Source organism: Sciurus vulgaris, assembly GCF_902686455.1.
Source record: "Sciurus vulgaris genome assembly, chromosome: 5".
In the NCBI taxonomy this organism is placed as follows: domain Eukaryota; kingdom Metazoa; phylum Chordata; class Mammalia; order Rodentia; family Sciuridae; genus Sciurus; species Sciurus vulgaris.
Window position 1 is genome coordinate 166,923,404 of NC_136465.1, and position 50,651 is coordinate 166,974,054.

General features: G+C 44.6%; 2 protein-coding genes across 2 annotated transcripts; both read right to left on the reverse strand.

Annotated features, from left to right (window-relative positions):
* Positions 1-820: 820 nt before the first annotated feature.
* On the reverse strand, positions 821-42,069 carry BPIFC (BPI fold containing family C). Its single transcript, XM_079140150.1, has 16 exons — positions 41,944-42,069; positions 36,321-36,444; positions 32,337-32,457; positions 26,989-27,117; positions 26,119-26,274; positions 25,934-25,997; positions 23,950-24,010; positions 20,576-20,667; positions 19,403-19,579; positions 18,325-18,378; positions 17,334-17,504; positions 16,314-16,381; positions 5,932-5,974; positions 3,192-3,255; positions 2,372-2,448; positions 821-1,378 (listed from the first exon to the last, which is right to left on the reverse strand). The coding sequence occupies exons 2-16, from the start codon at positions 36,442-36,444 to the stop codon at positions 1,256-1,258; spliced, it is 1,524 nt and encodes a 507-aa protein (XP_078996276.1). The 5' UTR covers positions 41,944-42,069; the 3' UTR covers positions 821-1,255.
* A 2,539-nt stretch (positions 42,070-44,608) lies between these two features.
* On the reverse strand, positions 44,609-45,814 carry LOC306663044 (eukaryotic translation initiation factor 1-like). Its single transcript, XM_079143393.1, has one exon. The coding sequence runs from the start codon at positions 45,775-45,777 to the stop codon at positions 45,436-45,438; it is 342 nt and encodes a 113-aa protein (XP_078999519.1). The 5' UTR covers positions 45,778-45,814; the 3' UTR covers positions 44,609-45,435.
* Between the last annotated feature and the right edge of the window lie 4,837 nt (positions 45,815-50,651).

The window sequence follows — 50,651 nt, forward strand, 5'->3', positions numbered from 1 at the left end:
AGACAGGGTCTCACTGAGTGGCACAGGCTGGCCTTGAATTTGCAGTCCTTCGCCTTCAGCCTCCCCAGCAGTTGGATCACAGGCACACACTGCACCTGATTTATGGTCATGCCGTTAAAGGCAACGTCTCTTGCTAATTAAGTGAGCTCTAAGTGATTTCAGTTTCTAGTCCTGCCTCATGTTAAAAACAGCAGTTTTGGAGTCAGGAAGATTTTTATCTGAGCTGTTTACTAGCTTTGTGTGATATATCCCTTTTAACCTGTTATCTCATCTATAAAATGGGATCACAATTCCTCATAGAGCGGTTTTGAAGATTAAATTAGATGATATTCAAAAAAGTAACCAGCACAGGGCTTGATAAGCACCCTGTAAATGACTTTCTTCCATCGTTGCTCCCCACCCACTAGACTGTAAGTGCTGGTAAAGCAGCCTGTGGTTTCTGTTCACTTTGTACATTATTCACACTGGCTCCCCTCTACTCCTCCTCTGCCCCAGTTTCGCACTACTGATTCGATGCTCTCACAATATCATTATTGACTGTGAATTGTCTTGGTTCAGTTCTTTGTGCTGCCATCTTATGGAAGCATGAGGCGAAACACCCCCAAACTTAAACAAATGCTATGACTTCCAGAGTGTCCTATAGTTAACCTCTCACCAGAAAGTGTTAAAAGAAAAGAAACTCTTTTTAAACCAAGCCTTGACATCTGCATAGCCTCAGTTTTTGTTAGTGTTAAACTAAATTTTTTCCTTTACTTTGACATATGTTATTAAAATAAATTCAGAACAGGAAATCCCTCAAATGATTTAAAAAATACTGACATTGATAGAAAACAATTTTAATTAAACACAGGGGATGGTAACAGTGAATATAAAACATAAAATCCAACATGCAGGTAGGGGAAACTCTAAGGAGCTGGAGGATCTGCATGGATAACAACCAATACAAATACAAACTTAAAGAGTTGCTGACCCACTTGGTTTAAATATATGTGTAGCTCTTGTCCCCAGAACCTTATAAACACAGGCACATAGCTTTTACACACTCACAAACAAACCCTTGCCCCTCCACACAGCACATACCCCTGTATTTAGCCCTTTAACCCAGTGGGTCTTACTCTGGGTCCCAGAAGCCTGCCCAGAGGTAACTTTTGGCCTAAGTCATGTACAAGGGTTTTAAGATTCCAGTGTCATAGTCTTACAGTTACTGTGGGATTAAGGGCCATTCGATTCCTCAGGGGATGTAGTGAACAGGCAGTCAAGGGGCTGCTTTCCCCATCCACTGTCCATTTAGCAGGCTCAGATCTTCCCAACCATGGAAACTTGGCTGCTGTTTTGAGGAAGTTTCATACTTCAGGTCGGTGGAAATCAAAAGGAAACCCTGAAAAGGGGCAGCCATAAAGATAGCATCAGATTTGGGGCATGTCTGGGTTTGCCTGAGGGGTGAGGGAAAGATGGTCTCTTTACTAGGCCCTAAGGCATCAAGCCTTTCCCAACATCTGGCCTCCTTTCTGAGAGCCTCGGATAGAGGAAGAAGTTCTGGATAATTGTCATCAGATGTGACTTAAGTAGTGGGGGTTGGGGGGAGAGGGAGAAGACTGGAGAATGCAGAGGATTGAAGATTCCTTCAGAAACTTATTCCCACCTCCCCAAACAAACAAACAAACAATGCAAAAAGGGGGAAAAGATAGTATGAAGTTAAGTAACAATGATGACCCAGGAAACAGTTCTCAATAGACTCTCAATGGAGCCCAGAGAAGGGTCTTTAGGGGAAAGTGATTGACAGGGAGAACTGGAAGAGCCAATCTGAACCCCTTTCCAGCTACCTGAACCATTTCACCTCTCTGCATCTCTTTTTTCTCATCTGTAAAATGAAATTAATAATCTCAGCCTTATAGCTTGTCTTGTGGAGTAAATCACATAAAATGCATCAAAGAATATCTTCTTGCTGAATATAGTGGTGCAGGCCTGGAACCCCAGGAATTCTCAAGGCTGAACCAGGAGGATTGCAAGTAGGAGGCCAGCCTTGGTTCCAAATAAAAAAGTGAAGGACTGGGGATGTAGTTCAGTGGTAGAGAGCCCCCCCCCCCTTTATTTTGCCAAAAGGGGAAAAAAAAAAAAAAGAGAAAAAAGAATATCTTCCTGTACTGTGGTGTGAATAAATTTGGCTGCTAAGCAAAAGTGAACTTGATCTGATTTTTAAACTTTTCATTGGTAATTGCAAATGTTAACAGCTAAATGTTTTGTTTATAAAATTCCTCAGTCTGGGAAAAGTCAGAGCATAACAAAATAAAACAAAAAATAAACAAAATAGGAGAAAGCTTACTGTACCACAGAAAGAAATGGATCAGTTAGAGGAGATTCAACATCTTACCTCCAAAACTTCGATGTCTGAATTGACGAACGAGAGCTTGTGTGGGTTGGGCAGAGGAAATCCTTGCTGCAATTTTGCTAAAATATAGAAAGATGTAAGACAACTAGGCATGGGCACAGATGTTTTGGCAAACTTTTTAGCAAGAGACAAACAAGAAGCTTTTAAATAATTTATTTCTTCATTCCTCTTGACATGTCCCTAGGATTTTTGTGGAAGAATCGTTAATTCATCCTTGTTTGGTAAGAATGCACCTGCAATTAACATGCATTTGGATAGCAGAAAAATGCTGTCCATTTTATATTTTGAAAATATAAAATATATAAAAAGTGCTGCCCAATTTATATTTTGAAAATTCCTAATTGGTGGGTCCTGAGAACATTTTGGTGTTTAATATAAAAAATAGTATTTTAACTCAGCTAAGCTCTAGATGCTGCAGTTTGTGAATAATTGAAGGGCAGAGAGAGGCCCAGGGCTGTCAGTCATTAAACTGTTTATCCAGAATAGTATTCCTTGCATGAGAACCACATGATACTTCCTAGGGAGAATCATCTCATTTCAGGTTGAACTGAGGAAGACTGTTTACTGAGAGAGTGGTTTCTATCTCCTTCGCTCAGCCAGAGTTAATGCTGAATTTATAAAACGAGTTGCTTACAAGGCTTGGACCTGCAATAAGTCATTTAGAACCCTATTGTGGATGATACATACTGTAAATTTCTGGCTCTGGTCTGGATTCCTAAAAACATTTTAAAAGTGGAAAGTCCCAAACAATCCCCAAGGTTTAACCATTATCAGAGTCATGTCATTTCCCAGAATCCCTTACTGTTGGCCAGTGGGAGGACTCCAAAGTGCAGAATGGAGGACAGAATATTCTCAAACCTCAAGACCTGAAAAGAAAGAGAAAACCACATCAGTTGCCAAATCAGGGCACTTTGCAAGTTCCAGGCCTGGTTTGGACATGCCCTTTTCCAAGAACTCATCAGGACAGAAAGCATTAACGAGAGTTTCTCACAAGGATATACTTTCTTTGTGGAAACTCTTCTGATGGTTTCCTAAGTATTTTTCCCATTGGGGATAAACACATCTGTTTCCGTCTACACTGGACCTTGGTGACAGCAAATGCACAGAAACACATTGGTGGTAGCTTAGTTATCCCCCATGAAGGATAATCAAGAATTAACAGATTTCTCAATTAGCAGCCTTCCCTTTCTTTATGGGGAACCTTAACCACAGAAATTCCTTTGCATTATGTTATGCTCTGAAGTTCGTTGCATTATCAGAACATCCAATTTATCTTTAATAAATGTGTTGGTTCCTGGGAAAATTTAGGTTTTAAAAATAAATGGATCAAGCCAGGAGTGGTGGCACATGCCTATAATCCCAGAGGCTGGGGAGGCTGAGGCAGGAGGATCATGAGTTCAAAGCTAGCCTCAGCAACTTATGGAGGCCCTGAGCAACTTAGTGAGACCCTTGTCTCAAAATAAAACCTAAAAAGGGCTGGGGATGTGGCTCATTTGATAAGCACCCCTGGGTTCAATCCCCAATACCAAAAAAATAAAAATAAAAATAAATAAATGGATCAGGATGAACACAAATCCATTAGATGAGTCCTTTTCAAGCATCCTACATGCTGAGCAATAAAAACCTCTTTGCATCACAGCAAGTGTGGCTTTGAAGCCAGACTTTCTGCCTTTCCCTCTTGCTCTTAACATGTACTATGTGCTGTTGGGAAAGTTAATTAACTTCTTTGTGCCTCAATTTCCTCAACTGTAAAATGAAGATAGTAATAGTAAGCTATGTTAATAATCTCATAGGGCGGGCATCAGGATCAAACAAGTGCATAATATATAAAATGCCTCTTATAAACAATTGCCATCTTTTCCTGAAATGCCCCCTGTTGATACTGAGCAGTTTACTGGGGTCTTCCAGGAAGACTTGGATGATTTTGTCTCCTCTTTGGTTTCAGGAAATAGTATTTGTGAGAAAGTCAGCTATGTCTTCTCCTTGACTATAGTCTCTCATCTCATGCACCGAGTGCATAACAGACTAGTTAGGCTACGCTCTGGGGCGCTGACCAACAGAGCCTAAGGCAATACTGGTATTTTAGACCTCAGTGTCTCACATGAAAGGTAGAACTTATTTTTCAGCTTATGAATCCAATCCTCCTGAATTATCTCCCCAAACTGAAAATTAGGATGCTTCTTTAAAATTAAAGGAGCAAACAAAATCTTGTTTGGCCTCCTGGCTAAATTCTCTAACTTCTGGGCTTATCCCCCTCCCCATCTATCCCTATCCTATTACTACTTCTGTTGAACATGGCAATGATTAACTCAGTTCCTCCCATCTCCTACACACTGCCTTGGGAGAGCTTAAGTACTCGTCCAAGGCCACGTAGCAGCCACTGCGCTAAGTGAATTCCATGTATAGTTTCAGCTAATCTCTCAACAACTCGGACGTCCTAAGCCCCAGCTCTGTACTTGCTTGCACTGCCCATTCTGATTTATTTTTCTCTATAGTATTTTTCATTATATACAATGTATATTTGTTTGTTGTCTGTACCTTCTCTCTGCCCACATACACATATGCACAGTCTCACACCTTCTAGAACTGGTCTAAATAGTGGTACTATTGACCACTATTTAGGGTTTGGGGATGGTTAATTTGTTGTAGGGGATCTGTCTTGTGCATTGTGGGATGTCTGATCTCTGTCCCCAGAGCATCCCTCTTCCCACCCCAGGCTGTGATAACCAAAAATGTCTTCAGACATTGCCAGGTGTCCCTGGTGGGCCTAAGTGAACCTTTATTTGTCCACTGCCCTGGAATGTAAGTACCACGAGGGTAGGCTTTTTTTGTTTTTTTGTTTTTTTCTTTTTTTTTTTTTTTCCTGGAACAGTGCCAGGCTCCCTAATTATTTGTAAATAAGTGAATAATATCAAGAGTCAACATTTGTGTAGGGCTGAGAGTGAACTATGAACTGTTCCCCTAAGGCGTAGTCTGACACCAAAATCCATGAAGCAACTTCTCTATGAAAAACTGAACTAGTGTGATTTGACCTTGAAGCCTGGGGGCAGGGGTTTTCCAAGTTGTTTGTCGGGGTGTCCACTCCCAAGTAGGTGGTCCCCAGTCTGGGCTTCCCCACTCCACAAAAGGCCTCTACACAGCAAGCCTTGATCTAATTTCGGGAGATGGGTAGAAGGTGTTTGAAAGAACAATCCCAATCATGGCCCCGTAATTTACACAGCAGCTCTTTGGGATTCTGGATCTTTGATTTAATTCTAGACAATTATTTTACTTAGAAAATGGTTCCTTGAGAATATCTGTTTTCCTAGCATTACATAATCTTAACAGTCTTCTGAGTTCTTTAAAAAGTCTTTCTTCATAAATAAAAGCATATCAGAGAGCTCAGGGGCTCACTAGATGAGTTAGCCGCCTAAAGAATTTCAAGGTTAACACCTGTAGTCATGGAGAATATAAGAACTCAGAGACAGAAAGCAACCGAGCTGCCATTATATAAAGTTCTCATTCTTCCCTAGCCAGCGAACCCTGAGAGCTCAGGTTCCTACCTTGATATCACTGCGGTTGGACTCTGGCACAGTCAGGCGGAATCTGCAAGGGAATAAGAAAAAGTTAGGGAGGCAATATTTAAAAACCAGAAGAAACAAAACAACAAAAAAGAGGATTTTTTTTTTTTTTTTAGCTTAAAAAGTCACTAGTTTTTTTTTTTTAAACCACAAAAACAATTTGGAAGGGCATGGAATTCTATTACATCTTCTACCCCTGGACTTTGCTGCTTAAGAAGCAGAGTAGGTGTTCTGGAGCATCACATGACGCCTCATTCATAGGTACAATTTCCAAGTTTTTGCATATCAATTAATAAGTAAATAAAGATAAAAATATATTCTCTTTAAAAAAAAGAAGGCAAGCAGACAAGCGGAAGGCTGGAGCAAGTAACCAGGGTGGCTGCCCAAATGCATGTGCTTACGCGTGGGACTTAGAGTTGGCAAACTGAGTGCAGAACAATGGTAAGAAATAGTTTTCAGGTTGTCTGGCCGTGAACTCAACCTTTAAACTTCCCTGAACCTTTATTGAAATCCCAGTAACCGTACCTATGCTCAGTCTCCGTGATCCCCTGAGGGCTGTGTTACCCAGGCCATTTATGAAGTTGCTCAACTGTAACATGTAAGGGAACAGGAGCTAAGAGCCACCTGATGTGAAAGGCAGGTGCAGTATGACTGTCAGTACAGTTTCAACATCATTTCCGCCTTATCCCTAATCTCTCTGGATCTTAATTTTGTCGACTACAAAATAGGAATGATATCTAGTTTATAGGGCTGTTGTGCAAATTGAATGAGAGAATGCATGTAAAATGCTTAGAATTCTGCTTATTATTCTATAAATGTGAGCCATTTTTATCATGAGCAGAAATACCAAAGGCCAGCACATAATGACCTTGATATTCTTTGTCAAATACTGAGAAAGTGCTTGCTATAGGTCCAAGTAACAAGATGCCCCCTCCCCAATATACCTGGTGCGGGTGGATGACGGCATGTCCTGATGCTTGATATTTGATGGGAGTGTTCATAAGTGAACTCAAGGTCGTCCCTGTCCCTGTTTTGCTAAGGGCCATCCCTAGGGAGCTCTCCCAACATGCATGCTTGATTTTCTATGCAATAGTAATGGGAAGAAGTAGTGATCAATAGGGAGGACCACTTCAATTTGCAGGTAGGAAAACTGAGGTCCAAAGAGGGGCAGCGTTAATAACCAGTTGGCACTGGAACTCAGATCTCTTGGTGTTCATCTTAGAACTCCCCTCCTATAAAGGATGCCACCTGGTCTTGCTTTCCCCCTTTGCTTTCTGTGCCTCACTCCTGCTCAGGTCTAGCGCCTCCCTTCCGCATCAGCCTTCTGAGGGGCCTCTCTGCCTCAGGTCTTGATCCTCTCCAATCCATTCTCTACACTATCCCAGAAGGAGGGGTATCTCAGGCATGTCTGATGAGGTCACTCCCGATCCAAAATTTTTAATGGCTTATAATAAAGTCTAAGACAGAAATACAGCACATAAGACTTTCTGTACCCTGGCTCCTAGCTGCCTTTTCAGCCTTATCTCTTTATTTTCTATCTTGAAGTTTATCCTTACTAACCCCGAATTGTTTAGTGCTATGTAAGTTTTTTACTCACCAGGCACTGTAGACCTGAGGTTAAAAAGGTATTGGCTTCAAAACACTTATCAAAAAATCCTGGAAACTTAATAAATGTCTATAAAAAGCAACACTATGGCCAATGTTCACTGTACTCAGCACCATTCAGTTAGACACAAATTTAATGTGGGCTGCATTTGAATATATGCAGTAGAATTTTAGGCTGGAGTTCAAACATTAGAGTGACTGAGGAAGATCTTAGGGACTTGGAGATATGTTCCCGTATTCCATACTACTTTGTCCTCTCTGCCTCAGCTCACGCTGGTCCCTCTTCCTGAACATTGTCCTTTCCCTTTCTCTCTCTTTTTTAGAAAATATTTTGTTTTAGTTGTAGGTGGACACAATACCTTTATTTTTATGTGGTGCTGAGGATCAAACCCAGGTCCTCGCGCACGCTAAGTGAGCACTCTACCCCTGAGCCACAACCCTAGCCCTGGTTTATCAATTAAGATTTAGCTGGAGTGCTACCTCTCTGAAGAATCTATGACTACATTTTTAAAAAATATATTTTCTTCCTTTTTTTTTTTTAAAGAGAATTTTGCAGAAGAGTTTGTTGTTTATTATCAGCCAGTATCATGTTAGCATGAGTTAGGTTTTGAGATAGCTTCAGATTAATAACTAACCACACACACACAAAAAAAAACCCAAACAAAACAAACAGTTAAGTCCAGTAAGGAACAGAGATGATATCATTGGCTCTGAGACTCAATGATCCCAGTGGGAAGTGAGGACCAGGATCTGTAGGGCAATTTTTTTGTGTACTGGGGATTGAACTCAGGGGCACTCAACCACTGAGCCACATTCCCAGGCCCATTTTGTATTCTGTTTAGATACAGGGTCTCACTGAGTTGCTTAGAGTCTTGCCATTGTTGAGGCTGACTTTGAACTAGAGATCCTCCTGCCTCAGCCTCCGGAGCTGCTGGGATTACAGGCATGTGCCACTGCACCCAGTAGTAGGGCATCTTTGAGGACATAGCTGAGGGAATGTGAGGACTCTCCCTGGTCTCACTGTCTCTTATGTGGGCAAGCCTCTTATACTTCAGAAATCCAGCCTGCATAATGGTGGGGTACACCTAAGAGTTTCCTCTTATTTCTCTCCTTACAAGCCCAAGCCCTGGTTCAGGACCAGCTGCTAGGAGCAAGCTTGCCAGGGGTTTCCAGTGAACCAAATTATCCTTTCTCCAAGGGCCATCCCTGTCTGATTTCTGGTTCTTCAGGCATGTGTGAAGGTTTGCTTACTAAGGAACTGTTCTCACCAACCGCAGAAGGGCTGGTGGAGCAGAGCAAACTCCCAGCTCCTGGTTCTGCAAAACAGACGGGCTCCATTCAGGCCACTAGGTGGCGCCGGACGTCGGTCCTTTGACTTCATCCTCTGGCCAACTCCAAGTCCTGCTGATTCTTCCCACAGAGCTTTGGGGAGGAAGCCAGCTCAAACAGACCTACCCTGAGGACATACATGCATCCATGTTGGGCTGGGGATGTAGTTCAGTGATAGAATGCCGAGCTAGCACGCACATGTGTATGAGCACACACGTGCAGAGAATGTAGCCTATTTAAAAAGTTTTATTGCCTGGATGGACAACCAGGGTGAGAGTGAAAACTCAAGCATAGCAAGAGGTCATTCATGATCTGGATCAGGATAGCAAATGGGACAAAATGAAGGCCTAGGGACAAGGCTAAGTGTCACGAGTGCTAACAGTGACCCTCCTCCAACCCTGTGCTGTGGCAGACAAGGAAAATCAGTCCTACGACTCAACACCCTGTGAACTCTCCTTTCTGTCCTTTTCTGCTGTTGTCAACTCCCTGAGGGTGGAGGTCCATCCTCAATTACTGCATTCTCAGGATCTAACCTGGTAGATGTAGGAAGGTTTCCAAGGAGCGGACCCTTGAACTGAAATAGGAAGGATGAGCAGGATTCCAAAAGGAAAATGGGGAAGGAAGAGGGAGGAGGTCAGGCAGAGGCTGCGAAGGCCCGGGGCAGGGAACAGAGAACCACCGGGAGGACACAGTAGGAGGACACAGGGGAGAGATGGTGGCTAACCAGGAGGGGTGACTCGGCCGTGTTGGGATTTTTGATCTTTTGCTTAAGAGCAAAGACTCCATTGAGGGTTTGTAGGAAGAGAGACCACATCTGTGCTTTGTAAAAACCACTCTGAGTGTAGCAAGGAGAGAGATGGGCAGGACAGGAGGTCCTCAGGTGCTTCCTCTGTAATGTGCCACGCAAGAGGAAGAATTCAACTTCTGCCTGTAATTCTGAAGGAGGGAGAGGAGCTATATATAGGAAGCAATTAGAGGAAAATAAAAAGCAGTGCAGACAACAGCTAAATTATGGCATCAACCCAGGTGCCTGTCAATCGATGAATTAAGAAATTATGGGGAGGGGTGGGAGGGGTGGGGGGGAAGGGAAAAAAAATAACAGAATGAATCAAACAACATTGCCCTATGTAAATTTATGATTACACAAATGGTATGCCTTGACTCCATGTACAAATAGAGAAACAACATGTATCCCATTTGTTTAAATAATAAAAAAGAAATTATGATATATATATATATATATACACACACACACAAACAATACAATTCTACTGAGCCATAAAGAAGAATGAAATTATGGTAAATGGATGGAAATGGGCAATATCATGCTAAGTGAAATAAGTCAAACTCAGAAACTCAGGGATCAAATGTTTTCTTTCATACGCAGAAGCTAGAGTAAAATAAAGGGGGAAGGAAGGCTAGGATAATATAAAGATACAGAGAAGATCAGTAATGTAGAAGATCATGAGGCAGAGTGGAGGGATGGGTAAGGGGAAGCAACGCAGAATGAATTCTTTAAAAATCATGTTATGTGCGTATATATATATATATATACACAACAGGGAACCTCACCTTTATGCCCAGGTAGGAAGAACTAATCACATATAAACTGGCAGATGAGCGAAAGGGATTTTAGTAGAGTAGAGGAAGGAGAATGGGTGAGGGAAGGGTTGGGGGCGGGAATAAGGAGGGGACCATGAACCAGAATCGAATTCCATGCGTGAACGAGTTTGTGAGGATGAACCCAACTACTATGTATAACTGTGAAGCTCTAATAAACAAACACAGGAGAAGAGCATATGGACTCAGGTGCTCCTTCATGGGTGTACACACTACAAAGACTCAAAAGACTCAACGCAGGAAGTTTGAAAAGGTGTGAAAGGATGAAGAAACCATCATAGGTTAGAGGTGTGTGTGTGTGTGTATGTGTGTGTGTGTGTGTGTGTGTGTGTGTGTGTGTGTGAGAGAGAGAGAGAGAGAGAGAGAGAGAGAGAGAGAGAGAGAGAGAGAGGAGAGAGAGAGAGAGAGAGGCGGGGAGGCATGTCTCAGGAGAAAGAAGTTGCCTTCTGGGAGAAACACTCTGTACATCTCTGTATACCTCTCTGCCTATATCTGCTAGCATGGCCCTTAGCACCTAGTCTTGTAATTTCCTGTTGTTCTGAGTGTTCCTCTCCCAGGCTGTGGACCTGAAGGATAGGAACTGTTTTTCTTCTCTCTACTCTGTGTTAAGAACAGGGCAGTGCAGCCAGGCTTGGTGGTGTACGTTTTAATTCCCAGCAACTCAGGAGGCTGAGGAAGAAGGATCATGAATTCAAAGTCAGCCTCAACAATTTAGTGAGGCCCTAAGCAACTTAGTGAGGCCCTATATCTAAATAAAATGAGAGATTACACTCTATTTATGTATAATCTATCAAAATGTATAAATGCATTCAACTGTCATTAGAATAAATAAAATGAAACATTTTTTAAAAAAAGAGCTGGGAAGTCTATCAATGGTTAAGCATCCCTGGGTTCAATCCCTGGTACCAAATTAACAAAAAACCAATAAACAAAAAACAGGGCAGTACATGAAAGAATTACTCAACAAATTCTTACTGAATGACTACATAAAGAAATGAGCAGAAAAAGGAGATGGATGGGAAGTGTTAGTCGGAATTGGGGTCATTTTGAAGTTGAGCCAATCGGAAGCAAAATGTTCATTTTTGGGAACTGGGGGAGATAAGATTGGCTGACTTGAGAACCAGCCACTAGGTGAAGACTTGAAAGCCCAGGCCCTGGATTTCATCTATATTAGAAAGGTTTCGAGGGGAGAAATGGGTTGGGCCATTCCACTAGTAAAGTACCCTCTTGACGGGTAAGAGTCCCCCAATGTCTTGATCTCAGGGCCTCTGGCAGCCTGGAGATTTTCCCAGTATCCCTGGGAGGAGGAGCCATTTGGGGCTTCCTCCTCTGATGGGGCAGCTCTCCACTTCCTTGCTTCAGCAAAAGCTCAGAGGAAGGGTGTGCACGGGGGGTCAGCCTGGATGCCAAGTGTGCATTCCCTGGACCTGTCCAAGGTACCATTCCAGGAGAACCTGTGAGTCCATTCTGCCTGGACAAACTTCTTTCCTGGGTTTCTGTTCACGTGGCTCGTGCTGTGGAAGGTTTATCTGCCCACGCTGTCAGGATGGAGTCTGCTCGTAGTCAGCCGTGTTTGCTTTCTCTGATTATGTCAATTGGAGGGGTTGCAGGGTGTGTGTGTGTGTGTGTGTGTTGGTAATGGAGTGGGGTGTAGTTGGGAACATTTGGAGTCTCAATCATAGCAACATAAAAAAAATGTTCTGAAGTTCTAAATGGTTCAACAGTCATATGAATTTGATTGTTCTGAGTTTTGCGTGTGATTAAGGGGGTGAGAATCAAGTCACCTGGATGAGGACCTGAACAGGGAAAGTGTCATGAGAGCTGGGCTCTGTATCAGCCTTTAAGTGTCAACTACGTGCCCCACCCTGTTCCGGAGCTGCTTCGTGTTTGGAACAAAAGACTCCATTGCAGACAGAGCAGTAAGAGTCTGCTTTTGGCTTTGGGGGCCAACCCTCCAGTTTTTAGGACCAGCCTGACTTGTCATATCTCTTGGGACCAGTCTCTCCCTCCTGTGTTGTCAGACTTGGATCCTAAATGAGCAAAGAGGATGAACGGCGCTGGGACTGCTAAGTGATCTGTGCTGGGTGAAGTGCTAAGTGCTTTACATCTTGTCACCCACCCAGCGACCTGTGGAGCGGTGAGCAGCTTTGCTCTGAGGACATTGATACTTAAAGAGGTTAAGTCATTTGATCAAGGTCACCCAGCTGGCAGGAGCCTGAGGTAGAATCCAAATTGGGACACGCCTGGCTCCAGAGACTGCTCTTAACACAAGGTGCCCAAAGAGGTCAAGTGCGTTATTCATATTCCTAACTATTGCTTTCTTTGTTCTTTCCTCCTCTTGATCCAGCAATGAGAGGAGAGCTGTGTGCCTTTTCCATTTCAGGACACCAGTGCCTTCTCTCTGGGCTTTCAATACTCAATATTGAGAGTAGGCATGCGACCTGTTTCAGTTTTGTTTAACTCCTTGTTTGTGGGTTTTCTCTTCTGAGCAAGGATATCTGCCTCCTACATCCTAGGCCTAAGTGTTAATTTCTGAGTCTTAGCTCTTCAGTACCTCAAAGGCAGGGTAATGTAGGAAGTAACCACTCATCCGGGGTGTGTGGGGGCACAGTGCTTGCCTAGCATGCACGAGGCCTGGGTTCCATCCCACGAAGCAAACAAACAGAAAACCTCCCAAGGGTTTGGAAAGGTTCAAGTTCTTCTCAACCACTAGTAACTCTGAGACCTTGACTGAGTCATTTAACCTCTGTGAGCCATCAACTGGGGGACAATAGCACTGACCTCCAGGACTGTTCACCTGATCTGCGGTCATTTACTGAGTGCCATGCCAGGTCCTGGAGACGTATAGTTGTAAGGTTTCCATGAAACCATATGGGTGCCATGCAGGGCACAGGACCTAGATGGTAATGGGGCTGGATAGTAAGTAAAGAGGAGACCCAAACTGAAGAGCAGCCATTTTTGGGCAGGAGACAGGGGAGCGAGGTACATTCTGAATAGGGACACTATTGAAATGACCTTGTAGGAGTCACGGGTGTAGCTCAAGCTCAGTGGTAGAGCACTTGCTTGGAATATGCAAAGCCCTGGGTTTGAGTCCCTGCACTGCAAAACAGAACAAAAAGCCTCAGCCCTCACATAATCTTGAATAATCAAGTACCTCCCTGTCCTGGCTGAGAGTGGCCTCCAATTTCAAATAATAGTCGTCACCAAACTTTCTTGAGCACCAAACATGCACTTCAGTTGTATTAACTCACATTCCTACAACAACCGCCTGAAGTAGCTTTTACTGATTTAATCTTATTTTAATTTTTGCAGACCTGGCGATTGAACCCAGGGCCTCTCACAAGCGAGGCACTCTACCATTGACCTGCATTCCCAGCCCCCCAAATAGGTTTCATTAGAGCATCATTTCATAGAGGAGGAGGACATGGAGACCCAGAGAAGGAAGTAGATTTCCTGAGATCACACGGCTAACACACGGCAGGGCTAGAATCTGAACTCAGCCAGACTGACTCCAAAGTTCATGATCTTTCTACCTGTCTAAACCTGTCACACAGGGTTTGTCTGATTTTTGCATCAGATGCCTGTGCAGCAGCCCTGAGTGACCCCAGAGGGACACATGGAGGCAGCGGTTGGCAGAAGGTGGTGCTGGAAACTTATTTGGAGATCCCGTGCTCCTTTGTCCTTCTCTTGGTTTTCTGTACCACAGATCCCCACCCGCGTTACTCCTTTCCTGCTGTGTCTCTCTGACATCACCCAGGGCCAAACCAGCTCGTCCTGACAGGCAGCGCTTGTGAAGCCCGGGAGTGGAGGAGCCTGCTGGGGAGGCGTGTGGGTGGCCCAGCAACCGCTCTTACTGCCAAAGGCCAAGGCTGGTTCAGCCTGGTCTCCATGACTTCAAAAAGGCTTGCGAGGCCCTGCCACTGCTCCGCTCCAAGGTGCTCACCGCCTGGCCCAAGCCCTGAAGGAACCACGTGTGCGCGGGGCGGCTGGGCAGTTTCCGTCTTCTCCAGGTGCTTGGGCTCAGTTAGCACCCGCCCTCATGCTCCTCGTCACCAGGTCCCGGCCTCTCTTCCTGATGCCTCTTTCCTCTGTCTTCCAACAGACTGAGGCCTCACTGACTCACAGTCCAGTCGAACAGTACCAGCCCTCCCTTCCTCCGGTGGCCTGCCCCGGGTGCCCCAGCTCCTCACCCTCTGACCTTTCCCTCCATCCTCCTGCTCTCTGGTTCACATCCTCTCACCTGTAGGATCCTTCAATCAAGGATCGCCTGTCCTGGCTCTGGGTTTCACAGCCTGAATCCTCAGGAACAGGTCCACATACGACTTCCGGGCTGGAGGAACTTCCGTCCTTTTTTGTTTTAGGTGGTGAGGATTCAACTCAGGGCCTTTCGAATTCTAGGCAAGTGCTCTCTACCTCTGAGCTACATCCCCAGACTCCTTTATCTGGATTTGAGACGGGGTCTCACTCAGTTGTTGAGGCTGGCCTCAAACTTGTGATGCTCCTGCCTCAGCCTCCCCAATCACTGGCAATAAGTCACTTGACTCTTAAAATATATTTTTTAAAACTCTATTTTACAACCATATTGGTGTAAAATAAGTATAATCAAGTTTGGGTTGTATTCTTTTTAAGTTCTTATTTTAAATATGTGAAAACATCTTCTTGGTTTCCTAAAGTACGGAGGGCTCCAGGGTCTATGCCTTTTGAGCCTCATGCGGAAGTCAGCTGTTTGGAGGGTCGGTAAATTTGAGTAAAGCCTCTTGGATTTTTTTTTTCTCTTTGGAAACCCTATTTTAAAAATTTTAATTCTTTTTATTGGAAAAACAATATAATTACAAAGAATGTTTTTATGCCCCCCATCTCATGATTCCATATCCTAACATGATTCTTTTCATTTGAGGGATTCACTTCCTTTGTCAGATGCAAAGTTATTTTACACTAACTGTGGTGCTTCTGCAGTTTTGTGTTCTGTTTTGCCATTTAACATTAGCTTACTGAAAACCCTTTCCATGTTTCTACAGCAGTCTTTCTAACTGTCATGGTGCTCCCCTGCCTTCTCCCTGTTGGTTTCTTTTCTGACTCTGCTTTTAGTGTGTTTTATTGTTTCCTATTCTTCCTTCCATGACTTGATCTGGGACAGCTGAACTTTCTGTGTAGTCTCAATCATGACTTCGACTATCAGGTTGATTGCATCAAAGACAATGCACTTCTAAGATAATTCTTCCAAATGACAATTGGGGTTCAATGACCTCCATGTATGTCCTGCTTGAGTCCCTCCACACTGCAATGCCTGCCTTTGAGAGCCAGCAGGGTCACGGCCAAGGTCCTGTTCAATAACCTCTGTGTCTAGTAATGGAACCACTTCATCGGAGTCTGAAGACACCTTGGAAACAATCCAGTCCAACGTCATGACTTTAGAGATAAGGAAACTGAGGCTCAAAGAGGTTAACAGACCCAATCGTGGTCATAGAACCAAGAAACAGCTTGAAACTTGACTCCTTAACCTGCAGCATTTATGCCCTTTCCTAAGATTGTGCTCTCTGAATTTGATGAAGGGAAACTTGTTCACATTGCTGTATCATAGAATGGGCACTTAGATGACAAAATTTTCTTACAATTATTTTGTTTCCTGTTTTATCTTAGTAGTATTCTAATGAGAAGAAAACAACAACAAGGAAAACTTCACGCTGCAATTTTAGTGAAGTGCATACCCTGAAATGATCTGAAGAATCTGATCACATGGGATTAACTTCACCTGTTCTCTCAATGCACTTGTTCCCAAGGTTTCCAAATATTAAATCAACTGATCTTACCTTTTCAGAGACAATGAGCAGATCAGTCTTTGTCCCAAAATAGCCAGGCCCACACTGGTACTAGCAACCTGAAAACAACAAGATTACAAGATTTGTCACAAATCTTAGTGAATCAGCTGTTGGGACCACACTTGAAGTTTCCAATAGCTGAAACACCATAAACCAAACTTTCCATCAAAAGAAGCTGGCAAAAAAATAGCTCTGAAAATCCTGTCTTTCAGCTAGGGAAACTATCTATAAAGATTTATCACTTGAGGCTCTCCTTTAAATTGTTTTTTTTCCTTTTCTCCTAATCTCCCTTCTCTATGTATGCCTGTGTGATTTTGCTTAGCTTCATTGTATTGCTTCCTTTCGATCGGACTGCGCTTGGACTTCATCTGATCAAGTGAACTTGAGTTCCACCTTGATTGCTTTATTTTGAGGAAAAAGGAAATCCAGCTGTCCATGTAACTGAGGTAGTGGGAAGGGCACACAGGAAGTAGAGATTGGAGAGAGACTTGACATTGAATGGGGGAGTGAGTCCTGGACTCCTGTCCCTCCACACCCCTCCCCTGAAACTGAGGGAAACCCCAAACAGAACATCTGCTCTTAGTTGTGGAACAAGTCCTCTAGACCTCACCGGTTCTTAGTTACTTGCTTTTACTCGACTACAGATAATACCTCTGATATGTAGGTCCTGATGATGAAGGTCAATGAAATTTGAGCCAATCACCTTTCCCCACACCTCAGCCATAAGTATCCCCAAACCCTGTCCTTGGGGAGATGCATCTGTGACCTGCTTTCCACCTCTCCATATGGTGGGCTCATGAATAAACTCTCTGTTCCCAAACTCCTCATTTCAGTGATTGGCATACTGTGCAGTGGGCAACTGGGCCTGGTGTAGTATCACCTCCAGTCTCAACTTTATCCTCACTCTTAATCGATGCTTCAGCCCTTTCCTCCAAACACTTAGAAGCTGCTGGTCAATGTTCCCAAGGGGACTAGCACCCACAGGCTGCCCTCCTGGCCCCCCAGACTTACGAAGTCCATGGAGACGATGGACTGGACCGTTGAGTTCTCGGGTTGGGTGAGCATCATGATGGAGGCAGGGATGTCCAGGGTGAAGTTGCCTGGCTGCAAGTTGACCATGGGAGGCTCTGTGGCCATGATCTCCAGCATGAAGGGCTGGGACAAGATGTAGATCTCTGCAATCTGCTCCGTTGAGGCAAAGAAACAGAGACCGGATTGAGGCAGGGAAGCCATGATTGTGGGGTGGTCTGGGATAATTCCATCTCACATCATGCGATTAGAATAGAGGAAGTTCTTTCCTAGTAATAAAAGTAACACGCAAAAACCCAACAGAAATAACAGCTGACGTTTATCATACATCCAGGGTGCCAGCTACCGTGCCAGGGGCTTTATGTATTGTCTCCTCACATCTTCAAAAAACCCCCGAGGCAGGTTCATTTGGTACCCCTGATTCATAATGGAGAAAGTGAGTTGAGGAGGGGTTAGGGGATTTCTCAAGGTTCAAGAGGAAACGTTGTGGAACTGAGATTTGAGCCTAGGTCTGTTCGACTGGAGCTTCTTTCTCTAAAATCTCATCATCCTTGCAGGCAGACCTGGGCCTGTTGGTCCCTCCTGTCCCACACCTAGTCCGCCATAAAGGTATGCTGTTCATAGTTGCTTCACTAAGGTCACAGGTGTGACCTTTCACTTAAGGATTGAATTCTTCATTCAAGCTAATAAATAAAACTATTTCAGGTGTGGCAGAACCCTGTGGCAGGAACAGATTCTTTCATGAACTCACATGCCTTTGATGGGATTTTAACCTGTACTTTCATTCTACTTTGCCAGGTACTGTTTAGTAAATATATGGATATTTGGTTAAGAGAAAAAAAAAAGACTCTTAAGAATAGAAAGATGGCATGCTGGGATCAAAAGAAAGTATAAGGAATCCACGAGGAGTCTCCGGGAAAGGATTAAAATCAAAACAAGCAAACAACAGGGGGGTCCAACCCAGAACACTCACCTGGGAAAGCACGTTGCCAAGACCTTGAGAGTTTTGAATGAAATGCTTGGAAATCTGAAATAGAAGCACCACCACGTCACTGCAAAGTTTTTTTACCCAGATGTCTTTTCAGGGCAAACGTCATGTCCCCTATAATTTTATGAATTATGAAGATAAAATGTTTAGGGTGACCTATTGCTTTATAGTCCAACCCCTGGGAATCTGAGGCCCAGAAAAGTAAAGTAACTCGCCCAAGATCAGTAAGCTGCACGCTGTGTGTACCGTGTGGGGGCACCTGCGTGTGGATGTTCCACAGGCGTTAACAACAAGGCTTGTGTTGCTATTTCTAGAGATGACTGAGCGGGGTGCTTACGTCATTTACCTTCACAGACAAGCAGCCTTCAAGTCCGAAGGTACAAGTGTCTAACTTTTGGTGCGTAAGTAGCTGGTGGTGCTGCCACACTTAACATTTTGAACATAAGACTTAGAACTACCCTTGTAACTAAGGCACGGAGAAGGAGAAGCTCTAAAAGGGATGCTCAGGAAAAGGTTTTGATTGACTGGCTGGAGGACGTGTTCTCACGAAAGGGAGGCACATGTGCTTATGTCCAGGAGGAGGGCTTCTGCTGGCCCAGCACAGAGTCGTGATGATGGCCACGACCCAGAGTCACAAAGCACGTACTCTGTGCTGGGCATTGGTCTAGGTGTTCTACCTGTACTTAAAACTTTAGTGTCCACCACGAGCCTGCGGTGTGGAACTCTCTCCCCAGTGAGGAAACTCTGGCACGTGGACGTGAAGTGAGTTGAAATGACCAAGGGTCATAGGCATTACGTGGTGGAGGAGGTCTTAGCATTAGTTAAAATCAGTCTAGAACAGTGACCAGATACCACGTAAAAGCAAATGTGTGGGTCCCAAAACCGAACAGCACCCCAACTAATAACAACTGGCATTCCACGTTCCTTCACTTGTGGTCCTCCTAGGAGCTGTAGCCCAACAAGGCCCAGACATCAAAACTATGACCCAGAAAACCCAGAATGGGATGCTTAGAAAAGGACCGGCTCCTGGTGCCAGTTGTCACCGTCTGTAAACTCTGCTCACCTCCTTGGTGGAGAGGGTGACACCGAAGGCCCCAGCTACGAAATGAGCAAAGGAAGCAGATTTAAAGAAATACTCGGAGATTCCAATGTAGATCATGGAGTCACTGCGTTCCGGAAGCACAAAAGGAACTGGCGAGAAGGGGGGGTCGGCCAGGTTTTCCAGAGGGTAGAATACGCCCTGTGGGAAAGCAAAGCCCAGTTACCAAAGGAAAACTCAACTGTGCATGACTAGGGAGGGGGGGCCCTGTCAAGTCCAAATAAGGAAAATTCTAGAAACTCGGTAGGGATGAGAAATTGCCAGGCCTCCCGACTCCTGGGCCAGTGACTATTTCAAAGCTTGGATGATTCTTGTGGGCCTTTGGACGTGTCTGTCCACCCTGGGGCGTACAGCACAAGCTCCTGGCTGGTCCTGTCTCAGATAAAGGAAGGAGGGACAGTCAGCTGTAGGGGCCACCTCTGAACAGTTCCTGAGGTGCCCTTAGGGGTGTCAGACCCTTGACCTTCAAAATCTGTGACTACTGACTACTGGGGAGTTGTAAAGACACTCAGAAGAGCCCAGGACTTGCAAATGGTCGAAGCACTTTCAAGACCTGCCCAGTGCTACTCTCATTAGCCATCAGGGGTTAGTACAAAGAGCTGCCTTGAACAATTCAGCTGATCTGAAAGACTCTGAGTGAAATACAAGCCAATATGCATTTTAAAAGACAATGATATTAACACTGAGGCAAAACTAAACACAAGCATTTTTCCAGGCTCAGCAACTGCCATTTGCATACACTTATGGTCTTGACAGAAGCCAGCAGCCCTCAGTTAAACTCACCAGCCTCAGAATCAGGAACAGAAGTACCGACATGTACAACCTACTCATGTATTAAGTTCTAATAAATGCTGACTAGACTACTTGCAGGCTCTTAGCCTCAAACCTAATCCCAGAGGCAAAGACATCCTGATACTTCTCACAAAGAAGTCAGATATATGTTGTCTGCAAACAATTATTAGCCCATCAAGAAAGGGTTCAAGGGTCTTTTAAAAAGGCCCAAACATGAGGGAGTTGCTAGAAAGAAAATAAAATTATTTGAAGAGCATGTATGTATATTTCCTTCTGCATAGACTCTTTATTCTCCAAGTATTGGCTGTTGACAGCAGATGAAGATTCTGAGAATCATATATTTACCCTCAGATTCAGGTTAAGGTAATGCTCAGTGATTTCTGGAGGACCAACCAGGGAATAATCCAGTAGAGTATAGTTGTCGATCTTGGTTAAAACTAAATGACCAAAAAAGAGAAAAGAAAATTTATATTCACTAAAACATACTATAACATATGATAATGTCTAGAAAGACAATATGTTTAATTTTCTGTTTAAAATAACATTTCTCCCTTTTTAAATAGGTAATACTTATTGAATACGTACTTACTTTTGAAAATTCAGGGGAAGTAAATGAGTCAAAAGAGGAAAGGAAAAATTTTTCTTAATCATTTTACCCTAGTAAAAACATCAGTAAAATTTTGGTGCATACCTGTTTAGATAATTTCCACCACATGTGCATGAACATATAGAATGAAGCCAAAGAGTTGCATTTTTAAAAGGAAATTAGGGGCTGGGGAGATAGCTCAGCTGGTAGAGTGCTTGCCTCGCAAGCACTAAGGCCCTGGGTTCAATCCCCAGCACCAAAAAAAAAAAAAAAAAAAAGGAAATTAGTGCAAAGGATTGAGAGACTTTCAAGTTCAATGTTATAGATTTCTACATAGCTAGAACTTTGTTTTTTAAAAATAATAAGCATGTATTACTATTGCCATTAGAAAAATATTCAAAGAAGTGATTTGGTGAGATAGAAGAAAATCCACTAAGTTAGAGAGGCCTAGGGAGTTCTTGTGCACAATGCTATTCATTTAATTAATTACTTGTATTAGGCTTTTCAAAATAAAGCAGAAGGCAGAGGAATCAGGGGACAGTGGTGGGCGAAGTTCCTGGGCAGAAAGATCACAGAGTCGGATCTCTGTGATCCGACAGTAGGTGTGACAAGGCAGCCTCGGCTCGGGAGAGCTGCTTTCCACCGCTGTGTTCTGTGGTGTGAAGACTTGCTCTCGGTTCCAGGGGAAGCTACTTGAGCCTCACATCTGCCCGACTTGTGTATAGTGCTGGGTTTCTTCCAAGCAAGAAGAGATGAAGCAACTTGCTACCATAGGGGCACGATATTATCCCATGTCGTTATCATATTAGAAATGTGTCCAAGCGCCCAGTCTGAATGGACCCCACCGCCACTTGGTGATGAAGCAGGACAGGCTCCTTTTCCAGGAGGAGTGAGGCTCCGCGGTAGGCGAGCTGGGGCGTGGGAATCCGACGCCAGAGCCTCCTTCATTGCGCCTTCTCGCCTACGCTCCACTCCTTTCATATTCTTCCCTCCATCTACGTTCAGTCATCATCCCTCAGCCCCTTTACCCATTTCCTTTATCCCTCACCAATTCAGTGGCTCTTAACCTGGGAGGGGCTAGCTGCTGTGCCTGGTACTGGGGTCCTGAAGGTGAGTCAAAATTCCTGCTCACAGTCTGGGGCAGGAGACAGACATAAAACCAGGAAGTTAGGATGCAGCCTGGTAGGAGAGGGTCTAAAACCGAGCTGAGGTCCCACGACACACCTGTTCTCACATTCTTCCTCTTCTGAGTAAAGGCTAATTTCATTCTTTCAGTTTTCAGTTGCTTAGGCTGAAAACCCAAGTGACGCGTGGCTCTTCTCATGACCCACATTTGATCTGTTGGCAAATGCCAACGTGTACCTTCAAGGCATATCAGAAGCTGGCCACCTTTGCCGCCCACCCTGGGCCCGCTGCCCTGATACTGTGTCAGGGTTGCACATTCTAATTCCACCCTTGTCCCTCTCTCCCTATTAGCACGGAAGCCAGGATGGTCTCTCCAAAATGTAAGTCAGGTCATACAGGCCTTGCTCAGAACTCTCCAGAACCTCATCTCAGACTGAGGCAGTCTTTGCAGTGTCCCCAGAGTCCTGAAAATGGAATGATCCCTGTCCCCATCTCTGACCTCATCACTTGCTCCTCCCCCCACACTCCCTCTGCTCCTAGCATGGCCTCCGCACCCTTGGAGGAAGCCCTGCTTCAGGCTTTGAGCCTGTGATTTCCTCTACCTGGAATGTTCTTCATGCATGCTGTGGTCTAAATGGTCCTCTAAATATAGGTTGAGATCCATATTATCATTGTAATGTGAGGCTTTTAAGGCTTTTAAGAGGTCCCTCAGCCCTGGGGCTCTGCCTTGTGAACAGAGAGTGCCCTTATCTGAGGAATGAGTTAGTTAGTTGCAAATTCTGCTAGACTTCCTCCCTCTGTCTCAGCACACTCTCTTGCCCTTCCGCCATGTCCTGATTCCACTTGCAGGCCTCCCCACAGGCAGCTCCTCTATCTTGGATGGTTCAGTCTTCAGAGCTGTGAGATGAATAAACTTCCATGGTTTCTAATCATAAAATCTGTGTTATTCTTTTATATCAGGAGGATCAGGGTAAAGACAGTCCAGCTCTGGGGGTTGCTCACTCACCTTCAGGTTCTTCCTGTAATGACACCTGCTCGGCAGTGCTTCCTGGCCACCCTCTCTGAAATGGAAACCCTTCCCCAGCTCCTCCCATGCTTTGCTATCCTTCTTACTACTTATCACTGCCATAACACAGACTTTACTTGCTTATCTTGCTTTCTGTCTGCCTCCTCCCTCTAGTCCCATGAGGGTGTGGATTTCTGTCACCCGGGTTTACTGCTGCATCCCCAGCACCAAGATCAGTGAGCACCCAGCCGATTTCCTACACCACGGATGGATGAATGGATGGAAGGCCCAGGAAGAGATGCATGGAAAGTGCTGTATGAATGTAGAGGAAGTGTCCCTTCGTGGGGTGTGGGTTAAGTAAGATTTCTTGGGAGAGGCCATGCCTGAGCTGAATCTTAAAAAGGAGCGAACAGGTTGAAGGGCAGAGAGTGGAAAGACTTGTGATCTGCAGAGATCAACAGGCTGCTGGCACAGAAATATCTATTAAAGGAATAAATGGATGGAGGGGAGGAAGCTCTTCCAGGCAGGGTGGACAGGCATAACCCAGGGCAGGGAGGGAGAGGGCAGTGGAAGCAGTTGGGGGCTGGAGCAGAGGTCAGTAGAGCAGAGTCTGGCTAGCCGTTAGTCCAGGTGGGGATGTGTGGACTCCATGCTGAAGGCAGCCACTGAAGGGGTTGGAACAGGGAATAACCTGGTCAAGGGTCACAGCTCTCACTTTTGAGAGGATGGATTTAGTGTCAAAGCTGGAATTAGACTTTGTAAGGTTTAACTCCTCAAACTGCCTTGTTCCCGGGAGCAACCTCCTCCTGCATGGGGAAGCTGGTCAGTAGCCCAGGAGGACATGCTGTACACAGAGGGAGTGTCCTGCCACCTGACTTGAATTTGTAGGCTGGAAGGAACACAGCAGAGTGGGCGTTCTGCAGCCTTGAAAAGCAAATCGACGGAGCAGCAGCCTTTGAAGGGGGAAGAGAACCACCCAGGAGACCCGGTTCTGGGACTCACCCTCCAGTGTGCTGAGGTTGACATTCAGTGCTTCCACCTCATTTGTGATAATGGGACAGAGCTGGCCACCAAAGAAATTAGAAAAAAAATGTTATCAGGTTGAAACCGAGCCTTCTGGTTAGGAGACCTTATCCCTTTGGTCAGGATGACTTTCCCATAAGTTGGTTGACACCCCTGGACTTTGAGTCTTGTATATATGGGCAGCATGTCACTGAGTGCTGGCTAAACTCCATAGCAACTGGGACCTCACCCACTTAGTCGTAAAAGAGCCAGCCTGTGGCTTTTCTCCTGTGGCATGTGAGGGCATGTGCCCCAGTCCACGCTGTTGCTGTCACACCTGGTGAACCTGCTGCTGGAGAGACTGTCTTTCCTCACTGCGGGGCGTCACGCCCTCCTCCCTTCACCTCTGTCGCAGCTCCATGCCCTGTCTGGACAGCTGGAGCCACTTTTCCCTGGGCAAGTTGGAGAGCCCATGGGATCAGGACCTGTTTAGAAAAGTCTTTTTTTCTCCCTTTTTGAATGGGACTATCTGGAAACTTCAGGGAGTGGGGTGAGTACCCTCAGCGGGGAGCCTCGCACCCGGGGTTGAATCACTTGGGAAATCGTTTCTACTCTCTGACCTCAGTTTCCTCATCTGCCACCTGGGGGCAATAATTACATCCACCTCATCAATTTAAGAGTAGAAATGGAAGAAATCTACATAAAATTGCCCAGCATGGAGTAAGCATTCGGTAAATGTCAGCAATTGTGGCCTTAGTTCCATTTTATTATCCACACCCCTTTCCCCTTTTTTACAGATGGGAGAGGCAAAGCACAGCTAGTGTCTGAAGTCTGGCTCTACAGTTAGACAGCTGGGGTCTGCACATCCTCTTTCTCCAGTGGCACAGTGAGAACCACAGATGGACAGACCTATTGTCTCCAAGCTGTAACTCCGGGGAAGCTTAACTGCTGTGACATAATTCATTTGTCAACCTCCTGTCAGAGGCCAAATACCCATACCCTGTTTTTAACAGGGGAAAGGTCACCTTGGAGGTGACATCCTATTCCCCAGCCAGTCTTTTGTGTGCACATTCACTGGCACTCAGCACCTGCCAGGTAGGGATGGAGAAGACCCTGAAAAACAGAGTCCTCTGACCAGCTCTGCAGCCTCTGGGGGTGCGCTACTTGGTGTTTTGGAGGGTTGATCTGCTAACTGACTGACAGGGGAGATAAGCGAGCCAGATCCCACCATCCTCGTCCTTCTCCTCCAGTCCTTCTCATCTCTGTCTCTGTCTCTCCCAAAATATGAGAACATGGTTCAGAGAGGGTATGCTGATTGGAAAGAGCACACAGCCAATTCCATCCTTCCCTTCCTCAAGCACCAACTTCCAGAATAAGGATTCTCATAGCTTGAGGAGGCATCCTGACATTCTGCTTTAATTTATTCTTATTCTACATTTTGGAAAGACCTTTTCTTCTCCCCCATTCCTAACCTATCCAAATCCTACCTATATGCAAGGCTTGGTTCAAGTCTTGCATCCTCTAGTTCTTTAATTTTTCCATTTCTCAAAACCCCTTAGATTCGATCTGATCGTCATGTAATTATGTCTTAAAATCAAGTCCTCATACAACTGTTGCTTTACAAGTCTAAATTTGGTTTTCCTAAATAGACACATTTACACTCTCTTGCATTCCCAACAGACCCTCGTCCAGTGTGGGGCATGCAATAGGTACACAATAAATCAATTTCTATTGACTGTTTGCCCCTTGTAGGGTGAGAAACTCCAGAGGGGAGTTATTTCACTCCTCTCTGCATCCCTCGCACTACCACATGGCTGGCACAGAGGAGGGACTTGAGAAACTGTTATTGTGTTGCAAAGGACAATGTGTGCAAGTGCCTTGCATTCAGTAGGTGCTCAGTGAAGGCTTACTGATTAAGAATTAAGGATGATAGACCTGCTGCCAATGCTGCTTTCCAGCAGTTGTCAAATCTCTGAAGACTTACCATTCCATTTAAATTCTTTAAAATGGGTTTCTCCATGGGTTCAGCAAAGGAGTTATACAGGACACTAGGGGGAGAAAAAGAAAGAAGAGCTTACCTGGGGACCGCGATCTGTCAGTGGTAAACTCCCGCAGGGCTGAGAACCCAGCGCTGGATTAGCCACGCCCCACCACCATGTCCTCACTTACCTGAGATCTCCAGAAAATGAGACATGGGCATGGCTGGCTTGGGCAAAGCAGTCCTGGAGCTTCAGAGCTGGGTGGCCAAAGTCGTTTTGGGTCAGGATAATGATACCAGTAAAGTAGATTTCAGAGAGAAACAGATCAGCTCCTCCTGAGTCTTGGCTGCTCCAAGAAAAAATATAAGGTTACCCGAGTCTGGGCCAGTACTGGGAGGGACCCTGCTCCTCAGAATGTGTTGTCTAGGATGCCATTACTGCACATTCTAGAAGACTGGAGTTTTTCAGATGGGGGAAACTGGTATACAGGGGCACTCAATAAATGCTTGTAGAATAACCTAGAGAATGAATGAATGTGCCGTTCTGGGGCACCAACCAGGGCATTTGAGTTTGACCCCTTCCTTTTCTAAGAGGGTGCAAAGGCCTTTTGGTTGGCGGAGAGTGGGGCTCAAGCTACCTCCCATCCTCCAACCTCCTCAGGAGCTCAGAAGCTTCCTTTGCCATGGTTGCCCCTGCAGATGGGGAAAGTGCCCCCCGGGACTGGTTTAAGATCATGCCGTGATTTGCTAGAGGACCTAAGATGAGGGGCACATTTGTTACTCTGACGCTAAGAGGCCTCCCCTTCTTAGCAAGTGACATTTCATCAGCTGCTCTGCTTTTAAGGGAAGGATGCATTTCACACACACACACACACACACACACACACACACACACACACACCCTGCAAGCAGACATTTGCTGATTTAGGTCTCACCTGGAGAAAGATTGTTACTACCGAGAAATGGAATCCTCACTAGAAAATTGTGGTGAAGTTTTACATTTTCCTGTTTTCGATCCATTTTGCCCCAGATCAGCAGTGGATGTTCAGGAAAATACTTACAAAAGTGGAGACCTGATTTCCCAGTCTGTGCTGATGTTGGTTGTGCCGTGGTTGGTCAGGACTTTGATTCCTGCTCCAGGCACGAAGGCTAGTGAAGTGTTTGGAAACGAGAAGGCGTTGATTTTTATGCTATGAAACAAGGAACAGGAACCCGGTTAGAGCAAAGAGAGAGTCCGTGCATCTCAAGCGACCTTGGAGACGCAGTTGTAGAACTCACCCCTCCTCCCGCCAGGGGAACTGTCCACCCCTGCAGAATCCACCCTCCCCTGCCCATTGCAGGGCAGAGTCTGGGCACTGCCTCCTAATTCCCCTTAGCCTTGGCAGGAAGCATCTGCTCTCCAGTTGAGCAGGGTAGTGGGCAAGTTCAGAATTAAATTTGCAGGTGTGGTGGTGCATGCCTGCAATCTCAGTGACTGGGGAGGCTGGGGTAGGAGGATCGAAGTTCAAAGCCAGCCTCAGCAAAAGTGAGGCACTTAGCAACTCAGTGAGACCCTGTCTCTAAATTAATATAAAATAGGGCTGGGGATGGGCTCAGTGGCCAAGTGCCCCTGAATTCAATCCCCGGTACCAAAAGAAAAATTATAAATAACCAAATGACCTACTTCCTTTAGTTTCTTTAAAGACAAAAGCAGGTATAACAGCTCCGTCATTATTTTTCCCTTCAGCAGTTGCAGTGTTATTCAAAGCGGGTGACAGTATTCTGGAGGGAACAGTTCTTTGTAGGGGACTGTGGTACACACCACAGGACAGTTGCACAGTAGCGTCCCTCCCTACTAGTCACTGAGACAATCCAAAACATGCCCTCCTGCTCCCAGTTGCCCTCTGTGTGGTCAGTACCTTCCTGAGGTGAGAAACTGATTTGAGAGAGTTGTGTTGCCCTAGGGTTCTCTGAGCTGTTGAGCAGGTGACCACAGGCACCTGGGAGGCCCTGGGTTGCTTGTCATCTAGATGGCCACATGCACAAGGACATTGCTGTGAACACCCACAGAGTGGGGACTTCCCACCAGGCACGGTGCAGCCTGTGCCCAGCTCGTGGTGACCCTCGCCACGAGGCTGTGAGGCAGTGCTGTTTTTGCCACCTCCGGGTCAGAGGTGAAAAGATAAGAAAAGCAGCTGAAGTCACGTGTAAGTGGTGGAACCAGACCTGGATCCCTCCTCAGCCTGACCGCAGACTGTTCTTAAGCACCAGGCTGCGCCACCTGGAGTACTGTGCAAAGAGCACCTAACTTGGAGCCAGGGTTTGTTGTAGCTGGGCAACCTTGGGCAGGGCTCTCGACCTCTTTCAGTTTGTCACTCAAAAGAAGCGCTACTCGCAGGCGGCCTGGGAAGACAGGGCATAGAGGAGCTCAGCACGGATGAGTTGGTGTATGATTGCCACGGGGGGCTGCAGGCGGCAGGGCGGGGAAGGCTTTGCTCTGAGCTGAGGTTAGGTAAATCTTAAAACATAAGTTTGATAGCCGAGAAATGATTATTTGCTATTGTTAAGGTCTGGATGTGCAGTGTCCCCCCAAAAGCTCACATGTGAGACATGCAGGAAGGTTCAGAGGAGAAATGATTGGGTTGAAAGAGCCTTAATCCAATCAGTGAATTAATCCCAGGTGAGTTAATTGAAGAGGAGGTGGGAATTGGGACGTGGCTATGGGTTATATATTTGGTATCTGGAGAGTGGAGTCTCTCTCTGCTTCCTGATCACCATGTGAGCTGCTTCCCTCCGCCATGCTCTCCTGCCATGATGTTCTTCCTCACCTTGAACCCTGAGGAATGGAGCCGGCCTTCTATGGACTAAGACCTCTGAAACCGTGAGTCCTCAAGGAAACCTTTCCTCCTCTATAATTGTGCGGGTCAGATCATTTAGTCACAGCAGGGAAAAAGCTGACTAAAACAGCTGCGTATCTATCTGTGCCTTCTTTCCTATTCTCCACCACACATCCTGAGTCCACTGTGGGAAGAGGATGGTGGAGATTCGTTTACTGTGTCTTGGAAGTAGATTCACCTGGGCCCAGGGAGGCCGCACCAGCTCTTTATAACCGCTGCAGAGTATTCCAAACTATGGGTGGAACATGTAAAACTCATTCCTTTGTTGGGGGACATGGGAGTTACCCCAGTGCTTCTGTATCATAAACAATGCCACAGTGAACATCCTCACCCATGGTGCCTGAGGACAGGACCTTCTCCAGGGAGGATGCTGAGGAGTGAAATTATCCATCAAAGAATGTAAGGGTGCTTACAAATAATAACTCATCTTCTAAAATAGCACCTCACCATAAAAATATAATATGGGATGCATAAGTAATTCAAAATTTTCTAGAAATCACATTTAAAAAAAAAAACAGTTGAAATGAATTTTATTATTTTAAAATTGGCTCATAGTAATTTACATATTATGGGGTAGCATTTCAATATATGTTTACAATGTACAATTGAATTATTATTTCAATCGTACAATTATTATTTCTTTGTGCTGGGAGCGTTTGGAATCCTCTCTACTAGCTATTTTGGAAATACTCAACTAATGGTTATCAGTCATCGTTATTCTACTGTGCTGGAGAACTTTAAAAATTATCATTCCTATAAAACCACACGCACCTGCCAGCCACCCTGTCTCCATCCCCTGACCCCACCCCAGATTCTCCTCAGGTTCTGGTAACCACGATTCCATTCTCTACCTCTAAGAGGTAAACTTTTAAATTATACATAAAGGTGAGGACCTCTGGTATTTGTCTTTCCATGCCTGACTTATTTCATTTAAAAAAAAATCCTCCAGTTCCATCTACATTGCTGCAATGGCAAAATTCCATTGTTAATGACTGAATAATATTCCATCATGTATGTATGTATCATATTTTCTTTAGCCAATCATCTGTCAATGGACCTCTATGTTGATTCCATGTCTTGGCTATTATGAACAGTGTTGCAATAAAGATGTGAATGCAGATATCTTTTAGACATGCTTATTTCATTTCTTTTGGATATATACTCAGTAGTGGGATTGCTTGATCATATGGTAGTACTATTTCAAGTTTTCTTAGGAAGCTCGATACTGTTTACCATCAGGGCTGTATAATAATTTACATTCCCACCAACAGTGTATGAGTTTCCTTTTCTCTGCATCTACTCCAAAATTTGGTATTTTTTGTCTTTTTGAGAATAGCCATTTTAACTGGGGTAGGACATCTCACTGTGGTTTTGATTTGCTTTTTCCTGATAATTAGTGATGTTGGATTTTTTTCATATACTTGTTAACCTTTTGTATATCTTCTTTTGAGAAATGTCTATTCAGGTAATTTGCCCATTTTTAAACCAGATTGTTATTATTATCATCACCATTGCTATTATTATTATTATTTTGTTTTTGAGTGTTGGAGTTTGTTATATATTTTGGATATTAATCTCTTGTCAGATGAATAGTTTGCAAATATTTCCAAATATTCAGTGGGTTGTATCTTTTTTCCATATTTTTATTGGTGCATTATAGTTGTATATAATGGTGGGATTTGTTATTACATATTCCTACATGCACATGATACCACAGTATAATTTGGTCAATATCATTGCTCAGTGGTAGGCTGTATCTTTGCTCTGTTGATTGTTTGCTTGACTGCACAGAAAACTTCTTAGTTTCATATGATCCCACTACTTGAATTTTGCTTTTTGTTACCTGTGCTTTTAGGGTTATATTGCCCTGACTAATCCCCTAAAGTATTAATTCTGTTTTCTTCTAGTAGTTTCAGGTCTTTGATTTATTTTTAGTAGGAAAATTATCATTGATAGGAGTTAGTTGAATATTTCAAAATAGTAGAGAGGTTTTTAAATGTACCCAACACAACAAATGATGAATATCCGAACTGATAGATATGCCAATCACCTCGATTTGGTCATGACACTTGTATCCATGAACTGAGATGTCATACTGCATCCCATGAATATGTTCAATTACTATGTGTTAATTAAAATAAAACTTATTTAAAATGTTTTTCTTCATCCAATATATCTAATGCATTATTATACCAACATGTGATCAATATAAAAATTACTGGGATATTTAACTTTCCTTTTTCAAAATAAATCTTAAAAATCTGTATTTTTTTATTGTACCCTCATGGTATATCTCAATTCAGATATTGGATTTCATCAGAAATACTTGACTTGTATTAGATTGAATAAAACTTTCAGCGGAAAATTGAAATGGCAAAATTTTTCCAAACGCTTGAAAGTTTTTGGTAACTGAACACACAGCATCATTTTAAAAGATCAGAATTAATTAAAATTAAATAAATATGAAGAGCAGTTCTGTGGTTGCACAAGTCAGATCTCAGGTGCTCACTGGCTGCATGTAATTAGTGTCTACCATTTGGACAGTTCTGAAATTATTGAATCGATTTATCTACTCAGCAGAAATGCATTAGAATAGCTGTTTCATCTCATCTTCACCAACACTTGATATTATATGATTCTTTCTGTATTTTTCTGGGGTGGCATTATCATTATAATTAAATAATTAGTTTTGTGAATATATATTTAATGTCCATTTCTCCAACCGCACAATAAAGGTAAGAGATGCATCTGTATTGTTCACTGTAATATTCCCAGTACCTAGAACAAAGCCTGCTATGTAGTAAGTGCTCAGTAAATACTGTCAATTGACTGACTTTATAACAGAAGAACTTTCCCTAGATCACCATCTCTCCTTCCCCACAAAGACACCTCTTGGTTTTATAGAAGGTCATTGTTGACAGCAGGAAAATGATTCCTTCAAAGAGTTGGAGTAGCAGGGACTTTTTTGGATTGGAAAGGTGTTTGGGCAATCTGTCACTTGTTATAGAGAACTTATAAAAGATTGACTTCCCCCTCACCTTTAAGATTCTGTTCATGATTGGCAAAGGTGTCTTCTCCCTGTACTACCTTTGGGGATCTTGCCAGCAACGATGCAAGAGATTGTGGTGCTTTCTGAACATCCATTTCTCCCCCTTCCCTAAACTTCCCTGAATTTGCTGGAGATGACGAACTTGTTTGGTTGGAAAATTAATTTTCCTATCTCCCTTGCTGATAAGTCTATCTATTGTTTATAGGCAGGATCTTAGTAGGGTAGAGCTTCAAGAAATAACTCACTGAAAGAGGAACACTGACTCAACTTTTAAAAGTCCTTTTACCCTTGCCTCCTACTCCTTTCAGCTGCATGAAACATGGATTTGATGGCTGGAACTGCAGTGGCCATGTTGGGCCATGAAGCAACTTGTGAAAGGAAACCAGAGCTAAGGATGGTAGAGCAGAAAAAGATAAGGAAGCTGAATTATGATGAAACGAATCTTTCTACTATGCAAGACAAAGTGCCCTTGTCTCCTACTTACTTTGAAAAATTGTAGTCCACATAATCAATCTTCAGAAATTCAAGAGATTCAGACCCTTTTAAATCTGGGATGTTCTTTTCTTTTATCATCTCCTCAATCATCTCCAGCCCTGCTTGCACAGCTGTGAAGGAAACAAGAAAGAGTTGATAATAACACAGATGACAATGATGGAATAATATTAACCACATAAATGCAATTTATTGAGTAGGAAATGGTCTTAGATAAGAACATAGTGACTCTACAAAGCGGGTATTATTGTTTCTGCTTTACGAATGGAAGCACCCATCCTCAGAGAGGCTAAGGAACTTACCCAAGACCACAGAGCTAATATCACGAGGAATTTCCGTCATGTGGCCAGGGCTGAAGTGTGATAAAAGACGGTGCGGTGTGAGGGGAAAAGTCTAAATCTCCTGCAGAATAGCTCCATCATCACCTTACACAGCTTACAGAGGAGGAAGCTGGGCCACCGGGTCAATTCTTGCCCAAATCATACAGCCAAGAAGGCGGGGAGGGAGTAGTCAAAAATCTGAGCGATTCGACTCCAGACTCTGTATGGAATAGCCACTTCCAGAAAATTCCTCCCCATTCTCCTTTCTTTCCAGATTTTTAAACTCCAGTACTGGCCCCCTCTGATCTCTGACCACAGGCAACCCTAGAACAACCTGAAATTCTAAGGGAAGACTTGTGGGCGGGTTGTGTGTGACTCTTTTCAGAGTCAAAGATCCACATTTTTAGCAGATTCCCCCAGGAAGGATCCCGAGGCTCGGGAAAGGTTAATGGCCTTGCTCTTGTTTCACCCTGGGAGGAACCCGTTAGCTTTTCACACGGACCCCCCAGAACACGTTTCTCTGAGCTCATGCAGGAAGAGCATTCTTCCACATGAAAGAGCTTGAGAAAAGTCACCTTCGGAGTTAATGAAGAAAGAACTTTTTAATGTTTTCATTAGTGCATTACAGTTACACATAACAGTGGGGTTCACTCAGGCCTCATCACGCATGCATGGGAAATAACTGGCTCCCTCTCGTGCCCTGGGACTTCCTCTTTCCCTCCTCCTTCCTCGCCCTGTTTCCCTTCCTCTACGCTTCTGGTCTCCTATTTATTTGTTTTAGGAGGTGCTTTAAAGGTCTACAGAAAGGCAGAATTTACTGTGGTAGATTCACGTATGTGCTCAGCATAATATGGTGAATTTCATTCCTCACTTCCTCTGTTTCTCACGCTTCCTCCCTCCCTCTCAGCCCCCTCCCTCTTCTCCGTTGATCTCCTTTCTATTTTCCTGGGAATCCTCCCCTTCTTCCCCTTATTTTGCTCTAGCTTCCTCACCTGAGAGAAAACACCCGACCTTGACTCCCTGAGCTGTAACTTGTGAGTCACACAAACCCAGACGCAGTCGTGTTGGGATTCGAACCTGAGCTCTGATCGTGCCTTTGGTTCTTATCCTCACAACCCTTAGATTCCATCTTTACAGGGGTGTCATGATGCTTTAGAGGATTGAATTTCCTCTTCATCTCTGACAAGGATCGATGACTAGAAATGTGCTTCCTGGGATGTGTTTCTATATACATTGTCATTCACATAAAAATTGTGCAAGATGATCAATTTTCCATGGCCCCAGGAGCAGCTGGGAAAAAGACAAGGAGTATCTCCCAAATTCTCAAAGCAACTCAGTGACATAGGTCTCATGATTCCCATGTCACACGGGAGGCAGCTGGGGCTCAGAGAGGTCCATGAACTTGCCTGCGAGTTCACAGCCAGTGAAGGAAGGGTTCCTGTAGGATTTGGAGCAATGGGGAGCAGAGGACCAAGGACAGGGTTTAAGATTGGACAGAACAAAGCTGCAGTAGTTTGGATCTGGAATGTCCCTGAAAGCTCATGTGTTGAAGGCTTGGTCCCCAAGTCAGCTTGTGTTCAGAGGTGGGTCTTTTGGGAAGTGATTGGGTCACGAGGACTCCGATCTCATCCATGGATTAATCCATTGAATGGGCTATGGGCAGAGGTAGGGCCTGGTTGGAGAAGGTTGGGTGTGCCCTTGAAGGTATATCCTGCCCCTCCTTCCTGTCTCTCTGCTTCTGGCCACCGTGAGGTACCAGTTTAGCTTCACCACGTGCTCCTCACCCTGATGTTCTGCCTCACCACAGGTCCCAGAAACAACAGTCAAGTGACCATGGGCTGAAACACTTGGAAACTGTGAGCCAAAATAAATCTTTCCTCTTTTGAATTGATTTTCTGAGGTATTTTGTCATAGTGACAGAAAGCTGACTCACCCAAAACCTAAGTTCTTGCCTTTGTCCCTCACTGGTGTGTGACTAGGGACATTTCCATTCCCTCCACTATAAATGACAACAGTTTCATTACAAGGTTGTTGTTGGAACTTAATCAACATAAGAAACCTACAGCAGATTCCCAGAGCCTGGCAGGGTAGATGCTCAGGGGATGATTCTGACTTCAAAGCCGTTCCTGCTCGGCCTCCCATGCTGGATTTCACAGGTGAGCTCATTCATCCTCCCTACACCGCTTCTACCAACCCATTTTTCAAACCCACTTGCCCAAGGCCATGTATTGAGGTAGAGGGCAGAATGGACATTCATACCCACGTGGGTGGACTCCATATCTTTTTGTTTGAGTGCTCTGCTTTAGGGAATGGAAAGAACTGTTTGCGAAACTTTAAATACCATTGCACTCCCTACGTCTGATGTGTTCCCGTGCACATAAGCATATCAAGAGTGATAAGACACACATGTATGCAGAAATACACAGGGACACACATGTGCTTAGTATGTATTTCATTACGTACCATCACTCACATAAAATTGTGCAAGATGGATCAATTTTAGACTCCCTGTGTCCTGTGAGTTACTAGGGAAAGACAAAGAGTTTCTCTCCAATTGATTCTTCCTTTCCTCCTTCTCTCTCTCTCCCCTTTTTTTTCCAATCCCTCATTTATTTCTTTTGTGTTTTCACTGGACAGGCATTTCTTGGTTAGACTTCGGCATTTTCTCATTAGACTAGTAGTTGTTGGGTTGACTACTTTAATTAAAGAGTACCAGGAAGCCAGCAGTGGTGGCTCACGCCTATAATCCCAGTAACTTGGGAGGCTGAGGAAGGAGGATCTTGAGTTCAAGGCCAGCTTCATCAGTTTAGTGAGGCCTTAAGCAACTTAAAGAGACCCGGTCTCTAAATTAAAAAATATAAAAAGGTCTGGGATGTGACTCAGTGGTTAAGCTCCTCTGGGTTCAATCCCTGGTGTGCGTGCACACACACACACACACACACACACACACACACACACACACACACACACACCACACACACGAGTACCAGGAGAGCTCTGTCAACCTGCATTCAGCTAATCTCGGGAAAAACTTCCTGCAGGAGAGAAATAGATCCATATACTTTGATATTGTAGCCCTCTTTCTTGGTACAATCTGCTCCTGCCTCAGTTTAGTCCAAAGAAAATCACATTCTAACATTTCTTTTCTCCCTTTTGTTTACAAACAACCTCTAAACCAGGGGTTTTTAACCTTTCAGAGTCTCAAAGTCCTTTGCATACCTAATAAATAAAACAGAGTCTCTATCAAGAAAAACACAGATTCATTGCCCACATTAAGTTTTGCACGTGATTTGAGAAGACTCCAAGTCCCCTTTGAACTCAAACATTTTCTAGAGCTCTAAGGAGTTGTTTTTACTCTCCAATTCCTTCCCTCTGTCCTGTAGAGCGTTTTTACTTAGCGTCCCGAGGTGTCCCTTGTGCATGAGAGTGCCAAGGCGAGGTGAGTCGGTGATTGTGTCTGGATGTGCCTTCCAGCAGGGTGACCATTTTTTAGGCAGCATTTTCTTCTGGTCATCTTAGCTTCCACATAAGGGATGAGATCACCCCAAAGGGAGCCCATTGCAGACCCAAGACAGTCCAAGCCATGAGCAGCTGGGTTTGGGTCCTAGACTCTTATCAGGCAGGGCGAAGGCTGACTTCTGAAAGCATCAACTCACCATAGTCCAGTGCCCGCTGAGTGACCCTTGCCTTGATCCCGGGGTACGTGGTCTGAGAGGATGAGATGTAGAGATTCCACAGGAGGAAGCATCCCCAGATGACCAGCACCGTCCTCCCTCGCATCTGCAATAAACCAACATTTATGGCTCCTTTAACATCCTGGTCAGTTCCCTCCAGCATCGCTAGCCTTCCTCGCTCTCAAGCTCAATTCTAGAACTTCACTCATCCATCCGTGCGTCCATCCACTCACCTGCCCATTCATGCTTCCGTGAGGCCATTTATTGAGCACATCAGAATGTGTGGCAGATGCTAAGGATGTAGAGGTGAGCTACATGTGGCCCCTGACCTCCGTTTCCCACAGACTAGGGAGTGCACACACACACAATTATAACACGATACAACACAGTAGCCTCATACTGAATTCAGTGATTGGGAAAGGACATTAGGCGGGGCGGGCGAAGGGATTCGTGGCAGCTTTAGAACTAACAAGTTGGTAGATTACAAAGATGGTCTTTGTGGCTATGAGGCACGAAGGACTCTTGCCGACTCCCCTTTGCCTGCAGGACTGGGCTTAAGCTCTTAGCTTGGCAATCAAGACTTGGCACAAGTGACTGCGTAGTGACTGTGCCTCCTCTTCCCCGTGGTGCTGTTCCGAGTGGGCCGCTCTGGCCTGTCGCTCCTCCTTGCCTTGCCAGTCCTCTCGTGCTCCCCCAACCTAAACTCACACGCATGCACACATCCTCTGCCCACCACCCGAATCCGGCACCCACATCCCGCCTGGTGAAGGCGTCCACCAGGCTCAGCTCCAACGTCCTCTGTGAGAATGTCCCTCACCAGGTCACGTCGCCCTGGGCCCGGCCACTCTCCTCTGTGCTTCTGCCACATTGGCATGATGCGTGCACACCCTTGGACAAGTGATGCTCTCTGATTCCAGGGGGACTCATCACCCCCTGCCCCCTGGTTCCAGCCGATGTCACCTCACATGGGTGCTTGCGATGGCCTCCTTGCTGGCCTTCCTGCCCCAGCCTTCGTCCCTCTCTGGGTTTTCTCCTTCCCACAGCCAACGCAGGCTTTTATAAGGAAAGTCAGATCATGTCGCCCCTCCACCCCACGGAGGAAGCCCTCAGTGCCTCCCATCTTACTCTGTAAAAGCCAGAACCCTTCCTCTTGCCCTCCCTTTGATTTATTTTTGTCCAAAGCAGTGATCATCTGGCATGTATATGGCGACCAATTTGTCTGTTTCCCCTACTGAAGATTTTAGTCTTCACAGGGAACTACTTCAGCCCCTTGAGCAGTGACCGGCACATAGTAGGTGATATATTGTAACGACTGGATGAGTGAATTGGGTCACGTGCACCTTATGGGTTTCTTCTGGGCTCACGACAGTCCCTGACCTTTGTGTGTATTGTCCTGTATTGTGACGGTCTTCTCATCATCTGTCTCTCATCCCAGGGGTTCTGTTTTCCTTTTACAACTCCAGAGTCCAGTACAATGCCTGACTCCTAGTAGACAAGGAGAGGGATCACCTCTTACCACCGGTATGTCACTCATGCTTAGCTATTGATCCGTCTATGCCTGTTGAATTCATGCCACCTGATTTTCTTGCTGGATGAAACACAGTGTTGTGGATTTCTTTTATGGAGAGCCGGGTGAGCTGTAGTTCACGAATCCTGATTCTGGTCTTGGGAGTTTGCCATCTGGATGATCTGTCACTGCTGCATTCACCCATGCCAAAGACCCCCGGGTGGTGAATACCACTGAGTTCACACACACACTGAGACGACACCTGAAGGGAGGGGCCTCGTGGAGGTGCTCAAGGAAGAGGAGGCCCTGAGATCCACGTGTTCACACAGAGGAGGGGTGTGGCCAGGTGGTCAGGTAAGGGTCAGGAGAGGGACTAAGGTTTGTGAACAGCCGGGTGAAAGAAAACAGCTCATTGTGAGGTGTGTGTGGCAGGCTTGGCCTACGTAGGCGAGAGGTTTGATTAGGGGGTTGTGTGGACTTAACGGGGAGGTAGAGATGCTGATGTAGTCTAAGGGGCTTTCTAGAGAATTTTCTTGGAAAGGACAGAGCAGTCTGATCAGGGGAGGAAGCGTCAGGCGGGGCTGTTGCTAGCCTCTTGGGCCTGTGGGTGAAATGGGAGAAGGTGCCCCTCTGGAGCCATTCCAGCCTATGGGTGCACAGTAGGGCTAGTGGCAAGCATTTGGGGACACTTCACACCAGTGTGTGTATCTTGGTGGGAGAGCCAGGGCTGGCTCATCTTGGGTTTGCATCTTGTCTAGTGCACAAAACGCCCAATTTACACAGTGGAGCCGTGCTCTGATGAGGGAAGGCTCATGTGGGTATTTTACGGGAGGGCCATTAGGGTCTCGACGAGCTTGGGGTGAGTCCATCTTCAGGTCTAAGAAGGCTGGCGTTGCCAACCTGCTTCCGTCTCACCTGGTCGCCCAGGAGCCTCCTCTGTGCTGTCTGCTGTGCAGCCAGATTGAATTCCTGGTCCTCAGACACAGGCCCTGTGTTCCGCCCGGCGCTGTTGCTCATGCGCTGCTCCCCGCCCCAGGCCTGCAGAAACCCGGCACATCCTCGAGGTCCATTTTATGTACGCTGTTCTTTCTGTCATTTCTGACTTCCCTGAGTTATTTCATTCCTCAACCCTTGATCCAAGTACATATCTATTCATGGGTGCACGTTTACTCTCTTACTTATTTTCTGCTTCCTTTATCAGACTGTAAGCAGTTGAGGGCAGAGACTTCATCTGGTTTGGAGTCTCTAGATCTGGCTCAGTGCCTGGGACACCATGGGAGACGGATCAGTGTTGCCAGAATGAGTCAGTGAATTAATAAGGGAAGGAATAACCTCTACCTGATTCTGCATCGTACTAGAGTTCTTTTCAGAGGTGATGAGCACCCTAGGAGAGTGCAGGCATCTATCTGGACAGATGTTGTCCACAACCCTGGAGCAGGGTCCAGGAGGTGGGATGTTGGGTCATGGGGGGACAGGGGAAGTCTTGGAGGAGTAACCAGAGTGGGGACCACAGGTCTTTTCTATTAAATGCTGAGGCTTTTCAGTATTTTAAACCAGTTGGGCCCTTATGTGTTCAGCGTGATGTTTCAATGCTGCAGAGTAAACTAGTTTGGGTTCTGCAGGTCGATCTACAGAAAGGGCCTGGCCCGCCGTGCTGGTGGCAGGGCTGGGAGGGGGCCTGAGGATGGCCAGGACGCACAGGAGTGGGAATGGAAGCATGGGAAGGGACTCGGCAGGGGAGGAGGGCTGGGGCCAAGCCACGAGCCATCTGAGGGCTGGAGGGGAGAGGAGGAAGGGATGAGGGGTGCTGAGCCCTCCGCCTCTCCACGGGCAGGGTGCTGTCCACACGGGCCATGCTCAGTATGGAGGCTGCTCCAGAGGCCTGTGCTGGAGCCTCCTGGATCCTTGGGTTGTCCTGGAGGGTCAAGGGGCCCTGGAGAGGAGGAGGTCGGGTTAAGATAAGTGGGACTATGAGCGTGAGAGGGGACATTCCAGGGACTCAGGTTGGTGGCTATTTGTGTATGGGAATGGAAGTTTTCTCATTTTAACTAAAGGTCAGGCCACATGGATGTGTGGTCACATTAATATCACCAGAAGAAAAGAATGGTCGGGGAGGTGTCTCAGTGAGGCAGGCATCAGAGGGATTTTTATCAGAGAGCAAACTAGTTTCATAGCAGTGCAAAGAAATGGGAAAGAAGGTGAGACCAAAGCGTCTGTGCCCACTGGACTCTAGGAAATGAAGAAGCAGAACCTCAGAGAATATTCACGAACTGGCCTCCAAGAGTCTGCTTAACTAAGAAAGTTCCAGAGAAGGCTGGGAAAAACATGTATGATGGTTTGATTTTTCCCACATCCACAGTGGAAAATTCAAATAAACCAAAGCAGAGATGTTACTCACTAATGGAATAACAACTCAAATCATAAATTTGTATTTCTTTGAAAAACTCACAAGGTAGCTGTTATTGTCTTATCCCCAGTTTATACACATGGATGTGGAGACTTCCAAAATCCAAATGACTCATCCTAGATCCCACAAGTACCTGGGAATCAAATCTTCTGGCTCCTAATTCTAATGTTTACGAATTGTTTTCCACTGAATGACTTGATCAATGCTAGGTTTTCTATTTTCATCTGGGAATTTTAAATAGGAGTTGCTCAATGCCATCTTCGATGTGGAAAAAATTCAGTAAGCATCTGGAAATTTCTAAGCATCAAACGGCCTTTCTGTGTTTTCTTGGGCCTCAGTGGTATTTAAAATTCCTTTCTAGCAGTAAAACCTATTTTTCCTTCCTGGTCAAAGGAAGTTTCTGCAGTGATATTTTTTGATGGAGATTCAGGAACCCAAAACTGTTGGTAGAAAAACATACTTTTTTTTTGCCCCTAGAAATTTTATGAGCGAATGAATGGGATGGATTGTACATTAACTTTCAGTTGAATTGTTTGGTCAGGATGATAATTTGTGGGCAGGGAGGAAAGGAACCCTGTCAAGCAAGGTGGTGACTCCTAAAGGTTAAGTAATTTGGCTGGCAAGTAAGGGCAGGGTGAACTGCCTGGTAAAAGGAAGGATCCGAGCCGACCGGAAGCCCTCTTGGCTTATGAGGAATTGCTTCTTTCCAAGATTCAGATCCCAGTAGTTATATTTCCATGCTAATATGCAGTCAGACTAGCACCCCTGGATTAAATGGTTCTCGTCTGAGTCATGGGTGACCAGGAATAAGAAAACACCAGCACAATTTAGAAAACTCCTGAAACTCGCAGTTTGGCTCACTGCTCCCGCTCGTTGGCGAGAACTTTGACAGGTCTGGCAAACATTGAGGAAGGGAGACATGGGTGAGTGAACGTAGCCTTCAAAGCCGAGGCACACGTTGAAAATTAAGTTCAATGGGTTTAAAGAAGTCTATGCTAGGAGGCTACTCCAACAGACATTGGTTAAGACAAAATGTATGCAGGAGTCTAAATCAACAGGAATGGAATATGCGCAGAATTAGAGACGATTTCAAGGAATTCAACCCCTACATCTGATTTTATAGCAAGATCTTCAATAGCAAAGGACCCTTAAAGTTCCTGTAAGTCTTTCCTCCCCAGACACCAAGGTGAACACCGACAAGTTCAACAATTCAGGCAAGGGGGAGGGTAGTTTTGCTCTGGCAGGATCTGGGTCGCTGAAGTAGTTGAAGGCCTGGCTCCAATGCAGAGCTCACGGTAGCTCCTTAGTCCTAATCACGCCGACTGAGACATGAGATTGAGCTTTTCTGCCACTGTGCTGGGTTCTTCCCCGAAATGGAGGCAAAAATAAGTCCAGGCCACCGAGCAACCCCCTTAACTCTGCTCCACAATAGGAAACTAAGTGTGTAATCCAAACCGACTCTTATATCTTCCTTAGTCCGGTTCAGCTTTCATTAAACCTCTTGCCTAGGAAGACACCTAGGAGTGACATAAAATAAATAAAACACAGAACAACCTAGGCAGAGAGCAGTAATAACTCGGGACACATGACAGGTGACTATTCAGTGTCCTACCACATCGGAGACATCCCCAACCAGAGATCCTCGTTCAGAGGTGGGTGCTGGCAGAGACTTGAAGTTTGTTGATCCTTACCTCAAGCACAGGAAGTGTCCAAAGCTGGGGAGCACCTTTGATTCCCTCTGCCTTTGAAGTCGATGTGTGTTCCAGCCTGAACTCAGCTGCCGGAACGCCAGGATAATTAAGTCTGAATCACTGCAGTGGAGGATTCTTTCTAAATGCCTCTTTCAAAATGTGACACAAGATTGCTTCACTACAATTACCCAATGGCATGAATGAACACTACAGTCTCTACCAAGATGGACAGACAATACCACCTGTGTGATAATTACCACCTGGAAACAACACACACACATACCACCACCACCACACTTGTGAAATTGTTTCACTACTTTACCAAAATGATTAAGTATTGAAAAAGGTGTAAATCATTTTGAATTGGAAGGGGAGGAGGACTTCTCCTTTCTGTGATAAGAAGCCAGTTTTCCCAGGTTCAGGTGCCTGTGGTGTGTTGGTTCTCCTACTGCACAGAGTCCTTGGGTGGATCATCAGATTCAGTCTGAAAACCTGTGACTTGACAACCAGGCTGACCTGGTTAGCACTTGTACTGTTCTGGGCAGGACACAGGTGACCTGTGTCTGCTCCTTTTCAGAATGTTGTTGGTGACTTCCTGTCCTGGTGTTTCTTTGGCCTAAACTAGAGGGGTTCCTCAACTATGTTGTCACTTGACACTTTGTGATTTAAAACCCCACCCCCACTCCATCCCTCACATTTTGGTTAATGCATTTTATGTTTTAGTCCATGCATTTTAGATGGCCAGGGGCCTGACTATACAGTGTACCTATGTCTTGTTTGCCATCTTCTGGGTGAGATAAAGTAACTAATTGACCCAGTATTCCCAGGATGCAGGATTTGTAGTACAGGACAGTTTTGGGTAAATCAGGAAGTTTAGTTCCCACAGTAGGAAGAACAGGCATTTTAGTGGACATTGTTCATACCTCTGTCAGATGGCCAGGTTTCTCATCTAAAGTACCTCAACCTATGTTTACCTATTTAACTTGAATTTTCTTAGGAGGAAAGTGGGGATTAAAAATAGGATCTCAGTGCTGGCTGTATAGCTCCTGTCGTAGAGTGCCTGACTCTCATGCTGGAGACTCGGGTTTGAGTCCCCAGCCCTCTGTGATTGTGCAAATACCAAACAAAAATAGGATCTACCCTGATGGGCTTGGATGAAGAGAAACATTGATAATACGTGAGATCATGTTCTAAAACCATCAAGTGCTGTACAATTTTATTTGCATGTGGCCGTATCCATGGTGGTAGGAGCCTGCAGAGGGTGTCCTCACTGAATCACTTACCGTCAGTCATTGTAGATCAATCCATTCATTCAATCAACAAATATCTATTGAGTGCCTGCTGTGTGAAAAGTCCCTTCTAGAAAAAAAAAAAAAAAAAAAAAAAAAAAAGACAAAAAGAATCTCTGTGCAAAGGAGACAAAATGAACAAGTAAATAATTAAATAAACAAAAATGTATAGCTTGTGACATGTACTATGCTATAGTTTGGATATTGACTGTCCCCCCAGGCTCATTTGTTAAAGGGTTGTCCTAGCAGGGCACTACTGGGAGGTAATGGATGAGGGATGGAGCCTGTTGGAGGTTCTTATGTCATAGGGAGCATGACCGTGATGTGACTGTGGGATCATAGCCCCTTCCTTTTCCCCTCTTTTGCTTCCTGCCCTTGGGTTGAACAGTTTTGCTCCATCCAAAGCTCCCCACCATGCCGTGGTGCCCCATCATAGGCCCCAAGCTAACCTAGCATGGCCTGGAATCTCTAGAACTGTGAGTCAAAATAAACCTTTTCTACTTTATAGGCTAATTATCTCAGATACTTTGTTATAGTGATGAAAAGCTGACTGACACATACTATGAAGGGAATAAGAAAATGTAGTTGGTGGGGTGGCCATGCAATTGGGGGAGGCCTGCTCTCTTCGTTAGGACAGTTTAGGTGGCCATCTTTGAGGTGGTGATAGTTGAGATGAGATCTGACCATTAGAATCCAGGCAGGCAGAATCCTGAAGGAAAAAAGCAGAGGAGTAGCAAAGGAGACCCGTATGTCCAGAATAGAATGAGGGTGAGTCGATAGCATTAGATGTTGACATGGTGACATCAGGGGGTGGTTGAGTTCAGGGGAGAGTTGTGTGAAGTATGAATTTCCAATCAGCATCTAGAAGTTAAAGAGGTCATCTGAGGCAGTTTCCCATGGTGCATGTTTTCTGGGAGGCTTGGGAGGTACACAGATGAGCTCTAGAAATTGTACTGTGGTTATTCTCAGCGCATTAGAAAAACGTGGAACAGATGCTGATGGTGAGTGACCTCACACGCCGTGTGGAAACAAACTCATCAAAGGGTTCTGAGTATTTCTGACCTTCAGTATCTTTCTTGGGTGGTGATGCCAGTTTCTTCTCTTTCTCATTCCCTCTTTTCCCTTTTAAGAAAAGTATGCAAGTTTATTTTTCATGGTGGAATCACCCTTTGACTCCAGGATCTCCTGCTGCTACCCAAATCTGCAGATGTTCCAGTCGTTTATATCAAAAGTGTAATATTTCATCCAAGCCAAGCACATCCTCCTGTATACTTTAAATCATCTCTAGATTACACAGACAGTGTAAACGCTAGGTAAATTTTGTTATGCTGTGTTTTTTAGGGAACGATGACAAGGAAAAATAAAGTCTGTACATGTTTTTTTTTTTTTTTTTCATTTCTGAAAACAAGTTTTATTTAAATAAGGGTTTAAATACATTACATAACATTAAACCTGGAAGGGAAAAAGAAAACCAAAAACCAGTTTATTACTTCACATGGCACTGGGCAGCTGTTGCTAGTGAGTTGCAAGCTCTATAGCTAGCTACAGGACTGAAAACATCAGTTTGGTATTTGTTCCCTTGTCAAAAGTTTAACTGATATTAAGCTGGCCTCACATTCTGTTGTTCTGGACACCCTTCAGCTAGAATATGTCTAGGCAAAAAGACCTTGGTGGCAAGCCCAGATGTCATTATCACCTCACTGGAAGGAAGGTGGCCTTTGTGTTCTGCCCACCTGGTCAGGTTAGACACCAGGGGCTCTTTTTTCTTTTTCTTAAAAAACAAAACAAAACAAAAAACCCACCAAAGGCCCCCTTCTAGTGGTACAGCTGCCTTACCCCATCCTCCTGCTCAGTTCATCAGGGGCCTCTGCTGAGGGAGAGTTGAGAAGCTTCTGGTCAGACACAGCCATCTGATCTCGGGCCTCTGGGCTTTGCTGAAACATCACGTTATTGCTTTGTTTCAGAGCGGACACTGCCAGGCACCTACTGCTTGACCTCTGTTTAAATGAGGGACTTCAAGACTAGACAGCATGGCTCTTTCCAGTTTAGTGCAGGAAGGAGTTACACTAGTCCAAGTTAAAAGCGGACCCCAAATGGTTACATTATACAAGCTGTGAGGTTTTTAAACTTGTGACAAGGGACAGAAGGGAAATTCTACTCATTGCAAGGAAATCCTCACTTAAGCTTCAGTGAGCCACAGCACTTAAAACCCATGAACCTTCAGCTGATGGTCCTTAGCCAGTCCAGTCTCTACCAGGAACTGGCATATGTTCTTGCGCTGGTCACCCTGTAGCTGAATTACTTCTCCATATTCTGGATGCTCCATTACAGTACCGTTGCAGGCAAATTTCTTCTTAAACGCCTTCACTAGTTTCTTTTTATTGTAATCATCAGCGATCCCTTGGACAGTGGTAAGGCTCTTCCTGCCATTTCTCTGTTGAATTCTTATATGGATATAATCCTTGGTGCCAGCAGGAAACAGGACATCACCCTTACTTGCATCAGCAAAGGGGTCGAAAGAGTGGAGGTTCTGGATAGCGGACATACCATACGGTTCCTTTTCCTGGGTGGAAACGGCCTGCGGAAGGTGGCTGCTAGAGAAGGCGGGCAGCGGGGGACAGAGCGTCGGGAAGCGAGGGGGCTTGAGGGGAGGCTGCTGAGTCCTCTGCGGCGGCTCAGTGACTGGGCTGTACATGTTGAATATAAATACAACACTTTAGTCCAAGGTTGGTTGAATGAATGAATGTGAACCTGTAGGTATGTATTTATTTTTTACAGTTACCCTCTATCTGGAATTAGTGAGTCTTCCCTTTCTATATCACCCCCCCTTTTAAATGATTTATGTACCTTTAAAGAAAAGGATTGTCTGTGGGGAAAACAGCTCAAGTGGAACAGAGAATAACTTTTGAAAGAGGGACTGAAATATTTAAAGTTTAGAAAACAAAGATCTAAGAAGAGAGAGTGGTTTGCTTTATTTCATTTGGAAAGGATGTTAGAAATTAACTTTTCTTTCTGTTCAAGGAATCATTTAGGGCAAATTTGCCAAGTTCATCCTTAAAAACAACAACAGAATCCAGCAGCCCTCCATCCAGGTTCATCTTTTGTCTTGCGTTTCCATATTTAACTGAAGATTTGCTGGGAACTCACGTTTATTCAACCACTCACGATGGCAATCTAGAATGTAAGAATAATTATTTCACTTGTGGATGGTTGACAGGGTAATAGTCTTTGCAGATCAAGGGATACTTTTAATTAAAACTCCCAAAGAAGAGTCATAATTAGCTAGGTAAAATAATGGTTCATTAAATATGGATGCCAAGATAAGGTGTGAAGGAATTGAGCATCCCTAGCTAGTTCTTGATTTCTAGAATATGTGGGCTATTCCCACGTAGAAAGAAGCTGTCTGCATATCTGACTTATTTTTTGAGATTAGAAAAAAATTAAGCTGTTTTTTAAAAGTGGGAGACAGAAGTGGGAAGGGACAGGATTATGTGGGGGTCTGGAGGGCAGATGGGGTAGTTTTGAGGAAAAAGATATTATCAGCTCAATATTTGTTGGTGAAATCTGGTTAAGCTTAGGAGGCTAAGGCAGGATGGTCACAAATTCAAAGTCAACCTCAGCAATTTATGGTAGCCCTAAGTAACTTAGTGAGACCCTGTCTTAAAATAAAATATAAAAAGGGCTGGAGATATGGCTAAGTGGTTAAGTGCTCCTGGATTTGATCCCTGGTACTTAAAAAAAATGGAGACCCTTAACAGGGGTATAAGAGGTAGAGAAGAATGAGAGCTAACATTTGTTGAGCGTTTGTTATATTTTTGGATTTGTTGTATCAACTCTCTAAATTCCTGCTAAGACTGTGAGGAACCAACGCAATCTGCATTTCATAGCAGAGGAAATGGAGAAGTTAAGCCATTTGCTTAAAGTTAGGATTTAGGACCTGGGCCTTCTTTGGCAGAAGTCCTTGCTCTTAACCTCTATGCTATGCTGACTTTTTAGGAAGGTCACTGAAAGGCAACCCACAGCCCAGGGAATGTGGAAGGTGGGGGAGAGGGAACGATGCTGTTGCTAGACAACCCATCTGGTTTGCCCAGCTGCTAATTGAGTATGCGTGAGTGACAGATGCATGTGTTTTAAAACACTTGTTTATTCCTGATTAGAGGGAGCTGCCTGAATGCATTTGGTTCCTGAGGGCTGAGTGACCCTACCGTCTGGCAGAATCATCCTGATACCTGGCCGTAGCTCCTCCTCTCTTCCCTGCGCTGTCCTGGGCCAGTCTCTCTTGAGGTCTGGGAGGATGTTTCTGTGTGGACACCGAACAGATTCAGCCCATAGCCTCTCCTGCCAGGGACCCTTTGGAACACGCACAGTTGTGACTCCCTCTTGTTTTTTTTTTTTTTTAAACTTACTCATTCTAGTTCCTTCCAGTATTATTAATTACCAAAAAGAGAGTCATATTTTATTTTCATAGTTTAAAATAAGTTTAATTCATGCTAAAACTTAAATTCACCTGTGCATGACTGTTTAGAGACAAAGAATTTGGGGGCATCAAACTAGATAGTGTGATATTACTCTGAAAAGTCTGGGAATCACTGGTGTGAGCCCAATTCAAATAGAACAGGATCTCTCCACTTCTGCCAAACGGAACAGGATCTGCACAATTCCTTCTGTCAGCTATAATTCACGTGCTAATTCACATGTATCAGTATGTGAATTACTGGAACGTAGGGGGCTGTCATGTACACTGTAGAATATTTAGTGGCATCCCTACCTTCACCTCTTAGATGCTGGTAGCACCACTTCCTCCCACCCCAATTGTGACAAAAAATGTCTCCAGACTAGTTTAATGTTCCTTGGCAGACAAGTCATTACACCCAAGAACCTCTGAGAGAAAGCGTAGTCATGTGCTGCATGACCACCTGTCAGTCGGTGATGGGCGGCATGAAGGATGGGGGTCCCCTCAGATGGAAACAGAGCTGAGAAAGTCCCATCACCTAGATATGTCCATAGCTATCATAAGGCAGAGCAATGCACGGTGCTAGGAGTTTTGTGGTGATGCTGGTGTAAACGAAACCACCCCTCTGCCAGTTGTAAAAAAGTACAGTGCACAGCATTATACATGTAATATGTGGATAATGACAGTAAACACCTATGTTACCAGTGTATGGATGTTACTAGTGTATGATTGTGTTTGTGTGAGTAAACTTTTATCATTTTAGAGTGCACACCTTCCACTAACAAAAAATGTTTCCTTTAAAACATTTGTCATGCTACACCAGCAGGAACCTCAGACACCTCATGTTTACTGTGTCTCTTGATTGTATCAAGAGTCCATGACACTGTGCTTGCAATATAGCCCATCACGTAGAGTGCCTGACTCGCATGCTGGAGGCCCAGGTTTGAGTCCCCAGCACTGTGGGATTGCAGAAAAAACAAACAAAGAGTCCATGACAAATGATTTACCTCTACCTAGGTTTGTGTAAGTACACTCTGGGATGTTTGCACAGTGATGTAATCGGCTAATGACGTAGGTCTCAGAATGTGTCCCTGTCATTAGGCAACACATGAGTGTACTGTATTATTCTATCACCATGATACATGAGTGTACTGTATTCTATCTGGTGCTTGCAGTAGAAAACAGCCTTCTTCTTGAGGATCAGAAGCTAGTATTCCTGACATTTTTCTTATCTACCTAATAAATACGGGAACCCATTCTTGTGCTAAAAGATGCAAATAATACTGGTTTCCAGATCAAACTGAAAATCCTTAAGCACCCTTTAGTCTCTTCATCCCTGTCTCTTATGTTTCCTTGTAGTTTGTTTTCTAGGAATTGTGTTTTTATTTATTTTTCTCCATAAGTTCCAGACATTTTCATTTGGTCTGAGGATAGAGTTTTAGCTATTTCAACAACAGCTGGAGATTCTTTTTCTAAATTGCATTGTTCTGATAGCTCCTCACTTTTTTTTTTTTTTTTTTTTTTGGTACTGGGGACTGAACTCAGGGGCACACAACCACTGAGCCACATCCCCAGCTCTATTTTATATTTTATTTAGAGACAAGGTCTCACTGAGTTGCTTAGTGCCTTGATTTGCTGAGGCTGGCTTTGAACTCTCGGTCCTCCTGCCTCAGGCCGAGTCGCTGGGATTACAGGTGTGCACCACCATGCCCAGCTGTCCTCATATTTTTAAAGGCTGAGTGCAATTTCTCACTTAGTCTTTTATATATATTTAAAATAAAAACCAAAATCACAGTCAGATTACGCTGTATAGACAGTGGTTCTCCAAGTGTGGTTTTACTGCAGTATTAATGTCACCTGGAAATAATTAGAAATTCAAGCTCTCAAGTTCCTTTCCAGACCTGCTAAATCTGGAGGTTAGACGAAGAAATCAGTTTTATTTTAAAAGTTTATTTTGGCAGTGCTGGGCATTGAAGTCAGGGCCTTGTATATGCTAGGCAAGTTCTCCACTGCTGAGTTAGGTACTCAGACCAATCTGTATTTTAGAAACTTTCCAGATAATTTTGAAATCTACAAATGTAAGGGCTTTTGGTATGAAGTTCAAGAATCAGAAAAAAGGTTTGGATTTGTAAGGCAGCATTCCAACCTAAGGCCAACCTGACTTTCTCTGATAGAGTCAGAGTGAGGATTTTACTTTTTCAGAAATATTAAGAACTCAGAATATTTTTATATACTTGTTTTTCAGTACTGGGGATTGAACCTAGCACATGCTGCGTAGGTATTCTACCACTAAGCTACATACCCAGCTGTTTTTATTTTGAGGCAGGGTCTTGCTAATGTACCTAGGTTGACCGTGAACTTGGGATCCTCCTGCCTCAGCATCCTGAGTAGGTGGGATTACCAGTGTGTGCCACCATGCCCAGATTCTTTATGCCACTTAAAATCTTGCTTAACTAGAACTCACGTTGGGGATGGGTGTTGAGGGTTGTGAAGGATGGATAAGACCTATCCTTTCCAGTTGAAAAACTCAAAACCTAGGATTGGAGAAAGGCTGGTGGATCAATAATTACACTACGACATGACAGATAACATTAAAGTGTATGTTCCCAGTGCCTTTGGAGGAATAGCAAGGAGTAACACACTTTACTTGGAAGAAAAGGTATTCCAGGTAGCAGGATCGGCATGTGCAAAATCAGAGGCATGCAAACTGACCTGGTTGGAGAGGTTGAAATGGAAAGGGGAGGTATTTGGGAGTAATGCAGTATGAGTAGTCTGTAGGTAGGGGTCATGGGACAGATTGGAAAACATGGTTTCTACCTAGATTATGAGGAGTTTGGTTATGCAAAGAGATTTGAATTTTATCTAGAAAATTAAAGGAAACACAAGAATAAGAAAACGAACAAACAAAAAAACAACTAAAGAGTGGACAAAAGACACATGCTTCACAAAGAAGATAAGCAGATGGC

Excerpts from the sequence above, each read along its gene's own strand:
- BPIFC (XM_079140150.1), bottom strand. The coding sequence starts at position 36,444 with ATGCGAGGGAGGACGGTGCTGGTCATCTGGGGATGCTTCCTCCTGTGG. Across the intron at positions 26,275-26,988 it reads GAAATCAGGTCTCCACTTTT|CCAAGACTCAGGAGGAGCTG; the intron begins GTAAGTATTTTC and ends TTCTTGGAGCAG. Across the intron at positions 18,379-19,402 it reads TCACCCTCTCCACCAAGGAG|ATTTCCAAGCATTTCATTCA; the intron begins GTGAGCAGAGTT and ends CTTCTATTTCAG.
- LOC306663044 (XM_079143393.1), bottom strand. The coding sequence starts at position 45,777 with ATGTCCGCTATCCAGAACCTCCACTCTTTCGACCCCTTTGCTGATGCA.